Below are 72089 nucleotides of genomic sequence, written 5' to 3'. Positions count from 1 at the left end.
ATCATCAAAAGTCAGCAAATCCAGAAACCCCATCTTCTTTCTCTCCCCCCCCCCCATTGAGGCTGACGTAATACTTTAAATGCCCCAAAGCAGGTGTCGTTGGATAGGTTCTTTTCAAAGTCACATGAAAAGAATACGTTTTCAAACAACAGAGTCCACAAATCGTCCTATACGATAGTCCTCCTCTCTCTGGTCGCTTAGACTTTAGAGCACTTATCTTATTTGCAGGCATTATGGCAGGGGTTCTCAAACTGATGGCATCGTCTATAGAATTGCCTGACCTAAAACCGAATTGAAGTTTAGGGTTATAGTTTTGGGATTCCACAAGTGGAAGTTGAATCTTTGAGTGAAAGGTTTTCTATACATTTACCCCTACCGGCAAAAGGGTTATTGGGCGATACGAATCGATTACGTCTGGTTTTTTATCTGGTTTTTGAAAGAATAATTGCTTGCCCTATCTTAAAGATGTTGGGGAATGTTTCTAGTTCGAGGCATTTGTTGAAAAGAGTGTGGAAAAGAGTTGGGCATTGTTTGTGTACATGCTTTTTGATTATCGGGCCGTCAATACTATCATGGCCGGGGGCTTTGTTCGTGGGGATAAGTTTCATAATCCTATCCACTTCGGCCGGACTGAATGGAGGGTCATTGTAGTTCGACGATGTCGTAGTGTTCGTGCTCTGTGCGGACGATGTGTTAGATGGTGTGTGGTAAAGAGTTTTTCCAGAATTATATTAGCGAAATCTCTTTGGGTTCCTTGCGCATCTTCTCCAAGAAGTTTGAAAAGCTGGGAGGGGATGGTGCTTTTGGATTTAACTGTTTTATATTGTTCACCATAAGGATTAGAAGCTTTATTACAGAAGTCTCTGAAGGTTTCTCTTTTTGATTCACGAATTAGTTTATAAAACTTGCTATTTCACGATTGAAAATTGAAAAGGTCTGGGATTTTCATCTGGAGGGGCCTTTTGTGTTCGAAGCTGTAGGGCTTTTGTGTACGTACATGTGTGTGTATTGTGCCTACCGGAGAAGTGGTTTTACGGTAAATACGGTGTTTCTGACTGGCACTGGCCTGCTGTGTGGTTGTGGGATTGGTACCTTGTACAGATTCGTACTTCAACATACTCGCGCGCACTCGGTAACTTTCCCAGTGTATGAAAAGTGATTTTGCCGACAGAATGTGTTCTAGTACCCTACCAGGGACTGCCACTACAATGTGTGCTGTGTCAGGTTTGGGCGAGATTCTAGAATCTATGTTGATCCACCCGGGTGCTTGCGCGATGGTAGATATGGCGTCAATAACACACACACACACACAGAAAATCAATTTTATATATATACATTTTTATGTGAATGAATAATTGTGGAACAAATAATTTAAGTTCCATTGTTTTATATGGGAAAGTTTGATTCGAATAACGAGCACGTTAGCGGAAAAAATTAAGCTCGTTAACCAAAATTCCACCGCATCTAAATATTATGTTTCTTGATCAGCATTCATTTAAATATCTGCATTTAAAGCTTGAAAATGTTCCGTTGTGGAAAAAAAGTTAGTGGAAATGTTAACTTTTTGTTAACATAACAGCTGGTTAAATCAAAAAAATTGGAAATTGCTAAGCCACCTGTTGATTTCAAGAGGTTTCACCTAATCGTGGAAGGTTTCCTTATACTCTCTCGTCAGTAAAATAAAACACGATCAATCTACGCTGGAACCTCCCATACCGGACCTTATCATTAACGGACACCTCCACTAACGGACACTTTTTGAAATTCATCGACGGAACTATGTATTTTGCTATCCATTAACTGACACTCTTCGTTAGCGGACAAATTTTTCGGTCTCAAGTGTGTCCGTTATCGGTATTATAAAATTCGACTTTGACAGCGCTTCTGAAAAATGTGCGTGTTTTGAAAAGAACTCCAACCGCTTTGTTATGTTCTATTTTGAATGAAAAATTCCGAAGTGAATTCAACAAGGCGTATATGTTCCCCCCCTTTTGGTTGAAATGACTAACTTTACATTGTAATTTCTCCCAAAATTATTCCCATTTGAATAAACATTATTGCATAGTCCGACGGAGCTCATCCCAAAGATTCAGAAATCGTTAAAAAGTGCATTTCGAAGAGAAAGTGAAAATGTTCCCTTTTGAAAATAAGCTCTTCATTTGCATTTGCGCATGTGTGTCGATCGTATTCTTTTATGTTGTTGTACTACCAGTTTATTCATGGTTTCACACAATATTTTTTTTCATGAGTTATTATGTTTCTTAATTCAATTAAATTATCCTTTAATTAATCAGATTAGAGATATAATCAGTGGTATAAACATATTTTGCCAAACATAACCTAATTTGTGTGTCATAAAATGGTGAAAAAACATCTAAGATGTGAATGTATTGAACATACTAGCTAATTTCAAGTTATGTTTATGCAGGGGGTAAGCAGGATAACCCTATAAAATTTCTTTCCCAAGAAATTTTGAGTTGCCACCCTTCAAATATTATTTTAAACTAGCTATAATACCCGGCGCTGCCCGGGTTTTCTTCAATGAGGCTTTTTGGATCACGTGATTTCTCCCTTCTTTCTTTGAGGGACATGCCAACTGTGTCTAAGTTAACCAATATGGCGACTTCCCGCGCGACTCATTAAAGAAACAAATCTAGATTTAAAGAAACGTAGAAATGAATACATTTTTTCCCCTTTTTTAAGGGGGCTAGGTATTTCGATCCCCCCCGAACTTCAAGTTATCTATTTCTGCCTGTTTCAGCTTCCAAAAATGCTTAGTTAAAGATGTGGAAATTTTTCGATGTACTTTTTTACGGGTCCATAATTCATTTTAAAAAACATCCTAACCCACATGGATTTATGCAGATGAATATCAAAAGACAATACGGAGACATTAATTTTCTTGCTTGAGAAGATATAAATAAAAAGTTGAAATCAATGTTATTTTGCATGCATATCCAACTCAAAAGTAGGTCCGGCTAATTACTCCATACCTAATTTCCTGGGCTTCGTATATCTCTCTAAGAGAACACAATATTTCAATAATCGAGAATTCAATACAATTTTTAAAATTATTGATGCGGCAGGAAACTCCACAAAATTTCCGCATTTCTACAGTAGAATTGGCTATTTTAACACTGATTTATATGGGGATCATCCTTTGCCTGTTCCTCAAAGTGATGCTGATGATGGTGCGTATTCAAAAAACTCTCATTACTGGGGGATTGAAAAAAGTGGCAAACCATTATAAAGACGTAAGCTGTTATACATATATACGTACAGCATTAAAGAAGTGACAAACCGTTGTAAAGGCATATACACGTCTGAAACGCATCTAGGGAACCACGGTAACCAAAGTAAACTTTCCGAAAGTGATTGTTGAGGCCCAAAAACCATTGTTGCCCGACAGTTTTTTGCCCATTTGGGGCAATTTGCCCCGCTCTGACGACATTTTAAAGTAGCCTATCGTTCAAGTCGGGTCCCATTTGGTGATCTATATGCAAAATTTGGTGACGATCGACGATCTAAAATTGTAGATTTGTATGGAGAACACACACACACACACACACACACACAGGCATACAGAAAATCAATTTTATATATATAGACTAGCTATAATACCCGGCGTTGCCCGGGTTTTTTTCAATGAGGCTTTTTTGGATCACGTGATATCTACCTCTTTCTTTGAGGGACATACAAACCGTGTCTAAGTTCACCAATATGGCGACTTCCTGCGTGACTCATGAAAGAAACAAATCTAGATTTAAAGAAACGTAAAAATAAATAAATATATTTTTCTTTTTTAAAAGGGTGCTAGGTATTTCGATTGCCCCCCTCCCCATTTGAACTTCAAGCTATCTATCTCTGCCTGTTTCTGCTTCAAAAAATGCTTAATTAAAGTTGTGGAATTTTTTCGATGTACTTTTCACGGGCCCATATTTAATTTTAAAGCAACCTAAAATATATGAATTTATGCAGTTCAATATTAAAAGACGGAAACATTAATTTTCCTGACTGAGAAGATATAAATAAAAAGTTGAAATCAATGTTATTGCATGAATATCCATCTCGAAAGTAGATCCGGCTAATTGCTTCATATTTAATTTTCGGGGCTTAGTACTAATATCTCTAAGCGAACTCAGTATTTCAAAAATCGAGTATTGGATACAATTTTTAAAACTATTGATTTGACAGAAAACTCCACCAAATTTCCACATTTCTACATTAAAATCGGCAATTTTAACACTGATTTCTATGAGGATCACCCTGTTCCTGACCGTCAAAGTGATGCTGATAATGATTATGACGTCATTCAAAAAACCTCATTACTGGGAAATATTATACATATATTGACAGCGTTGAAGAAGTGGCAAGCCATTGTAAAGGCATATACAAGTCTGAAACTCTTTGCTAGGGAACCACGGTAACCAAATTAAACGTTCGGAAAGTGATTGTTGAGGCCCAAAAACCATTGTTGCCGGACAGTTTTTTGCCCGTTTGGGGCACTTGCCCTGCTCTGACGAAATCAAGTCGGGTCCCATTTGGTATATTTGCAAAATTTGGTGACGATCGATCTAAAATTGTAGATTTGTATAGAGAACATACACACACACACACACACAGACACACAGAAATCAATTTTATATATATAGAATGCTATTTTTGACGTTCAACTTCAGCTTGAAACATGATTTCTAAAAATTCTTTCATTGCGTTGTTACCAGATTTTAATATGATATTTTGGCTATACATTGTTAGAACTAAAATCTAAGGTCTATTGAGTATATTTCTTTAATTATAGTGTTTTATACACGATACGTCGAATGTAATTTTAAAAAATTCACACGTACATTTACAGATTGGAGTATAACTCTTGAGCATACCATATAATCTTCTAACTTTTAGTTCATAACTTGCAGCATCACTAGTTGAAAAAACGTACTGTGAAAATAACAAAACCTTCCATTCATAGAATTTTTTGTAATCGTGTTTCAAATATTACATGAATTTTGCTTAAAATTTGACATAAAAATGACATAGAAAATGACTCAGGTGCACCAAAATTTATTATTGTTTTCACCATTTTGGGACACTTTCTACCAAAAAAAAATGTTATTCAGTACCATTTTATAGAAAAGTGACAAGAAAGATAGTTGGATTTCTTCTTTTAAGTCCGAGTTTTCGGGAATGAGAGAAATTTAAAAAATAGCATTTAGTAGGTAGAATTTAGCATTTAGCAATAGAATATAATATATTAATAAGATATATAATAACCTTAAAGACAAAGAGATGAAAAATTAATAGAACATTATGGCAATTTTATAAAGTGATTGCATATTGAAAAATGAGGTCATTTTCATTTATCTGTATGGTCAGTCCACACCATTTAATTTGATCACATCGGGACTCGGGGTTTCTGAAAACAATAACCAAATGATAACTATATTCGAAAATGCCCCGTTTGCAAGTGCGGTGACCACACGACGATCGTGCGGTCGAATTGGACATAAAACAAACGGGTATTAGCAAAACACCACAACGTTCTTTTTTCTTTCCCACATAAGTGGTTGCAAAATGCTCAAAAAATCGTTCATTGTTTCATTCCATTCCAAATTGGAACTTATTTTCACTCTTGAGCTAAAATTCTGCATTTTTCTTATTCAGCCATTGTAAGGCAGGTATTACATGAATCACAGCGAATACTACAGACTGATTACGACATAAAGTCCGGACATGTTTATCAATACGGGAGAGAAGGGAGAACACCTTCTTTCCTTGCAACCTCCTTATAACGATAACTTACGGGGGGGAGGGATAAGTTTGATTAAAACCTTAGCTTCAGAATACGCAAAAAAAAAAAACTTTCGACGGAAAAAAAAAAAACATTATCCGAAGTTCCGATATTAAAGACGAATTTTTCCCATGTTATGATATTGGTCCGTTTCTGCCTTTGCGAAAGGGACAATATCCGAATGATAACATTATCCGTGATTCTAATAAGCGCCGTCAATTGTATTTGGTTTGAGTGAAAAAAAGTAATTTCATCACACAATTCACGCTTCTCAATTTTTTATCATTTTTAAGAATTTTTACTTCACATATTTTATTAATTATGTATTTTCCATCCCGGAGACGATTGCGAAGCAACGAGCTTTGGAATGAGTAGAAAAGAAAGAGGAAAGACATTGAGCGGGACCTTGACCCGCTGTTCAGAAATGAGATGAACGACCTTCCGAGAACGCGGAAGACTTCTTTTCTCTTTTTTTGTTTATTCATTCATTCATTCATTCGTTCGTTCATTCATCTCATTCTACTTCGAAATTAAGATTCTTCTTTCAAAGCGCCTTCGCTAAAGTGGGCAGTTGTTCTGTCTTATTTGCTTTCGATAATGTACGATAATATGAAAGTGAGATCCATACACAAAAACCGACCGCCAACAAAGCTTCCAATGGATTCAGATTAGCAGTACACAACCTTTCTCTGAGATGGAAAGCGGGGTGTGTCTGGTCTCCAAAGTACACAACCTTTTCAGTCTACGTGCGATATAGCGGCGCACCGCATATTTTTTCCAAGCATATAATCAAAAAATATTTCAACTTGAATTTAATTGAAGAAATCTACCGAAATCTACTAGAAATATATATATATATACACACACATAGATTTTAAATAAAAATATACATATATATTTATTCATTTATTTATTTTAAATGTTCGACGACTTTTTTACAAACTTCACAGGAAACTCGATTAAAGTTATCACTGAAGAAGCGAACTTTTTTTTTCTCCTGAGAGTAACATAGACCGTTTTTCCGTCTGAGAAAGTAACTGAGCAACTGAGACGCAATGGCAACCAACTGTTCCAATTATAGAACTCACGATTGCAGCTGTTTAAAATGGCATAGCAATAAAATATATACTTTCTGCAGGAACTAACTTAAAGAACCTGTAACGGAAGCTATTATTTTTATTTATTTGAATACAAACCTGTGAAAGGCCAAAGGGCTCTGACTTCACTGGGTGCACAATACAAACAATAAATGAAATTGGAAGGAAAAATGGAGGGGATATCAATAGAACTATAAATTAATCAGAACATATGTAGAGGAGAAAATGCATAAAAGATGATACTAATAAATATGTTTAAAAAAAATCTACAATAAAATACACATGTGTATACAAATACAATTCAACACGTGATAAAATAAAATAAAAAATATCGCATGTCATTTCAAACTAAAATAATCGGTAGAACCGGTGAGAAAAGGCAACAGCAATGTCAATAAAGATGGCAAATAGGTCAAAAAAAGGGAAATCAATAAATAAAAATAAAAAAACTGAACACAACGAATAGTTTCAAGAGAGGAATTCCTGTAGGCTTCGGACCACTCAAGAAACGAATGCAAATCCTGTTTAGCGAATGAACCCAACATACAATAAAATAAGCATATATATATGCACCAATAAAACTGAATATGATAAAATGAAATGCATAGCATAGATGAAACATCAAAAGCGCTGAGAGAACGACAAAAACTGCGATATGTGGATGAACACACGAGACCCGGTGGCAATCTGTTCCATACTCTTCCCACTCTACATCGGAAGCTATAAAATTTATCAATGCCCCTGGCAGTTGGAAGTTTATTTTGTGTAACGGATGTTAATATAATACATATACGGTATGGAGTATACATATGGAGCATCATTCAGTCAAAAAAACCGATTTCGCAAAAAATGTAACGTAGACCGTTATTCGCATTACCGTTCATATATATAAAACTGATTTTCTGTATGTCTGTATGAATGTTCTATACATAAATCTATCATTTTAGATCGATCTTTGCCAAATATTACATATAAACCATACAGGAGCCGACTTTAACACGATAGGCTCCTTTAAAAACTCTCCAGCTGGGCAAAACTATCCGGCAACGGTGGTTCTTGGACCTCAACAATGATCACTGGAATGTTCACTTTGGTTACTGTGGTTCCCAAACAATGCGTTTCAAACATATTTATTCCACTACAACGGTTTGCCACTTCTTTCACGATGCCAGTATACCCTGGGCTTATTGTAGTTAGTAATTAATAAAAAGCATCCATCACGCCCTCACATGAAAACATCAAAACGACACTCTTGTAACCCATCGCAATCAATACTACTGTTATTAATAAAAGCTGTTCTCCTTCGTATATTACATTTTGTTATATCTTCTCACAGTACTATCATCCTAGCACACGCGTGAATGTCCTCATTCGTGGTACATTAAATGCAGAAGTAAAAGCGCATTGCACGAGCCGCTTTTCGGACAGTATTTTTTTCATTTTAGCCTAGAGAGCAGGAGGAACCACGACTATTATAGCATCGACGCTGTTTGGATGTAATTCGGCTCCGGTTTTCTGTGAATTTTGATGGACATGGCCATTTGTTACAGTTAAAGTCAAAAGTCCAGATTTTACACATGAAAATCAGAACCTCTACATCAGAGGTTTTCAACCCTTTTCTTGTCGCGCGAGCACTGCCTGTACCCATCATCAAAAGAAGCGCGCCCTTACGGTAAGTTTGACATACGTATGCATATGAAATCGGGATGATTTTAATCCTTGAATGCAATTTGTACATGGTATTTAATTGTTACGTTGATCAAGCGCTCGCGAGCGAGAAATCAGGCACGAGCAACACGAGCACTCTGGGTGCTTCAGAGAGCACCGTGGTGCTCGCGAGCAAAGGGTTGAATATGCCTGCTCTAGCTGGTAAAATTCACTGCTAGGCAGTAATTTTGTTTCACCCCCCCCCCCTGGATAAAAAAATATAAAAATAATTCCAAAAACCTGAAAATGAGGATGATAGGGTGGATTGATGGTGAAACTTATGAGGACCCTTGAAAACGCTGGAAATGAGGATGTTTGCTAAACCTAGTTCTTTTACTTTCATACCATTTCAAAGCCTTACAGCCTTACAAAGTCCCGATCATCCGATCACACACAACCACCGCGGTAATTTGCATAAAATGGCGTTTGCGCCCAAACTCGGAATGTCTACATGTGCTTACTCGCTTTAACCGTGGGGGTAATAAATGACAATGACTGACTTCTTCCTTCTTTTTTCCGCCATAGCACAAAGCGGTTGCTATAGCAGTGCCACAGCCTTCGCTGTACAAAATCCAAGAGGCACAACGGAAGTCTCTTTGACGTGCCGACCATCGATGGATCATCTCAAGTACGACTTTTGTTGCTCGTCTCGGAAATCATTGCAATCTGTCATCCACCTGTCATTCCGTTCCTTTATGTCTCTGAGACGGAAAATAGGGTGGGACCGGTCCTTCAATATCATCCGATTGACGTACGAGAGTTTAACGACTCGCTCAAGGGCAACGCAAGGCGCAAGCTACCGAACGTAAATCGGAAATCTTTTGAACGTCTTTGACATTTTCAAAAGTTACTAACCATTACACTGATCTCATTGAAATATGATGATGTCTTTGTAAAGGTATACAAAGACATCATCATATTTCAATGAGATCAGTGTAATGGATAGTAACTTTTGAAAATGTCAAAGACGTTCAAAAGATTTCCGATTTACCTTCGGTAGCTTTCTAGGATAGTAAATTTTTATTCTGTGCCTGAATTTATGTATCTGGTGGGCGTTTGAGCTTGGGGGAAAGTGCAGTTATCTATCTATCTTCCAGAGAAATCACATATTCGTCCTTTTTTTCTTTTTCAATGATAACGGAAAACTTCCATAAAAATTGGCACGAGTCAATCTAATGATGTTGGCCTTACGAAGTCAAGTGTAAGTTAGCGTTTGTGAAAAAGAAAAATAATTCAAACTCAATTATTCATACATCTTATTACATCTTATTCAAATAATTCAAATTCAATTGCAACAAATATCATCTGAAAATCAACAATCTTTTCTCACACTCGAAGTGTCAAGATTCAACAGTTAAATTTAAGGGTCGAACATCGCTCTTTGGCCAGGATAACTTCTCAAAACTTTTGGTGTTGGTCCCAAAGGTTTCTGAACTTTCAGGGTTTTGAACTTTGAAAGGTTTCAAATCTACTAGACATATTTCCGGTAGTCTGCCTGAGGTCATTTTTAAAATTCGCATTGGGGAACGAATTAAAACTTTTTAAAAAGTACTGACATCCTCAATAAACCAAGCCCTGATCTTTTAGAATGGACCCCAGTGTTTGGTTCTCTCTGGAGGTGTAAGAGTTTCCTTGCGAAAATATTTAAAATTACGTGGGTTAAATGGTTTATGTATTCAGTGTGTGCGTGAGAGAGAGAGAGAGAATAACTTGAGAGCTACATATTATATAATTGACGTACACAGTACGCACAACTTTTAACCGAACGATGGCGATATCTTGGGTTCTAAAGGTTGCAGAATGAAGCGGTTTTCACCAGAATTTATGGTTCGTGATTTTCTACCCGACTATGTGCAATTGGTCTTGATGGAGGGACATCTACATATTTAGTATTGTTCAAACTTCAAAATCTTCAATATAAACCATTATTTTATCTGATTAAAAATCTTTCTTTATAAATCTTATCCGATTTATCGCATTGCACACACATTGACCCTATAAAAGGTATGAAGTATAAAAATGAGAGAGATATGAGTGAAAATGTGTTTGGGGACACTCTCAACATTGAGAAACTGAATTTGAGGTTGATTGCAGGGGGAAAACACACACACTAAAGAAGTTTCGAACGATAAATACTTCATATGCTACGCGAGTGTTAAGATTTAGTGCTGTTAAAAAATAGTTTTTATTTTATGGAGGAGAAAAACAAACTTTTTTTATTACTCTTCATTTTAGTTACTTTACATCCGTGATTGAACGAATATTTATACCATAACTGTTTCAAATGATGTGTTATGTCACGAACCAATTGTTTGTAACAACAATTTCGTCAATTTAGAAAAAATGTAAGAATTTTCCGTTGAACATTGCATTATTTTATATTATAATTTTGTTTCATTTTTCAATTCCTCAATTTTTAATGCTAAAAAAATACGGATGAAACGAAATGCCGTGGTTTTATCAGAGACGACTCCACTAATAGCCACTACCCTAAACTTGGCGCACACAAAGATGATTTACGCTATTGGGAGAACCGTTACTTATTGATTATTATCTCCATAAATAATAACATCAATCTTATTGTATGTTATTAATTTGTGAATTCTTTGCACATTATTATATTTACCATTTCAGCTCGTGAATGTTGTCTAAGGAATGTTGAAAAACTGGATGAATGACTTATCTATCGTATCACCGTATACTTAAAACAATAATTGCCCATTTCAGTAAAATTATGAGCTTCGTATTTAAACATTTTCGCATAATTTTTCATGAGAAATTTTTCAATGAGTTTCAAATTTGTATCTAATATATGGTTTCTAAAAGTGGTCATTTTCATATAATCGCTCATATCTTGCGAAATAGAGGTCAGATTGGAATGAAAATTGATTCTGTTGGGTTTTCGACTATGCTGATTTGAATGAAGTAAAAATTAATCTATGCTTCTATTCTTTTTCTTTCTTTCTTTCTTTCAAAAAAAAAAAGAATAGAAGCATAGATTAATTTTTACTTTCCTATGCTTCTATTCATAATTTTTTAAAATATGTTTTAATAATTCATAACTCATATTTAAAAAAAAGCCAAATTCAAAATGAGTAATAAAATTATGTTTGGCCAGTTAGAATCTATCATTTAAAATAAAAAGTAATGATATACCTATATTATTTCCGCAATTACGCTCAAAAACAAGATGTTTCTGTTCAACATTACGACACTCATTTTTCAATAATTTATATTTCACTAACTGTTCGTTCAAAATTGATGACATTTGGTGTTTCGGCATTTCTTGAGATACTGAAGCCAAATATGGAAGAAAAAAATGGGTTACCATTGGACTTTCAAAATTTTCATCTATTTTTAACATCTAGATGACCCCTTAAGAAAAAATGAACTTAATACACTTATGGAAGCTCTTAAACGAAGAAAAATTCTACCTTTTTTTTTTTTTTTTTACAATAAATAGAACCCAAGATATCGCCATCGTTCGGTTAAAAGTTGCGCGCACTGTACATTTAGTTTGAGTAAGAACTGGCCAAAGTGCAGAAATAACATTTTTAACCTTTGAAATAAATTTTTGTTCAGCCAATGTAAATTTCCCTAAGGAAGAAAACGGTATTCCCAGATACCTATAGGATGACACCACTTGGATGGGTGTTCCCCGGTAGTTCCATTTTTCGGTTTTTTTAAGCTTTCCACCCCATCGAAACACCATAACCTTCGTTTTATTAATATTTACTTCCAACTTCTATTTTGAGCAAAATTGTTCAAGCATTTTAATTTTCCTTTGTAAAAAATTTACTTACAACACGTCAGGCTCATAACTAGACTGGGACAACCGGGGTGCCCGAGCCGAATGGAGCCTCACAAAAAATTTACACTTGTTTTGCCTAGTAATAACCCTTTCAAGGGACCTCAAGAAAAAGTCTGCCCTGGGACCCGAGAAGCCCACTACGGCCCTGCAACATGTGTGGTTTTTTTTTTGGTTTTTTTTCTGATCACTTTGTCATCCGAAAGGAAAAATAATAATTTTTTATAATTCAAAGGATGAGAAATATCCGACACAGAAGAATTAAAACAGAAACACCGATTAAGTTTATTCCATTTGTGTACAGCGATTAATTTTTTCTTTCAAGCCAATAAAAATCTTCTATCATAGAGAAGAGTCACCAAAAACAAAGTAATTCTACATCTTTAGTACCTCAAAATAAATATGGCACTCAAAAGTATAGAATTAATGTTTTTTCGTAAATGGCTTCTCAGAGTAAGTTCTTTATTTCGTTAATTGGTAGTTTTAGCGCACACGGGGTCTCTATAAAACAAGTTGCCATTTATTTATTACGTACGCAACCCGCTTAAAATACTACGGCATTTTAAGGAAACCTCACATTTTTTGTGATTGGGAATTACACTTCTAAAGTCAATAGTTGCAAAGATAGCCTCGTGGACAAAAAAATCGAATCAGCCTGTGTGTATGGCGAACAAAATTTTATTCGAGGAAAAATAATGCGACACTTTCTATTCATTCTTGCCAGATTCTCACTTCTGATTATAAGATAGATGTCAGTGCCCACTGAACACATAACACGCACGAAAATTACATACAAATTATCAAAAGGTAATTGGTGAAGTGGATGGATAGACGAGAATAATGTGTTGTCGGATAATCAGCATGGGTTCAGGAAGGGGAAGTCACGTGTAACTAATCTCCTTTGTTTCTATGGTCACGTGACTAAGGCTTTGGGTAAAGGCAAAAATGTAGATGCTGTTTACCTTGATTTCCAGGAGACGTTCGATCGTGTCCAACATGGTAAATTCTTGAAGCGTTTACACGAGATTGGAATTGGGGGCAACTTGCTGAATTGGGTAGAATCGTGGTTAAGAGATAGGTCGCAACGAGTTATGGTGAACGGGGAATTCTCTGGTTTGACAGGTGTCACAAGTGGAGTTCCTCAAGGAAGTGTCCTTGGCCCCCCACACTTTCTTCACTTTTCATTGATAAATTCGATCAGGCTATCGATGAAATTGCTAGCAAATTCACAGATGACGTGAAGCTAATGGGAGGTAGTCGGGAATAAGAGCGATAGGAAGTTTCTCCAGACCAACTTAAACAGGATTGCAACATGGGGCAAATGAATGGAGCGTGAAGTTCAGCGTTGACAAGTGCGTGGTCGCTCATTTTGGTTCTAACAACCCAGGTTTCTCGTATGAGTTGAATGGCGTCACTATCCCGGATGAAACTAGGGTCATCGATTTGGAAATTGAAGAGCAACTTCATTTTTTGAACATGTTTACATTGGATGAACGCAGATGTCAAGGAGATATTATTGAAGCGTTCAAAATTTTCAACGGGAGGGATAGGATGAACCATGAATTATTAGTACACCGTCAATCGACTGCTTTTACAAGGGGACACCAGTATCGATTGGTGAAGGACAATTCTAGGTTATGGTGTGTCACAGGGAATTTTTCTCTAATAGTGTTAATAAATGGAATAGCTTACCCCCGGGGGTAGTAAATTGTAACACAATTGACACGTTTAAAAAGAAATACGATAAACATGTTGGGGGTAAATCGAGAAGCTAACCACATTTAGAATAAGACAACCACAGGTATTCTTATGGGCATTGATAATATCTTATCATGTATATATATTGTTTGTAATTGCATTTTTAATTGGGTTGCTGTATTTTTTAAATATATGACATCCATATTTGTTATGGGCATCTTTTTCTCAGCCCAACGAGGGGGTTGCTGCGTTGTCTTTCTATTTGTACATGCACAATTATGTTCCAGGAAAAACACACAATTCCAACCGAGCTACCTCTTCGAAGGAGAACGGGATTGTGGATGGGTGGTAAGTAAGCGAGCTAGGAAATATCAATTTCATCCTTAGAAATGATTGGTATAAGGCCGGTATAACACTATAAAAGCCCTTTTATGAAAGAACTTTTATCAAGTTTTATTAAAGCATTTATAGTGTAATACCGGCCCAATGGGGGTTTTCCGCTGGGATATATTGGTGCAGTAGATGGTGTTGATTCTGGGTAACATGGACCTCCTCCTCCTTCTAACCAGGTCATGGTCCACCGCTCTGTCTCAATGAAGAGATTTTAGCGGGGGGTCGAAGACATGACTCATGCTGGAACCTAATGTGAAGTTTTTTCCTGTGTAATGTTTGTTGTGTATAGTGCATTTTTGCCATCTCCCGTCAATTTTCCTAACTATGGGTGAAGTGTAATGATTGAATATTGTGCTGTTGTAGGCCTGGATTGTGATTGCAACTTGGGCCGGTATTACACTGTAAAAGTTTTGTAAAAGTTATTTGATAAAACTTGAAAATGTAACCAATAAGAGTATCGGTTACAATTGAATCAGTTGCGTATGGAATATAACCAGTTTTAGGTTTGTTAGTTGGGGTTTTTTTAAAGTTTTGTAAAAGATCTTTTATCGAACTTTTATAGTGTAATGCCGTCCTTAGACAAGATTCTTTGTTCTTTGGGCAACACACACAATGTGCTTCAATTATGCGCGTGCGTCGTTTTCAAAACCATAGATTACTGAAATTTGGAAAAGTGTGGCCCAACTGCAGCTTTTGTAGTATAGTAGTTTTTCATTCATTATTTTACGAATATGACCTAACGATGAAGTTATCAAACCTGTCAATTTGATACATGGATTCCCTTGAAAAATAGGTACGGCGTAAACATATTTTCAAAATTGTAGTGCTGAATTTCGGTGGGGAGGGGGAATGAATTATAGGGTATGTATTCACACCCTTCAAAATATAAATAGAAGTCAGCGTAAAATTCTAAAGACTTCTGTGAATTCAAGAATATAAACTAAAATCTCTGTTAAGTTGACGGGCTCCATAAATATGGTGTCAAATCACAATAATTTTCAAAAATATTTCTTCTTTAAATTAAGGGTAAATGTTTGATCTATATTTTCTGCCAGTTAACATCCATTAGAGACCGCAGCTACCGGTTTATCACTAGCTAAATTTATTCGGGCTCTGAATCCACGCATAAAAATTTTAATGGTTTTTCTGGTCACGTCGGAGAAATCATATTTTTCGGTTTCATCCTTAGCTTTGTACGATCCTCGTACGGAAATTCTCGCTTCCTCAGACATCAGAATGTAGGTAACATCACTATTGCTTCTGGTCTTAAAATAAAAAAAGTACCGAGACCGAAAAGAAGCATCACCCAATCTAGAATGCCCGATTTTGCTCTCTCTCCAATCCCGTCCTCCAAACTGAAACCCCAGGTTAGACGTCACGGTGTTGGTAATTTAAGCCCCGCCCATCATCTCATTCTTAGTTTAAATAGTGACGGTGTCAACGCCCTCTGGGAAAAAAAAAGAAAAGAAAAAAGATAAACGCAGGCTGTTTTCTTTTGGTGGAGGGGTATAGCGAAAAAGCACTCCTTCAGAGAAGATCCCGCTCTGCATCATCTCTGGATCGACGCAACATAAACCAAGGTAAGTTCGATCGACACCGTAACTACTCCCGTTTTGTAATGGGATAACGCATCCCTCGCGCAGAGTACTCGGGTATCCTCCACTTAATAAACCGAATCCATTTTAAGTTGGTGATTTTAAATTTCGTGAATTTCGGTGGAGTTGAATCGGATCTTGCTTAATTTTTTACTGGATTCGACTTTTTTCGTCATTGATAAAACTAAACAGAGATAGGGCGAATAGAAGACGACTCTAATATATTAGTGTCTTTAGATAACTCGCGCGGACGCCCGAAGATAAATACGTAATCGGGGCGTCGGAAGTGTTTTTGACCTGTGGATGCTCGACTTGATATTTATATCAGAGATCTTGATTTCCGAATTTCGGTTGTCCAGACAGGTGCTACAAAATACTGTGGGCGTTGTATGTGTGTGATGGATCCGAAAAATATAATCGAGTGTTTTTCGGAGAGGTTCACAGCGTATTCTCGACAAGACTAATTTGTTTCGCGAAATCTTCCGTTTTCTGCCGGTGCAATGCAATGACACAAAATGAAAAAAAAAATGAATGTATATATATATATATTCGTAAGTGTGTGAATCTATCTATGACTATGGCCATCAGTCTAGTTTTTAGACCATCGTTTTTGACCCACCTTATGTACCATTTTCGTTCAAATTTTGTTTTCACTTTTCGACAAATTTCGAATGGTTGTTTGTTCTTCTTCATAGATGATCCCAGCAGGGTCGATAAGCGTCAAATTTTCATTATTTAAAATTGTTTCTGGGTTTGAGAGTTCAAACTTCTTTGAAAATCGAATATCATAAATCGGATTTTTTTATAGACATGCCGTTACCGTTAATCGTTGCATTCGAAGAACCGAGCAACTAAGTTCTAATATTCTCTGTCACTGGCCATCCTTCAAGAGGGGAGTTCAACTGAGTTCACATCGAAGTGACTACTGAGTGTGTGAATTCTTTCAATGTTGGTGAATAGATTATAATAAATTCCCTTTCCCCATATAGAACAGAGTAAAATTGGGAAGGTCAGTGAATCAAATGGAGGAGCGGCGGAAAAGAATTTATTTATTTTTATTTTATTATTTATTCAATATTGCTTGGCCGAAGCCTATACAAGGGAATGCGGTGATGAAGTTTGACAGAAGAGACGGTTGATGTTACAAAAGAAATAGAAAACTGTTGTACAATCAATAAGGATACGTAAATTTCCCAAAAAAAAAATTTTCAATCAGAAATTTCGCATTTATTCAGAATAACGAATTGCAATTAAAAATTCCACTTTAGTTCACAAAAAAAAACTCGAACAAATGAAAAAGTTCAAATCAAAAATTTCGCATTAAAAAAAACCAGTCGCGTTACTGGAAAGTGTTAAAATACTTGGTTGAAATCTCTCTCTCTCTCTCTCTCTAACATTGCAGTTTATATACATAATGTATCTCTATTTTCTATTAATTTAACCTCATTTTTCAAATGCTTTTTATAGCATCATTTTCCGAAATTCCAAAAAGTTGCATATACAGTCGAGTACACTTATAACATAACCGGTGGATAAAGCACGGTTGTGAAATCCTTACAATTTGGCCAATTCACGTCTATACATTTTTACCTCTGCTATCATACCCTGCTTAAAACATACACTGTGAATATAACAAACCAAAAAAAAATAGGTGTAACCAAAAAAATAATCCAGATATAACATACTGCAAAAAAAGCCCAGAAAAATGTAGTCGAAAACAGCCTTTTATGGACGACATTCATTGCGTGCGGGTGACATCTTAGACCTAAATTTTTTCAATAAACGCGAAATTACATGGCTGGAATAGTTACACTTTCTAATCAACAGATAGCACTGAATATTATAATTGACAAACTTTAGCGTTACCTGTCGATAATAAATGCAACTATTTTGGCAATAAAATTTTTGACATTTAATAAAATCCTGTCTTTCTGTGCAGAACTATATGCTTTTCGAATTCTGGAATTTTTACTTGTTTTTATTACTTTGTGATCTTTTAATTGGTGGTGGTGATGAAAGAACAATTGTTGCAAATCAACTCAGTCACTGTTGAAAAGCTATGATAATTCGAGTGCATTATTGATTGGTGAATTCATGAACATCACAGAGTGGGACTTTTTTTTCTGAATTTTTAAATTGTGCAATACTGTGAACTTCAAAGGGAAAACCCATTAGCATAAACTCAAAGAAATCTCTCTCTCATTAGCATTTCAAAAAATATCTGCATGTTGTTGTATATCTCGTTTTCTAATAAATTTCCAAAGTTTCAGATACCAATCGAAAACTATGCACAGTTATGTTCCAGACTAAATAAGAAAGTTAATCTGGAGATATGTCTACTTGTGGAAAGCGGTATATTGTGTTGGTGCTCGAGTTCAGTAACGGAGACGGAGGATGACCAACAGTTTAAAATGAAGCGGGCGGATTTATTTTGAATAGATTCTAGTTTGTCTATATTGGAGCGAGTGTGGGGGTCCCAGATTTCACAGGCAAATGAGAGTATAGGAAGGAATAGGTTTAGAAGCAGAGATTTCTGATGTGACGGGCGGAGTTTTTCAAGGTTTTGACGAAGAAAAGAGTTTTTGGAGACACTTATGAGAGACTTAATCAACATGGAGGTTCCAACCGAAGTCGGCAGAAATAATTACACCCAGATATTTAAAATAGGAAACCTCATTGATTAGAGAATTATTGATAGAGTAAGAAGAATCAGAAGGAAATCTTTTGCGTGTAAGTTTCATAAAAACTGTTTTTGAAGAATTAAGGGGTAATTTGCCATTACGAGCACCATTCCGATATTATGTTGAGATTGTTTTGGAGAGACGCTTGGTCGGATTCATTGTGCACTGTTTGGTAGATAACGCAATCGTCTGCAAAGAGTCTGATATATCAATTGATGGAATTAGGAAGATAATTTATATAAATCAAAAATAATAATGGCGAGGGAACCAGGGGAGTGCCAGACTTGAAATGGAGAAATGGGAAGTTCTGGTTCTTAAAGGAGACAAACTGACTGCGGTTGGTACGAAAGGCTTCTATCTATTTAAGCAGTTGAACACATAGGCCAAGGTTTTGGAGTTTAAGTAGAAGTTTATTCTGGGGCACCCTACCAAAAGCTTTATCCAAGAAAATTATATCAGTTTGGGCGTTTTTGTCGATACTGCATGATAAGTCATGTATGAAAAGAGCTAATTGGGTAGTTACCGATAAAGATGATCGAAAACCGTGTTGATTAGGGAAAAAGAAGTTTATTGAATCAAGGTGTAAACGGATTTCCTTGGCAACTATGTGCTCAAAAGTTTGCAGCGTGTAGAAGTGATAGCGACTGGTCTAAAGGGGGGATTAAGGGGATTTGAAAGAGAACCTGTGATTTATATATGAATTGGGATAATTTTATTAATTCTCCAGTCAGAGGGCAAGTTATATGAGTTTAATATGACGTTAAAGATAATTATAAATTTCATCAGCGCAAAATTTAAGAATATGATTTGGAATCCCATCGGGGCCAGTGGAGTGGAGTTCCAATTTATTTTAAAGATTCAGAAGTCCTACTTTATTGAAGAACATAGGACTAGAGTTGAATAATGAATAGGAAAAGGAGTACTGAGAGAGAGTGGGGTCAAAGGAAAAACAGAAGAAAAAGCCCGATTAAATTCTGTGGCGATATCAAGGTGAGAAGTCAGGTCAGTTTTATCAATTTTAAGGGAAGAAGGGCCAGCTGATTTAGGGCGAAGAAAATTCCAACATTTTGAGGGTTTAATTTTAAGATATTGAGGCAAGGAATTAGTTAGGTAATTTGTTTTTTGGTGAGAGATGAGATCTTTAAGGTTAAGTGAGGAGACAGCTCTTATTTCTGAGATAAAGGGAGTTATTGAATTTGAGTTTAAAGACATTTCGGCAAATTTTCCTTTTTAAATGAATAATATCACGATTGATCCAGTGGTTAAAGAGACACTTTGAAGAGGTATTTTTGATGGGAACAGAGACTTTGCGTTTTTCGATAACAGCTTTGAGTTTACTCCAGAGAATATGAATATCATTTAAGGGAGATGCTGAAACGAAATCCGGGAAATGGGTGCGAAGGATATTTTGCACAGGGGAAAAAACGACCGTGTTAGTTGAGTTTTGCAGCGTTAGGAAGGGAGAGTGTGATGAAGTGAAAAATTTACAAAAGAGAGGAATTTTGTGATCGGAAATGCCATCAAAAACTGAAAAATCGGAAACCGGATTTTATTGGAATCAGCAATTAGGTCTAATGTAGAGCTAGAGTGGTTTGAGATTCTTGTTGGTTCTAGAATAGTTTGAACGAGATTAAACTTAAAGAAAAGAAAAAGAACTCTGTATTGATATAGTGTTTACCCGAGAAGGACTCCATTTTATGCCAGTCAATTCCGGGTAGGTTCCAGTCACCGGCTATGATTAAGAGGTGTGAATTATAAAATCTGTCTAAAATTGATTCCCATTCGACGAAACAGTGAAGATCTGGAGCAGGGGGTAAAATAAAGAGGAAAATATTGGAATAGGAGTACAGTTCGGGCAACGCCACTCGTCACCAACGATTTTAAGATTGGTGTCCAAAGGAATTTCAAGAAGAGGGATGGAGCCAAAGCGTATTAAAGCGTATTATTGATACGCTTTGGATGGAGCTATTAAAGACGAGGGCAACGCCCCCTCCATGGGTGTTTCTATTTTTACGAAACGCAAGGTAGTTAGGTAGTAAGAATTCGGAATTGCTGATATTACTATGTAAAAAGGTTTCAGTGACAGCAAGAAAATTGGGATTATGAACTAACAATATGGATTCGAAAGAATGAATTTTATTAGTAATGCTTCTTGTATTAGCAGTTCCGATTTTAAAGGGATTTTTTGAGGAGCTACAAGTGAATTTGAGGTGGCGAGGTTCGGGGCGAGGCCTAAAGGGGTGGTGGAGGAAGATTGAGGGAAGTCAGAGGGTAGGACTACAATGAGGTAGAGAAATCGGGAAAATATCATTAGTGTTGGGATCCCAAATATATTATGTTGTTGATAAGGGCAAAGTTATGAAAAAGTTTAACTTTCAAACCAGTATCGCGAAATTTTTGGGAAGCCCTCCAAATCTGTCCCCGCAGTCTGTGGGTCTCCGGTGAGAAATCCTCGGAGATGGAAATGCCACTATTTTTAATTTGAAGGCGCATTTAAGGATTTCGGTTTTGACTTTGAACTTATTAAATTTAATTATTGAGAGTTTACATCCGACATCTCTTTTAGAGCCAAGTCTGTGACAACGGTCAATATCGGAAGGAGAAATTTTTATTTCCAAAAGATCGGAGCAAATGAAATTGACATTTTGAGTTTCAAAATAAAATATTGAGAATAATTTTAAACAATTGAGATTGATGTTTTATTAAACAACTAGCTATAATACCCGGCGCTGCATGGGTTTTCTGTATATACTGGGAGCATCGAAGAATTGGCAAACCATTATAAAAAAGTAAACATTCCAAAAGTCATTGTTGAGGTCCTGGAACCATTAACAATTGTTGCTTTACAGTTTTTCGTCCATTTTGGGCATTTGCTCATACCTCACGAACTTTTAAAGTAGACTATCATTCACTAAAACCAACATATGTGCTTCATTATATTCCCAATGCATTGAATATTTTTTAAATATGACTAAAAAGTAGCAACAACGAGTTGCCACTCATTGAAGGACCTACTGGTCAAATCAATAAAATGTATTTATTTTATTTATTTACTAGCTATAATACCCGGCGCTGCCCGGGTTTTCTTCAATGAGGCTGTTAGAAACACGTGATATCTACCTCTTTCTTTGAGGGACATGCAAACCGTGTCTAAGTTAACCAATATGGCGACTTCCTGTGCGACTCATGAGCTAAACAAATCTAGATTTAAAGAAACATAGAAATTAATATATACTTTTTTTTCCTTTTTTAACGGGCGCTAGGTATTTCGATCCCCCCCCCCCCCCGTAAACTTCAAGTTATCTATTTCTGCCTGTTTCAGCTTTCAAAAATGCTTAATTAAAGCTGTGTAATTTTTTCAATGTACTTTTTACGGTCCCATAATTAATTTTAAAATATCCTTACCTACATGAATTGATGCAGTTGAATATCAAAAGACAATACGGAGACATTAATTTTCATGCTTGAGAAGATATAAATAAAAAGTTGAAATTAATGTTATATTGCCTGGATATATCCAACTCAAAAGTATATAGGTCCAGATAATTACTTCATATTTAATCTCCTGGGCTTCGTATATCTCAAGATTTTCAAAAATCGACAATACAATTTTTAAAATTATTGATGTGATAGAAAACCCCACCAAATTTCCGCATTTCTACAGTAAAATCGGCAATTTTAACACTGATTTCTATGAGGATCACCCTTTTCCTGACCCTCAAAGCGATGATGATGATGATTATGACGTCTATTCAAAACGCCTCATTACTGGGAGTATTGAAAATGTGGCCAACCATTATAAATGCATAAACTATTATACATAATTAACAGCATATACATAGCTAACAGGATTAGAGAAGTGACAAACCATTGTAAAGGCATGAAACACGTCTGAAACGTATTGCTAGGGAACCACGATAACCAAAGTAAACATTCCGAAAGTGATTTTTGAGGCCCAAGGACCATTGTTGCTTCACAGTTTTTTGCCCTGCTCTGACGATTTTTTAAAGTAGGCTATCGTTCAAGTCGGGTCGCGTTTGGTTGGCGACATAGGCAGTCCAAAATTTATTACTGTTTTCACCATTCTGGGATACTTTCTGCCAAAAAATGTTATTAAAGTTCATTTTACAGTGTTATCATTTTATGCAAAAGTGCTATGTTCGAACGTAGTTGGATACCTTCATTATCTTCGCTTGGTATGCCGAAAATTAGCGAAGAGGTTCGCCATTTCGTTGTACGTCGCCATCTGGGGGATGCTAATTTCGTTACGAGCTGTTGCCGGCTGTTAGGAGGCTGTCCTAAGGAACATCTTGTTCTAAGGTTAGGAAATATCTGTTCTCTGTTGCCTCTTAATCGCCCAAGAAGTGCGAGGTTGGTGGTTCGATTCCCCACAAAGGAATGTGACTTTTCTTTCCTGATTATCTTCACTTGCTATTCAGTCATTATACTTATTGCAGTTTAGAATGAACACTGTTTTAAGCTGTTACTGTGTGAACCATACATTCATCCCAACGTCTTTTTTTGAGATTAGCATATAAAAAATTAAATACATTCATTTCCATCCAATTTATCTTTTCGTAAAACACAGTATTAATTTGAATATCAATATTCTTTTGTCCTTTTAAACCCTGGTTTCCCAACCTTTTTTGTCCCACACACATCGCCCCCTTCTTCAGAAATTTTTTTCTCCCATCGCAGTCTAACCCATAAGATCCTATGTTACACCCGTAGCTTCTACCGCCGCCCTGGAACATTCCATCGTCCCCCAGGGGGCATCAACGCCCACGTTGGGAATCACTGTTTTAAACCGTGGTCCATCTGTGCGCAAATTCTGGCTCGTGGGCCAATATGAGAATATATATGCCGGGTATTCGGCATAACGGCTGAATAGGCCAGACATGGAATACCAACCTAACATTCGTCTTAACCCGAGTCCACACTTCCACGGCCCGGAATGAAACTTATTATTGATATTGTACAGAGTGTCCCACAATCGTCTGACGCTTTTCCAAATGGGAATAGCAAAAAAACGGTGACAGATATTAAAGTCATTCTTGCGGAATGTAAATGTGCGAAGTCAGGAATTTCAGATGCGCCATTCATGTTGCAAGGGATTGTAAAGTTATTATAATAAAAATAATTAACTGTTTATATGAAATTCCTGTGACCAAAAATCGAATTAGAAAGTTGTTGCCCTGCAATGTTCGCAGAGATATCTAAATCCAAATATCGGAGCAAAGTTAGGAAAGAACAAGAATAACTAACGGTCAACGCTTCTTTCCCAACTTTTCTCCGATTTTTAGATTCAGATATCTTTGCGAGGAAATTGTTTTTGTTGGTATCAGAAGAGACAGGGCAACATCTTTCTAATTGGACTTTTGGGCACAGGATATCCATATAAAAAGTTAATTTTTTTTAATTTTAATAACTATACAATGCCTTGAATGAGGCATCTGAAATTCCTGACTTTGCACGTTTATATTCCGCAAGAATGACTTCAATATCTTTCACCGTTTTCTTGCTGTCTCAGTTTCAAAACCATCAGACGATAGTGGGACAGTGAATTTTGTTTAAGTTAATCTGTAACATTTCGCCCCCCCCCCCCCGTTATAGTCATTAATTTGTTCTAAAATGCTGCAAATTATTTTTTCTTTATTGCACAACAACAAAAACAAGAAAATTGACACAAACCTAGACACTTTGTGGTTGAAACCGTCTTGCTCGGTGATTATGCACACATAATAACTAGCGGCTATGAATTTTTATAATTTATAATATATAACGTAACACATGCAACCAATGATGTTCGTTTTATTCGTGCGCAGCTGCACAATTATTTTATTAATATTATTTTAATGCTGTGGGTTTGCGTCACTGTGTTAAATTTTTCGACTTCGAAGCCAAAATCGAAATAGAAAAACTACAAAAAACCAACTTCGGTCGTCCAGAACGCATGGAGTTGTTATTGGAAATGGCTAGATTCATATACGTACGGGCCAAATTCCTACTGTCACCCCACTAATAAGTGCGGGACAAATAGATGTGAAAAGGGTGAACAGCTCGTTTTCTAAATTAAATCGTGAAACTGGCGAAAGAATTAGCTTCTAGATGAATTGGCAAATCTAACCATTCATTGGAGCTGCTTGTAACATTTTTTTTTCCTCCAGTGATTTGGTCACCGTTGTTTGCCGTAGGGTCCGGCCGGGCTATCTTCCCATTTTTTTTTCACAACCCCTCGTTGATTCGGGGAATAAAGACGAGACTCGTTATAAATGGATGGCCGCAAGGGATGTCTCGGTTACCGGGCCACATCCGCATTGCTAGGTTACACCATCGTATTCTTTCTTTTTTGGCTTGGTTTGTCTTCTTCCACATGACTGAACCGCATCAGCTGCTTGGTGGGGCAAATCGCATGCGCACTATTATTTCTCAACTCGTCTCAAGTCGACCGCGAGACAAAACAGAACTAAATGAAGGGACGCATTGCACACCTGTAACCTTAACGTTTGGCAACTTCTCCTGTAACACGTTACGTCGACTGCAAGTTCATCCAAAGTAGGTTATACCTTATTCCTGTTTCTTTTATTATTATTATATTCCAGTCATCTCCTCCACTTATTTCCCCTTTTAAAGAGTTTCACAGTTAGGAGCAAAACTCGAATTCCCCTCCCCACTGGAATTAACAAAATTTACTATCGAGAAGAATTCAGTAGTAATTTCGAATGCGTCCCTTGACTTTCATGTTGATGGAAACTAAAACGCAGAAAATCGAACAATTTTACTAAAAGTAGAGGAAAAGAACGACACTTCCATTTCCCGTTTTATAACGAATTTGAAAATTCACTCCCCTGGCTAAAGCAGTTTCAGTTCAAAAAAAAAATCATGCGCTCGATTTATCCTAAGCGTATAGAGAGAAGGGGCGGAATGTTTGTCTCTTTCTCCTGAAATGAGAAACATTTTTGTATCGTGCAAACATCGTTGTAACATGTTGAGCAACGGCTAAGGCTTAGCCCAGGGGTTGTCAATTTTGTGCCACTATCCAAATACTCATTTTGTCACTTTGTTTGAGAAAGAAATTTTTATAATTTTGAATACTAAAATACTGTTAACGGTTATCGTAAACCATCCACGTTTATCGATAAAAATTCATCTTATCTGCATTATATGTTGGGCATAAGTGCCGGAGCTTGCGTGAGGGGGGGGGGGCTCAGAGTACGCGAGCGCTACAATAAACTTCGTAAGAGGGAATGGGGCCCCAATATTTCATAAATATACAGTGCAATGCACCCCTTCTCTTACGAACGCCCTTGACTCTCATATGCACGAGAAGTCCAGTGACCCCCCTCCCAAAAAAAATGGTAACACTGTTTTCTCAAGATGAAAAACGAAAACAAATAGGAAAAAAAAAATTCACATTTTTAAGAGTAAACCGTACCAAATAGAGAAGTTCGGTAGACTACAAGACAACATACAGTATATGTACGTATAAATTTTATAATAATAAAAAGATGGCTTTTTCTATATGGGTTGGAACCTCTGAACGAACACTTTCTCATTCCCTAATTCTTCATATGAGTTTTCCTTAACAAAGCTACGGCTTATATAGCTTCGAGAGTTGGTTTTTTGCTGTTGTGGCTCATTCAAATCCACGCCCCCTCTAACATATTTGACAACTTTTTTTTTCTGACTTCGAGGGACAATAATTAGTTTTTAAAAGCAATTCTGTGTGTTCTTGTTCTCATTGGCTGTTTCGAAAAATATTTCCCCCCCCCCAGGATGATGCTTAACGCTTTAACAGTATTACATTATTATACAACTCAATTCAGAAAAATTCAAGCGATAAGTAAACGTGCAAATTTAACTTTTATTCAAATGATGGTTATTTTTATCAGACCTTGAACGTTCTGCGTTTTCCCGAAAACTTTCTCGGGTCATTTTTCTAAAAACGGTTAATTTAAAGGAAACTAGGGCAATTTTATTTATTTGTCAACTCACTTATTATACAACATTATACTTAAACAATATAACAACATTATACTTAAACAATATAACAACATTATACTTAAACAATATAACAACATTATACTTAAACAATATAACAACATTATACTTAAACAATATAACAACATTATACTTAAACAATATAACAACATTATACTTAAACAATATAACAACATTATACTTAAAGAATATAACAACATTATACTTAAACAATATAACAACATTATACTTAAACATTATAACAACATTATACTTAAACATTATAACAACATTATACTTAAACAATATAACAAAATTATACTTAAACAATATAACAACATTATACTTAAACAATATAACAACATTATACTTAAACAATATAACAACATTATACTTAAACATTATAACAACATTATACTTAAACAATATAACAAAATTATACTTAAACATTATAACAAAATTATACTTAAACATTATAACAAAATTATACTTTGTTTTCCTCTTTCCTTAGGCATCATCATGCTGCTCACGTGGTGCTCGTTAGTGTTTGTTTTGGCCGGTGTTTTTGCCGGTTCACCCCCGGCGTCGTCTTCTGGTACAAAAAGAGAAGATGGCAGCGGAAATTCTAACGCCGGATCCAATCAGCCAGTGTATTCACCTTCTGCTTCATCCAGTAGCTACAGTAGTTCCTCTTACGACGGATCAGACGCCAGCAGCAGTTACAAGGCACAACCCCAATCTCAGGGTAACCTCTATTATTATTACTACCCGGTTCAAGAGAAAGCCCAAGACAACGCCTACGCCAGTTCGTCCACGCACAACTATGCAACTGCTCCCGCAAATTCTAGCCCTTACGAAAACGCAGATTCTTCGTCGGGTGGCTACCATGCTGCTCAGGCAAGCGACGCCTACGTCTCTCAAGACGCCTCTTATGCGGGAGCTCTTAACCAACTCAGTCAGTATGGACTGGCTAATGGTTATTCTTTGGGAAGCGGCTCACTGACAGCGTCACAACTTGCCGCTTTGGGTTCCGGAGCTGCTTTCGGTGCATACGGAGCCGGTGGTGCAGGTCTGCCTGCAAATTATGCCGGTGCAGGAGTCCCGGGTAACTACGCGGCCGGTGCCTCTGGAGGGTTGGGAAGTTATCCCGCAGGAAGCGCAGCAGTCGCTAATTACGTGCCCCAAGGATCAAACTCGCTCGCTCAATACGCAGCCCAGCTGACCGGCTACGGAGCTGGGGGACAGTATGGTGGAAACACCGGCTACGGAGTGACTGCCCAAGGGTATGGAGCACCAACGAGAAGGTACGGTCTAGGAAGTCTCATCATGCCAATGCTTGCGTTAGCCGGACTTACCATGCTGATTCCTACAGTCACCAGCAATTTGGGGAGCAGAAACAAGAGATCCACTGATAGCCTGAAGAGTCCTCTCGGAATGATAGGAGAATACAAGGACAAGCTAGAGCGATATTACTCGCTTTACCGCACTGCAGTTGAACGAGAGGAATGCATGAACAGGATCATTTGCGAATTCGGGAACGCCGTCAGTGACGTCAAAGGAAAAGGAGCCGTTGTTCTGTGAGTATATTCAGCATTATTCATATAGCTACACTAGTGTTTCCCAAAGTGAGCAATGTCACCCCCTGGGGGACGATGGAATGGTACTTGGGGCGATAGAAGCTACGGCTATAACATAGGATCCTATGGGTTCGCTTGAGTTGGGGGACGATGAGAGAAAAAAAATTCTGAAGAAGGGGGCGATGGAACAAAAATTTTGGGAAACTATGATATAGAAATAGAAAATCGAACTATGATATACACTCACGAAATTTTCTTTTCCCCGTGATTATAGAACGCTGTAACCTCGGCTGCTAAAAATAAAAATGCTGGTATTATAAAAGTCCAAAATATGATTGAAAAATCGAGTAACAGAAATTACCCGATCGGGAACACAGCCGAACGAATCCTCGTCTTACGTAGGTCAAGTGCAGTGGATCAGCGAAACAATCTTCTCAGTAGAGGCCGCCGTTCTAGTGGGTCAAGTTTATCTTGTTCAAGTTCAGCAGGAAGAAAATCGCACGAAATGTCAAACTTTTTTCGCTGGAGGCAAAAGAAGTTTGTATTTCCGCTCCAAAAAAAAAAGTAACAAATCATGACGAAGTCGTAAAGCCTTTTATGATGAAATTTGACAATTTTTTTTATCGTTCGTCAATGCATCGTTATTTCCCTCGCATTGCTTGTAGGAAATTACGATGATATGCGATGAATGCCACCGACTATACGTGACAATAAAAGAAAATCTGAATTTCTTGGTGCGAATTATCTGCAGCATTTTCTCTCTGTGAGGAATAAAAATAAATATTTTTAAAAAGAATTCATTAATCACAAGAATCAACATTTTTTATAATAAAAATCGTGGCCAACAATCCCTCCCGAGACGGATGCGGGAGCAAATCTCCAATCCGCCTTTTAATTTCTAAATGATGAAAGTACCGTATATACTCGTATATAAGCCGACTCTCTCCCCCCCCCCCCTTCAGGACCTCCAAAACCGCAATAAATTTAAAACCCGTGTACAAGCCGACCCCAAAAAATCCGTGCATTTCAGAGAAAAAAATTCTTATATTTTCATGCAAAATGAATAGCTTAAGCGGAAATTTACAATAGAAAATGATTCAAACTTTTTAATTCGTTTCTTCTGAGTCTCCAAGCTCATCGTAATCCATCAGATCATCATAAAGGGTGCGGCATCTTTGTTTTCATCTTCATCTGGGCTGTCATCGCCATTGTCACTTTGAAAGAGGATATCATCTTCAGTTCCGTCCATCGCATTGCTGATGCAACACTTTTTAAAGGATCGGATGATAATTTCGGTGGAAACAGAATTCCACGCCTCATGTACCCATTGACACACTAAGCCAATGTCAGGTTTCTTCAAGGCACCACTTTTTGTAGTTTCTTTATCATCGGAACTCATCGATTCAATACACAAATTCCTCAAATAGTGTTTGAGGCTCGTTGATGCTCACCTCTAAAGGCTGTACAATCAACGTTAGCTACCACCAGCCAATGATGTTTTCGATTTCTTTGTCTCGGCTTTGACATTATCAGTTCTGTGGGGTTTGAACGTATCCCATAGGGGTCATTCAAGTATTACGTCAGCATCAAGGGGGGGGGGGGTTCGGATTTGCTGACTTTTGATGACAAGGGGGGAGGGGTTTGAAGGTTGCTTACGTCATCAACCACCCTTTTTGAAGATATGAAATATTCTAAGCTGCTGACGAAATTTTGCTGACAAGGGGGGGAGGGGGTCAAAAATGGCTAAAAATCTGCTTACGTAATACTTGAACGGCCCTATACCAATAATGCCGGTTTCTCAAACACTGCTACAAAAATAACTACTGATTGCAGGGGTCGATATTTTCTCATCAAAAACTGACCCGAGTATAAGCAGACACCCCCCGCCCCCACCCCACTTGGAGAACGAATTTTCCACAAAAAAACTCGGCTTATACACGATTTTTATCTACGGAAATGCATCCCATATCGATCAAAATAACCCAACTCAACCAATTTTCACATGAATATCCAATTTCTCATTTTTGGAAACTGGAAATAAAAAAAAAAACACGAACTTGTATAGAATTTCCGAATTATAAAAAATTTATAAGATTGAAAATAGGTTTATTTTCGCTGAAAGAAAAATTTAAAAAGCTCACTCTAAGAGTCAATTCCCAATATGAGTCACAAATCCAATAGGGGGTCAGATTGACCCCCATATTGGGAATGTGAAGAAAGCATAGCAGTAATAATATTGCATTCAATCAGAAGCGTATGGAGGGAGGAGTATAGGAAACTGCGTCACCCCCACCCCCCATCTTTCCCCTAAGACCACAAAAAATTTAAAATATTTTGGCAAAAAAAAAATTAAATAACTTTGTAAAAAAAAACCCCTTTCTTTACTGTTCAAATCAACAATTCATGTTTGATAAATTAAATTGCTTCTTGAAGCTTAGTGACAAAATTTCTCTGGAAAATAATAATTGCTGTAGTCCTCTTCTCTGGAACTCTCCAATCCAGTAGTGTGTGCCCTTCCCCCGCAAAGGTAGTTCCTGCTCTCAATGAAAAACTTGAGGCTTGGTTTTACAAACTGTATTATGAAATGACACGTGTTCAATCATCTGTTCCATTCGCCGAAATACCATGATTTCCTGTTCGGATTAATTGGCTTTTCGGATTAAATAACGTGAAGCAGGGGTGGCCAACTTCTCTCTGTTCGAGGGCCGACAATGGTCTGACACAATGTAGCGGGCCGCACCAGGGACAAAACTCCGGTATATAAGCCACATCATGTACACACAAGGGGGGAGAACTCCGACATATAAGCCGCACCCAGTACGGTGGCTTGCTATGACATCATGGGGCCACGCACATTTTAACGGGAGTTAACTAATTAACTAAAAACTCTACATTTAATTAAATGCTATTTATAAATTATTACTAATGAATTATTGTTAAGAAAAAAAGTTTTTCATCTTTCTTTTCTTTGAGCAAATTATGAATGTTAATGCTTTAACCAGAATGATCATGAATGTTACTTCATGAAGCGTTTGAAGTTTATCGAACAAAAAAATAATTTGATATTTTGAAATTGGTTTTTCTGAATTTCGTGTGCGATGCTTTTTTAGTTTGCTTTTTTTTCCTGCTAGATAAATACTTGACTGAATACCAATAGACTGCAGCACATTAGTGTTTTGAATTTTTATGATAAACTTGAAAGGAACATTTCTGAGGAAAATTTTGCTCGTTGAGCTTACAATCGTTGACCTCCGATGATTGCGCAAGAAAATCTGCTACTGCTACTTCCATAACAGGCACAGCAGAAGTTTTTGAAATCAATCATGTGACCTGTGTGTTTGAAGAGGTTTTGTGTTTGTGTGTTAAAAAGACAAATTGTTATTTTCAAATTATAGGAAATAATTTTTTTTTTACATTAACCACAATTTCGTCAATCGAAACCAATATCAAAAATATAATAGTTTTTCATCTTACCGCGGGCCGCACAAAATCATCTCGGGGGCCGCATCCGGCCCGTGAGCCTGCTGTTGGCCACCCTGCCGTAAAAGGGTTATTATGTAGCCATAAGTACCCTTTGGAGTTTGAACTTTTTTTTTTGGAATTTCTAGACTGTTCTGTATTTTCGGGCATGTAAACACTGAATGTGAAGATTTAGCTGCTAAATTCATATGTTGAGCAACGATATGTTTCCAAGTATCGTATTTATTTAGGTTACGAAAACTGCAAATGCCATTTGTGCAATATCAAAAGACACAGCATTGAAAAAAATTTTACGGACTGAAGTGAATTTTAATTGCATAAACATTCGTTTGAAACGAATGTTGAAGGAGGACGTCTGTTAGTCTTTCAAGCCAAACATTGTTTTACTTTGGGGGGGGGGGGAACGTGAAGTTTTAAATTTTCGACAAATACATCTGAGAACTGTTGATCATAAGAGTACCTGTGGGACCCGACGTATGTGCTATCAAGGGAGTGCAGCAGTCAGGTGAGGGAGTACGACTTGCGGCCAAGACTGAGAGGAGTTACTGACGTCACATACGCGTCCTCGCCAGAATGCAGCAGTCGGGCGAGGACACACAACTTGTGGCCTAGACCAGTGGTTCTCAACCTGGGGCCATATGGCCCCCCTGTGGTCCTGAGATATTCCAGGGGGGCCACGGGAGAAAATCAGAAGAAAGGTGATCCACGACAGGTGGTGAAGGGAGTCAGAGAACTGTGAAGAGAAAAAAGCTTTAAAAGTGAAACGTGGTTGAAAAATATTACTACTTTCAGAATTCATCAGATCCATCCATAGAAATAGGGTCATCTTAACCCTTGGGTCTGTGGGCATGACCCGGGTCTTCATATCTATAATGGAGGGATGGGGACTGCACTATATGGAATCTGATACTATGATTTTCATATGTAAGCTGTTACTTCCAGCTAAGTATTTAGGGCAGCCAGAGCAATGGTTTGTGTGTTAGGGATGTCGATTTATCGTGCATGTTTGTTGAATCGTACCGTATTTTACACAGACCGTTTTTTAACATATAATTTGACTCCTGGGGGAGAGATGATAATCTGCCATTTGAGTCCGTGCTTAGCCAGGATTCCAGAAATTGATCCGATTTATTAAAAATTCATTCATAATAAAAATATAGAAAGTATCTCAATCGTGGGGGGGGGGCACGAGAAAAAATGTGATCCATAGGGGGCCATGAGCTGAAAAAGGTTAAGAAACACTGGCCTAGACGACGGCGGACGTATGAAGGCCCGATGCCGACCATCGAACTGATATGTGGAAGCGGGACAATATAAAAACATGGATGACTGTGATTAGCTGATTCACTGCAATTCCAAAATTTATATTCCAAGGTTATTGACAATCATTCGATTAACTGACGAGTGCTAGATTCTTTATGGGATGGACGCCATCATCTTATAATCTTGTTAGTAATTTTGATTGCCCATTGGATTTGTTGTTTAGATTTTAATTATCTGTTGTATGATTTCAGATTTACGATCGTTTGTATATATTTTTTATTTTTTGTTGCCTTCGTCTGGCAACAATGTTTTGTTGTTTGTAATAAAACTTTCCGGATACACCCCATCTTTCGGGAACGCTTCGATATCTCTCTGAGATGGGAAGCGGGGTGTGTCCGGTCTTCAAAGGTCAAAGTACCTGTGGGATGAAATGTTTTATTGGGGGCTATTAATTAAAGTATTACGTCAGCAGATTTTTAGCAATTTTTTTACCCCTTCAATTCTCCCTTTATCAGCAAAACTTCTAATCTCCCCCACTCTTGTCCGCAAAACTTCGTCAGCACTGCCCCTCCCCAACGCATATTGGGATCAAAGGCGAACGCGGGAGTGGGAGGAGCATAGGGGAAGTTGCTTCGCTCCACATTACCAAAAATTTATTTTTGATCGTCTTGGGATTGTATTTTGATCAAAAAAATATTTTAAAAAACTAAAATATCGGAAGAAAATATCTTTATATATGTTAATCTAATCAATCTGTTAATTTCAACGCTATTTGAAGGCTTGTAACTCAAAATTTCTCTTTATGAAATTCCTTGCGCCACCCCACCCCATCTTTTTGCGTCCCCCCTCCAAAGGTCGATTTGGCGTACACCCCTGATTGAGATTGCCCTTCGAGAATATGCATAGTTAGTCTGACCATCGCTGAACTTTGCTATGTAAGCACGGGAATTATTTTTCACATGATCACAGACTGAAAACACTATAGTTTTAGGTAGTAATTGCAGGTTTGAGCATCAATTAATGGAGTGATATAGATCGTCGTTGCTAGTAGGTTCGAAGTACCGAACGAGCATAAGTTCTCGTCATCATCCAGAGATGTTAATTAATGGCAAGATGGTTGCTTTAAAAACAACCATTTGAGTAATTGGAAGTAATTTTTTTATTTATTTAGCTGTCGATGTGATGATGGAATTATTTCGGATGTGTCTGATCTTGACTAGCCAATTATTACTCATTTTTCCCAAGCACTAGGTAGGCCCATACTTCACGTGTTCAAGTTTTTTTGTAATAGTAAATAGTTAGAATAGACTTTTTCTTCTTTTTTATATCCCACCTATGCACAAATCAGTTGTGACCACAGTCTTCCACCACAGAAGAAAATTATTTTCCACGAGCAATGGTTCCCTTTCTTGTCTTGTGTGTGTGTTATATATATAGCTGATACCCGGCGACGTTGCCCGCCCCGTAAAAAATGTATATATGTATAGGTTATTAATTATTTCTTAATCAAAAAACTTGATTATTAAGACTTGGTTTTTAAATATTTTAATTAAAATCTTCAGGCAATCGCTTGTGGATACACAATATTTTTTCTTTTTCCATCTGGTGTGTAGATATACAAATTTTTGCTATTACCAGCACGCGAACAGGCGACGAAAAGGTGTCCGTGTGAAAAACAGGGCTCAAATAAGTTGATACCTGCCATTGCTAACGACTGGCCTTGCGCTTTGTTGATTGTCATGGCAAAAGCTAAACGAATCGGGAACTGTAATCGCTTCGAAGCGAATGGCATTTCTTCAGTTATAATTAGGATACGTGGAATGAAGACTTCTTTTTCTTTGTCACATCCAGTTAGAATCGTTGCTTCAATGATGCAATTGTGCAATTTCTTCACGCAGAGTCTGGTGCCATTGCAGAGTCTCGGTGTGTCCAAATTTCTTAAAAGCATTATAGGTGCTCCGACTTTGAGGGTCAAATTGTGTGGTGGCACACCCGGAATATCCAAAGGAGTTCAGAAATTCTGCAGGATACAGAACTAAATGTCTGTGCCGTGTCTGTGACAGTGTCAACCGATTTGTAAGATGTGGAGTCTCCTGGAATAATTTTTAGGATTTTTTCGTTGATCTTGTTCACACTGTCATTTTTCGGTGCCAGAATCGCTTTCAGAAAGCCACTCTTGGTTTTGGTCATTTTGTTGAATGTTTGGGAAGACTTTGTCTGCAAGTTCTTGAACTGAGTTTAACAACTGGCAAAATCCATTTGGGAACGTAATCGGTCCAGTGCTTGGGTCTACTGGTTGGTCAACTGATGTGAAAATGATAGCAGTGCTGAGTCGTTTTGCAGTTGAACTCGCATGTTGGTGGATAATGATAATTTTTTAACTTCGTGCCAGAGTGTTGATGATTTGAGGCAAGCATTGAGTTCATCAGCTGGCGTTGAACATTTTTATTCCCCGATTTGTCAGCGTAGTTGTTGTTCTCTGTTGTTAGCGACGTCATACGTCCAGCTTGTGCAGCGAATATTATTCAAACGCCTTTTACGCATTTTTTAAATTGAAACTATACCTCTACGATGGGTGGTTGATGAGATAAAGGCCGCATTATCACTTACAGGATTACAGGACAACCTGTATATATCAAGGAAACAGTTATTTTCCGGATATTATGCTGAGGTGAGCTCGGAAAGAAAAGTCATCACGTCTCCGCCGGGACTCGAACCCAGGCCCTCTTGCATACCGGGCAAGCATGCTACCATCTACACCACTGGAGACACATGAATCTGCCTTCCTAATTTCACGCACTGTGTCGTGAGGCGCTGAAGTAGAGGCATTAGTAGCCTCTCTAAACCTGTATATAGGCTAGCAGAAATACCCGACGCTTCCCGGGTTTTCTGCAATTAAATTGGAAAAGTGACAAACCGTTATAAAGGAATAAACTGTTATAACAACAGAATTAAAGGTGTGACAAACCATTGTAAAGGCATATACTCACGTCTGAAACGCATTGTTGGGAACCACGGTAACCAAAGTAAACGTTCCGAAAGTGATTGTTGAGGCCCCAAAACCATTGTTGCCCGGCAGTTTTTCGCCCATTTCGGGCATTTGCCCAGCTCTGACGAACTTTTAAAGTAGCCAAATGTATCGTTTGGAAATGTTTTCTCTGAAAATGAAACCAAACAAAAATATAGACGGTTTTCAGATATTATCTCACTATATTCTAACCTCTGGACTAAAACACAACAGTGTAAATGTAATAAAAAAATGAGTGGATGAGTTATGATATATGTGGATCACCTCAGGACTCTCCCAAGCTAGAGCGCCGTTTACTACCAGAATGCGCGTGAACTAAGACACATGATTTTTTAATCTCGGTTATTTCTCCCGATTTTGACATATGTATCACTGAATCCTGGCCTATCGATAGCATATCAAATGAAGAATTACTTGACAATAGATATACGGTCTATAGACGTGACCGCCAATCTTCTACATCTACGAGTGGTGGTTTTGTTCTAATTTCTGTTAAAATTTTAATTTCCAACAGATGTTCGAATATTGAAACTTCAAATGAAGATATTTGGGTCGTTGTTAAACTTTACCTTTCTTCTGTGTGCACATGTGCACCCCCTCCCCTTTCATATAGATATGCGTTATATAATGAGTTTTATAACTCCGTTGATGTTTTATATCACTCTATATCTAATTTTTTAATCATGGGTGATTTTAATTTGCCTTCAATTGACTGGATATCTAGTGATCCCACTAGCAATGCTACAATTAGAGCAGTTGAATTTGTAAACTTTGTTCAAAGCTACGCGTTTTCTCAAATTAACAAAGTTGTGAATTTCTATGATAAAATTCTTGATAATTGCCTTCGATGTAGTCTTTATAATTCTCCTAGTGCTCTTGTTCCTGAGGATCCATACCATCTAGTACTAGAACTTTCAGTTAGTTCATTTTTCCCAAAGCTTGATAAGAGAAGCGGTAATATCGTTTTTGACACGAAGTATAATTTCGAGAAAGCTGACTATGATGCATTTATAAGTATGTTTCGGTGTGTCAACTGGAGTTTTTACTCAATGTTACCAATGTTGACGAAGCGTTAATTAAATTTTATGATGTGATATTTGATATATTTAATACATGTATCTCTAGACTTAAGCCGAAGAAAAGCCGTTTTTCACCTTGGTTTACTGTAGAAATCATTAAGCTAATCAAACTGAAGAACAAACTTCGCAATTCTCGAAGGCATGGCCATCGGCTTGCTTATAAAGATCTGAGAACTATAAAAGCTGAGATTAAAAGAAAAACACGTTTTCAATATCGTAATTATTTGAATTCACTTGAAAACGACATTATCCGAAACCCTAAAAAATTTTGGTCTTTTTGTAAAAATTTAAAATCTCGAGACCATTTTCCAAATGGAAGGTCTTACCTCGGCAAATTATCCTCTGATGCTTTTGAAATTGCTGAATTCTTTAGAGATTTTTTTGGTTCTGTTTTCTGTAATTCTAATAGTATATGTGTTATGTCAATGATTATGATTTCACTGACAACTGTTTTTTCAGCCCTATTACTGAAAATGATGTACTTCTTGCCATTGAGAAAGTCAAAGGTCATAAAGGGCATGGTGATTATAATGTACCACCTTTTTGGGTGAAAGGTTGTGGCCCCCTATTTGGCAACTCCACTGACTACTATCTTCAATCTGTCAGTTAATTCGGGTCTCTTTCCTTCACTTTGGAAAAGTTGCACCTTTACGCCTATTTTTAAAAAAGGCAATAATGCTGATGTATTAAATTATCAACCCATAATCAAAACGAGTGCTCTTTGCAAAGTATATTTACAGCCATGTTCGATTACGGATCTCTGCACGTCAGCATGGTTACGCGCCTAAACGATCTGCTAGTACGAATCTTGTTGTAATATCCCAGGCTATTTCTCAAGCTATTGACGGAAACACACAACTGGACGTAATCTATACTGACTTTTCCAAAGCGTTTGATAGCCTTAACCACACTATCCTTCTTTCAAAAACCAAGGATTGGGGTTTTTTAGGTCACCTTGCTAACTGGTTCGAATCCTACCTCATAGGCCGATACCAACAAGTAAGTTTTAATGGTGCTAAATCTTCCCGTTATCCTTGTCTTACTGGCGTTCCTCAGGGGTCAATTTCGGGCCCTTTTTTTTGTTCTTTCCCTTTTTTTTTTTGGCTTCTTATTTTGCTCATCAATGATTTGGGAAATCACGTAGATTCTAATTGCTTGATATATGCTGATGATGTTAAAATTTTCCAAGTCATAAATAATACAGATGACGCTGAGACGCTACAAAATTCCGCCGAGCAACACAGTTCATGGTGTAACACCAATAAGTTAAATCTGAATATTGCCAAGTGCAAATGCTTGTCTTTCAGTAGGAAGCCTAGTCTTATCCTGTACAATTACAATATTGATGGTCAAACTCTCGAAAAAGTGGAGTACATGAAGGACTTGGGTGTCACTTTTGATAAGACTCTCTATTTCAACCAGCATATTAATAACATTGTTTCAAAAGCATCAAGGAATGTCGGTTTCATAATCCGCAACAGCGAATTTTTTCAAAATACAGAAACCTTTCTGCGTCTTTACAATTCTTACGTAAGATCAGTTCTAGAATGTTGCTCCATAATCTGGAATTCATATTACTTGTACAATAACATGAGGATTGAACGCACACGAAATAGTCTTTTGCACTTTGTTTACTTCAAGAAATTTCAAATTTTGATCGAATTCGTACAGGCATACTCAGATCTACTTTTCACTATGAATCGCTCGAAGTCCGCCGTCAGAATGCATTGATCACCATTTTTGTGAAAATTCTGCACTTCGACTTGGATGTACCAGACATTTTAGGGCAAATCAGTTTTCACTGTAATAGCATCAATCTTCGTAACCGTAATCTCTTCTATGTCCCACCATACCGAACTAACGTGTTGGAAAATTCTCGTATTTTCCGCTTCCTCAGATGTGGAAGTTCTCACGTGCTTTTTTTACTTTTTTTTTTTTCTCCTCCTTTTTTGGATACACATATAATATTATTTGTATTATATTTATTTGCGTTATTATTTTTTGTATTATTCTTTGCCTTTCTGTATTGGTATTGTGCAACGTGCTGTTTATGTGTTTTTTACTTTTTTCTTCACTCCACTGTAATTGGGAATATGCCTGTTGTGTGAGTTTATAAATAAATAATCATTTGATCATTTTGTCGCACCACGGTCATTTTCTGACACGAGGGCTAATTAAACCGGTACCTACAATTTATTGCCGATTCCGAACGGCAGGCTTGTTTGTATGCTCATCGAGAGGTTGGTGGGCTAACCCCTCTCGATGGGGGACTCCCTGCGGTAGCAATTTTTTCTGTGGTCATGTCGCCGTTTTTGTTGCACCCCTGTGTCAAGATAGTTTTCTGACAAGAACGAACCGGGTATCGAACTCGCGACACCTCTAAACATCGTTTGGTACCTTAGGCGAGTATCTTATCGACCTGGGCTACCACGCCCCATAAATAAATAAATATAATATTGTAAACTCAATGGCAATTATGGATATCGATATACCTACTTTAGAAAAGTTAATAAATGAATTAAATGACTTTAAAGCAATTGGCTACGATGGCTCAACTCCGAAAATGCCAAAAAATAATTGCATTCTATCAGCACATTGAAGTACTGAAACACATAATTGACTCGTCAATCAAAATAAACGTTATTGCAATGACGAAATGAAATATTCCCTTGTTTACCCAATTTACAAAAAAGGAAACTAATAGTATGAACAATTACAGACCAATTTCAGTTTTCCCAATTTTTTCTAAAGTAATAGAGTAAAATGTGAATAAACAAGTTGTAAATTTTCTAAATCATAATAAATGTTTTGCACCAAACCAGTATGGATTACAACAGAATAAAAAATACAGAAATGACAGTAATCAAACTTTGTCAATACATGAATACAGATACAATAATAATAAATATTCTATAATAATCTACCTGGGTTTAAAACAATCATTTGATAATGTTGACCTAAATATACTAACACAAAAGTTTCATAAAGCTGGTGTTCGAGGAGGTATTCTGGAATGGTTCAAAACTTATTATTATAGAATGCAACAGGCAGTCATCATAAATCAGAAAATAAAAGAGTATCTACAGGTTCAAAAGGGTGTTTCTCAGGGATCGGTTTTGGGCCCTATATTATTCTTCATTTATATTAATGACTTCTGTTTGTTGAATCTCAACAACAACTAATATCATCCGCTGATGATATAGCTCTTTACATCGAAGATGACAATATAGATAATCTTATTAAAAAAACAGAGGATGACCTTAGATATATACATTAATCAGTGGATGACCGAAAACAAGCTCGAATTAAACGTACACAAAACCCAGTATCAATGCATTAAATCAAGAAACATAAACTCTAATTCTGAAATCTCTTTCTAAAATACGCACTTGCCACCAACAAACACAATGGAACTGAAATTGTCACGAACTACAAAGAGTGCACCAATATGAATATTTAGGAGTTATTATACAGGACGACTTAAAATGTAACTTGCAATGTGATAATTACCTAATAAAATCCGTTTTTTTTATACAGTTATGTTTTATAAATTGAAATATTTAATAGATGGAGACTTCTTAAAGGACATTTTTTATGAATGAATTTATTCAATTATAACCTATCGATTATTTGCCTGGGGTGGGCTTACCTAACCAATATTACAAAATTACACTCATGTCCCTAAATTGAGGATAATGCCAGCTCCGGCAAATAAAGGTTCAGAAACAAAACAAACGTTACTTATTCATAAAGTCCATTTATTAAACAAAAAGATAAAGAACAAAAACGATGGTGTATGTATGATACCATTCATAAAAACTACGATTTTTGCTCCCTGGAGCAATTGTAAAAAATATCTCCTTTACAAAAACTTACTATTACATGGTTGGTATGATGGTTAATACATTGTATGTCTCCCATGCGATGAAATACAGTCCGTACAACGCCTAGGCATGCTGAGTATCAAATTATCGATCTGATCTTGGGGAAGATCACTCCACTCAGCAAGCAATGCTCTCCGAAGTTCCGGTACACATGTAGGAGCTGGTTGACGGGCTGCAACTTGTCGGCCAAGCATGTCCCACACATGCTCTATCTCTATCGGATTCAAGTCACGTGAGAATGCTGGCCATTCCATACGGGTTATATCCTCAGATTCAAGGCATTCGTTTACGATGTTTGCTCGGTGAGGACGGGCGTTGTCATTCATAAACACAAATTCTGCAAATTCTGCGCCCATGGCACCCTAAACAAACGTACATGTTGTTCCAGAATGATGTCCCGATAAATTTGGGCTTTCATGGTTCCGGTTTGAATATGCAGATCTGTTCTGGAACCCAGTATAATTCCACCCGAAACGAGCAATGCTGCACCACCGTAATGGCGTCGTTCAATGATGTTGTCTTGGTGGTAACGGGTACCTGGCGTTCTCCATATGAAAGTCCGACGTGAATCAGACTACAAGCTAAACCTGGACTCGTCGGAAAACATCACACAAGCCCACTGTTACGATGCCCACATTTCATGTTCTCTATTCCAGGCTAATCGCTGCCGACAGTGAGTTGCCGTGAGCAGAACACATCTGACAGGCCTGCGAGCATATAGACCAATATCTCCCAAACGTCTGTACACGGTTTGCCTTGAAACTGTGGTACCCGTGGCTGCAGATAGCTGACGAGACAGGTCGGATGCTGTGCTCCGTCTGCTTCTTTTGGCAGTTACTGCGAAATACCGGTCTTCATTCGGCGTTGAAACTCGGGGGCGACCTGTACTGTAACGTCTACTGACATTTCCGTTATCTTGGAATCGTTGCCAAAGCCTAGAGATGACACTTTGGGCAATTCCAAGTTCCTCGGATACTTCCATCTGAGTACGCCCACATTCCAGGCGGCCGATAATTCTACCACGTAAAAAATCATCGACATGCGTCCTCTGCGTCATAACTATTCCCTTATGGCCCTGAGCGCCTTACAGAACTCTAGTGAACAATTTTACTTCTTTGCCACCATTCCTTATATACCCCCTCTTACACTCTCGTCATTGTGACGTACTATCGGCATCATCTGGTGACTTCCTGAAATTTGCATATCATTCTTGCAGATGTGAGTGATAATTCTACAGGGGAAATTTTTACTTTAGATTTCGATTTCCGTGTAATTTTGAATTATCCTTGATTTATGGACATGAGTGTAAATAACACGTACAACAAAGCAAGAACATTACTAATACAAACGTAATACGATAACAATATAAATTGTCATACACTGGAAATTAGACAACTACGCATTTACAGACTTCGTGTTGAAAAACAACAAATTGCTTACAGTGGAAAACAAACAGAACTCAAGCAAGAATCAAAAATAAATTTGAAGTCTCAAAAACAAATAAACACCTTTTTCAAAAATGTTTCTCGTTCACTGCTCCAAAAATAATGAATTCATTTCAGTCGACAGCTCATAACCGTGGCAATAAATGTTTAGCTTTCATGTGACTAAGGCTTTGGGTAAGAGCAAAAATGTCGACGTTGTTTACCTTGATTTCCAGAAGGCATTCGATCGGGTCCAACATGGCAAACTCTTGAAGCGTTTACACGAGATTGGAATAGGGGGGCAACTTGCTGAATTGGATAGAATCGTGGTTAAGAGATAGGTCGCAACGAGTTATGGTGAACGGGGAATTCTCTGGTTGGACAGACGTCACAAGTGGAGTTCCTCAGGGAAGTGTCCTTGGCCCCATACTTTTTTCACTTTTTATCGATAAACTCGATCAGGGTATCGATGGAATTACTAGCAAATTCGCAGATGATGTGAAGCTAATGGGGGTAATCGGGAATGAAAGCGATAGGGAGTTGCTCCAGACCAACTTAAACAAGATTGCAGCATGGGCAAATGAATGGAGCATGACGTTTAGCGTAGATAAGTGCATGGTCGCTCATTTTGGTTCGAACAACCCACGGTTCTCTTACGAGTTGAATGGTGTCACTATCCCGGATGCAACTAGAGTCACCGATTTGGGAATTCTCATTGACGAGCGACTTAAGTTTTCTGAACATTGTTCAGCGGTTGTCAAAAAATCGAATAGAATGCTTGATCTCATTTTCAAAAAGGTCTCTTCGCGTTCTCCTAAAGTCATTCTTCCTCTTTTTCGAGGCTTAGTTCGTCCTGGACTGGAGTATGCTGTAAGGTTTTGGAGACCATACCTACAGAGGGACATAGACTTGGTTGAAGGGGTGCAGAGAAGAGCTACGCGTGTCCTTATTGGCACACAGGGCTTGAGTTATGAAGAAAGACTTCATTTTTTGAATATGTTTACATTGGATGAACGCAGGTGTCGAGGAGATATGATCGAAGTGTTCAAAATTTTCAATGGGATGGATAGGATGGACCATGAACTTTTAGTACACCGCCAATCGACTGCTTTTACAAGGGGACACCAGTATCGATTGGTGAGGGACAATGCAAGGTTATGGTGTCGCAGGGAATTTTTCTCCAATAGGGTTGTTAATAAATGGAATAGCTTACCCCCGGAGGTAGTAAATTGTAACACAATTGACACGTTTAAAAAGAAATACGATAAACATGTTGGGGTAAATCGAGAAGCTATCCATTCTTAGAATAAGACAACCATAAGTAATCTTTATGGGCATCGTATAATATTTTATCATGTGTATATATTGTTTGTAATTTGTGTTAATTGCATTTTTAATTGGGTTGCTGTATTTTTGAAACATATGACAACCATATTTTTATGGGCATCTTTTTATCAGCCACCTCGTTGGGCATTTTGCCTGTTGTGGCGTTGTATTTGTATTTGTATTTGTATTTGTATGCAAAAAGTGTATAATATTATGAAATATATTTTAAGATTGTTTTCATAGAATACAATATAAATAATGACATGAATGGGAAATATTGGGATAATTTTAATTGCGGCTAAAACCAATCATCATTTTTTTCATGATGTCATGGCACAAAAAAAAAGAAATACATATATGTATCTCTGTGAGAATATACGCATTTATATGTGTATATGAGTAGCATTGTGAAACGAAAAGGTATATTTATTACTTAGACTCTCTTACTTAGCCTTTTACCCGCCGTTACGTAATTCTTTAAAATGTTCCCCACCCGTGCGAACGAAACGACGAAAGGCAAAAAAATGTACTTCACGTCTGCCAAAAAACACGAAAACTTTAATATTGCGTCTTGATGCTACCCTGATAGTGACTTTTTTTTTCCACGTATGATGCTTCTTTCTACTATATACATAAGAGTGAATGAGAACAGGTAGGGTGAGGGTGAAAAGAGAAATCTACTTTTTATCTATTATACGGTTTTACTCTTAATTTGTTTTGTTTTCCTTTCTTTTCTCTTCTACTTTTTTTCCTCCTCCATCTTTTCCTTTTTCTAACGTGCGTTTAGATTACGGCAAAGTTACTATATTTATCGCCCATTCGTCAGAAAAGGATCACGCGAATTTGTTGCCATTCGGTTGTTACTGAAGGGGTTAAAATAGCGCTTAATTTTCAGTCATTGACGGTTTTTCAGAGATAAATAGCATTATTTCTTACCTTTGAAAATTTTTTGACGATAATTGGCTGTGTCCCGTATGGAACTAGATTTCTTATACTTTTATCGAGAAAATATGTGGTCAGCCTAAGTTTATACCTTAATGCACTCATTACCAAATTTGATTTGTGGGCCAGAGATTGTGTACTCTATCAACAACTTCTGGGGGGGGAGGGGTCCATTGCTGAAGTTGAAGGAGACCTTTTTTTCTTTCAAACCGAGCACAACTCCGGTCTATTGCCATGGGCAATTTATTACCGATTGAGTTGTACCGGAAATGTGAGTGTGTGTGTACCTAACAGTCTGAGTGTGTATATAGTGTTGTGCGTGAATATATATTTCAAATTATCCTCGATTTCGATACCTTTATCCCATGTTTCGAAACATCTCACTACAAAAGCCACTTAAATTCCTTATCAGCTAGTACTGGAATATTCTCTTTATGCATGTTACTACCAACCAAAAGTTTTCTGAACATTGTTTTGTGTGTTTTTGGGATTATTAAATACTTTTCCCAACATAAGACTTATTCTCTCCCAGCCGTTATTGTAAATTCCACTGAAACTGATCTAGTCTAATTTCTCACGTGTCTTAAAACTGTCAGTTCCATTTCATTCACTATTTCGTGATAAACGTTTCTTTTCATCATTTTGGTTTCCTCATCTCTGAATAATTTAATTAAACATAATTTTTTCCTTTTGGCGTTGTATATTTATGTACAAAAATCAATTATAAACTGTGTATATTTTTTATGTACCGCATATCATTTTGTCGCTTTATGGATGTTTGATTTTAGTTCGTTCTAGTTCTCCCGTAATGTAATAGAAACGCGGAAAGTTATTTGCCATTTGACGTTCCGAGTAAGGAATCGGAGGAAGATATTAAACACTCTGATTCAGATTCCAGCTTGTCCGATCAAACTGAGTCTTATGTGTCAAAAACTGAATTATCCGTGTCATCGACACAGCGCAAGTTTTAAACGTGGATACGTCTGTTAGACCTCGTTACTGTGCAATGCGACCTATTAGCAATGCGCCAAAAGCAGAGCCCGAAGTGGCTACTACTACTACGAAACCACACATGTACCTCGTCCATGTTCCTCTGTGGAAATTCTAACGAATTGGTATATGTTGAAATGTGCGTGTCCGTGTTGTAAACCTAACGTGAAGCTTGTTTCTGTGTAATGCTTGTTATAGTGTCGCCATCTACCACATATTTTTCGAACTATGAGTGAAGTGTAATGTTTGAAGATTTCATCGCTGAACAAGGCCTGTTGCTCTCTGCGGCGAGACTTTTTAATCGGGAGATCGGCTTGCATTCGCACCTTGAAGCTCTGAACCACAGAAAACCAACTTCAGCCGACCACCACTGCGGTGACAGTGTGGTTCGAACCTGGGACCTCGGGATGCGAGTCCGTCACTATGACTACTCGATGGCCCGAAGTGGCTGCAGATCGCTGGCCAATTCGATGTGCTGATGTAAGACCGGTTGGCCACAAATTCATTTTTTTGTTAATAGCAAACGTGTGATGACTTGGCTATATATACATAATAGCTGTATTGGATAAGCGCTACGTGACGAGAGAGAAAAAAAAAGAAATTTGAAAAAGAAAAAGCTATTTGTTTGTTATAGAAAGAGATATATATAATTTTTTCCTGTCAAACTTTGAAGTGATGGAAATGATCACCGCATCGTGACTGCGATATGATTGGTTTGCTATGGGTAACGTGGACTTAATTATCACGAAAAATTACGCCAAATGACGGTGACCCGAATCATGCGTTTCTTTTCGAACTTTGGCTAGGGATATCCAGCCACTTCGCGAACTGGCTGGCCCAGAGCTCGAAATTCGGACATTGGCCAGGTCAATTTACAATCAATTGGCCAATTCGCGAACTAGCCGATTTCGGGCTTTGGCAGTAACATATACATTCGCAAAAGAATAATTCGCATGCATAGGATATTGCGTGATTTGTCTCAACGAGATCTATTTGTATCTTGTACAGCAGGGGTCTTCAACCATTCTCAAGTCGATAGCATTACCTATGCGTATCATCAAACAGAGAGCACCCCTTACGGCAAGGGTGCTCAGTAGAGTACGGGCCACTTTATTGGTTTGAAAACATGTCGCTGACCGCTTAAGCAATCTGTAAACATGCCATATTGCTTATTTTGCCCCACTTCGTCAGACTGCTATGGAAATGGGCATGTGAAAACACCAACTTACTTACTGCTGAATTTTACAATGTTAAAGCAACAAAAAATAATGGAATATGTCATCCCCATGGGAAAGGGGGGCGGCCGCTAAGCTGGAGCCGTCCCCCGGCCTCTCCCCCCCCCCCTAATGAGTGCCGTAAAAAAAACTTTATTTGTATGCATTTTACCAACGAATAAAATCCATGGCCACCACATAAAGAAGCGGGGGCCCCAATAGGTGGCCATGACGCTGGACGGATCATGTTGATCCCTTGGGAATACATGAGGATCACGTTATTATTTAGTGGGACCTCAGAGTGTGAGTTTTATCAAGGGCTCCCTCTATTTCCAATTTATGCTGTTAAAGCAGATTCACGTCGGACTTCCGGAAACCCAGTAGTGGTCTTGGGGCGGTGCCAAATAATAGGGGGGCGAAACAAGTTGGAAAAGTTAGATATAAATTCTAGAAAATAATTTTTAATGTATTTAAAAAGTAACTGTGCAAAATATATATGAAAAATGACCAAGAGATGAGAAAAAAATGAAGGTTTGAAAATATATTATGATAATTTTTTAGAAAAAGAATCGATGAGCAGTGCACCTATAAACGTACAGTATATACCAATTTCGGTCACAATAAACATACACACACACTTGAGCTCTTTTCTTTTCGTTCATCGCTCCAGAAGATAGTGGAAAGTCTTCTATCTCTTTTTCTGCTGTAAAAATTAAAAAGAATGGACGAAGTCATCTCCCTTTATCAGCTCATTTTTCTGCTAACGGGAACAAGAAAAAGAGGTGTTTCTTTTTGTGAGTGAGTATTTGAGTCCGGGCATTTCATACCTATACTTTCCGACTTACACGGAACCGAATAGTATAACATGTTTGAAAAAAAAACATTGAAGTAAGAAGTATTTAAAAACGAATGAATAAAAATATATGATTTGTAGGTTATCTTTATATAAATAGGAATAACATTACGGGTGCGTAAATTTAAAAAGTAAGCGTAAAAGTAAGTAAGTAAAAGTGCGTAAAGTTAAAAGCCTCTTAAGCCTCGTTTACGAGTGCAATATTGCGACAGCTTTGGGAGCTCTACCACCCGCTTGATGACTTCTTTCCCTCGTAAGGAAAGAAATTGAGAGCACTAATTGGTGAAAGCTCCATTTTTCCATTTCCCATGTAAACGGGGATATACCTAAAGGTGATACTATCTAAAAGTGACATTGGTAAGTTGCGGCCACACCGGGATCATAAGTAGAGATATACTTTAAAGGCTGCTACTTGTAACCCTCAAGCCGAGATTATAGTGTTATTTTGCAAGAAAAAAACGTAACACCCCCCCCCCCCCAGAAAGAAAAAGAATTGAAAACCCCTTTGAGAAAATTCTGCGCACGCCTATGTGTTTATCTATCTATATTGCTCTAAAAAATAGAATGTTTTATTTATCATATATATATAAATACACATGTCCTGACTGACTAATTCACTGATTCATCATCGCTGAGCCGAAACCACTTGAGTTATGAATATGAAATTCGGTCAGTAGTTTTATTTTATGAAGTACGAAGGGTAACTCTTTAGAACGAGTTTTTCGAAATTCAACCCCTAAGGGGGGTCCAAAGGTTATACACAGAAATCATGCCAAGCCGAAACCGCTGGAACAATATTTATGAAATCTGGTCCGTAGTTTTATTTTATGACGTAAAGAAAAAGTTTTTTTTTTTACAAAATTCGACCCTTAAGGGGGTCATAAGGGAGTTCAAAGTTTATACATAGAAATCACACCGAGCCAAAATCACTGAAGCTATGTTTATGAAATTTGGTCAGTAGTTTTATTTCATGACATAAAAGACTCACACTAAGAAGATTTTTCCAAATTCGACCCTTAAGGGGGTCATAAAAGGGTTGAAATGCTATGAAGAGAAATTACGACGAGTGAAAGCCGCTGAAACTATAAATTTGAAATTTGGTCAGTATCTTTCCATATTATGATGCAAAAACTCGCTAAAAGGGGATTTCTCAAAATTCACTCCCTAAAGGGATCTAAAGGAAGTATTTTCGGATTACCAAATTCACGCGAGCGGGTAACAGCTAGTGCTGTATAATCTTCAGCAATTCCAGTACGAAAAATTTCGCCCTAGTAGGGTAAGAGGTTAAACACCTCTCATAGCCATTTCGATAGTGACTGAAATTCCAACACAACTTCCTGTCGGTAAACAATATATTTCTTGTCATTCATTTATTACTTATTCCCTGACCATAAAAACATAAAAAAAAACACTCATTCATCTGTTGATTTATTTGTATTCGTATATTTTCAGAGTTTTAGAGAAGCTGCTGCCAAAAACCATGAGATCAAAGATGAGCGTCTTCAAAACTGGTGCACTTTCTACTGAGATCGGAAAATGCAAGAAAATGTTCAAATGCTGAGTACTTGCAGATATAAATATATAAAACCCAGGGGAAAAAGACTTTTCTCGCCGAAATACAAACTTCTTTTCATCTAAGTCGACCAAGAGGATAGAAAATGTGCAGCTCGAACGGCAAGAACCAATGCTTACAATATACGGAAAAGAATTCCAGTTCTAAAATAGAAAAATCCTTTTCACAGTACATTTATCCGTATATATTTTTCGACATTCACCATTAACTCGTCTACAGATTTTTTATTAATTACGATTGTATTAAAATTCCTATCACTTTCACTTTTGATTTAGGTCAATTAATTCAGATCAAATAATGCAATCAAGGACGAAAGGAAGATAATGTTTTCACAACAATTTACATAAAAGCGTCGAAGATTTTGGAAATTTTTTCAGTATATACTCGTGTTCGCGTACAAGATGATTACCCCCCCCCCCCCCCCCACACACACACACACACACTCGAGGAGAATGATCATTATATTTATAGCCGATCCATAATGTATTAGATTGATTTTCATTTTTCTCGACCATTCATAGCTGCAGCGTCAGTCCCGAACCGCACTAGATAACCTTCTGCTTGGGTGCCAAGCAGCTGATGCTAAATGCTTCGCACAGCATTGTCCTCCTGGCTCATAGTAGTACATTGTGTCCTTTTTTTATATTTTTGTTTAAAATATTCTAATCAATGTTATTGAGAAAAATGTCCGTATTTGACTATGCAATCGAAGTCGAGCAACGATTTGTTATATTATTTAAGCTCTAGTTACTGATTGCGTAGATAAGTGTATATTTTGCGTACAGATGTCAATTTGAGCTCATTTCGCTGTTGAACCTTCTTTTCAAGATTTCTCTTCACCTCACCGACCGACACTTCAAGAAGAGCATAAAAAAAATTTAATTCTACAAAATATTTGCATTGTTTTGTAATGAATATCTTTGAATACCTTTCCTCAAATTACGAATGATTTTAACCCTTCAATGTATAAAATTCAAAATATGCTAAGTTAAACCATGTGTTTTTACCATGATAATTTACCATAAGTTTTTTTAAGGACTGTAACGCAAGAAAATAATTGAACATTTTGTTGAAATTAAGTAAAATAATTTATATATATAAACTTATAAGCTATACGATGCATTTGAAGGGTTAAAAACAGAACACCAAAACTCAGCTGTAAAGGATAATGATTGTACATTTTCGGATTTGTGCATATTACCCAAAAGCTCTACTTTTTGCACCACTCATTACAATCGACAAACCGACACTATATATTTCAATGCTATTTATTCACATTCATTCCGTTTTTTTTTTTTTTTTTTGCATGTATATGAATTGTTATGTATCATTTTGTGTAATAAATGTTTCCCAATATTTTTATATACATATCATTTATTTTTTGTTACCGTATTATTTACTCGTACCGAATTTACCCTTCACCGGATGCTGTCAATAATTAGTTTATAATAATTCATTTTATAAGGTGGAACCTAATTTATAACGATGTTTTAGTTTTTTTCCTCACAATACCGGGTTAAAATGACAGAAATGACGATTACAAAAACAATTTTTGGCCAAAACAGCAACCACTCATAAATCTTTTCTGTGTCTCCCTCGCTATACGTATATATTACTTTTTTTTGGACTCTGTCAATTCTCTTTGACAATGCACAGCAAATTATGAAGACACGTAAGTTTTTAAGAATGCCGATCTTTCAAAACCGCAATGCAAAATATGTAAATTACAAGGCCTAATATAAATAAGTCAAGGTGAACTGGATGGTTTTACTGCGTTGCCCATCTTTTTTTTAAGGGATATGTTTACATTTTATTGTTCAATGCCAGAGTAATCGTTTTTGACAAATGAAGCACTTTCTTTTCTAGCTCATTGCTGAGCATTCTAAATATTGTTTATGCCTCAAAAATACAGAAGACAATTGAATGCTATTGGTTAGCCTCAGAATCACCAAACCTAAAATGGGCCTATGCATCCAACTGCTTTGTAATGCAAACTATTGTTTCACCTATACACAAAACGAGGACTATAATTTTGAATGATAAATATTACTTATTGTCCAAGACCATAAAGTAGTAAACACAAAATTATTTTTTCCATCCAGACTGAAGTTTTTTAATGACTACTCTACTTGTTGAAAACTCAAAGTAAGTAAATGAAAAATTCATAAACCAAATGATCCACATACTCCCCCAAATTACCTTAAAAACGATACAATTTCTGCTTTAGCAGAATCATTAATTTCAATCTACAAAATTCGTAATATCTGGCGAAATATCGATGATTCCCTGCTCAATTCAAATCAATTACACAAATTTTGTCGATAGGATTTTGTAAAAAAGAGGACAAAAATTAGAAAGTAGGACAAAACTGAAAAGTATGACTTTTTACCAAAAAGTAGGAGCCTTGGTTTTGTCATATAAATTTGTATATCACCCTGACTTTGTCAAATATTTTACATTTTCTTTAATTTTCCCCAATCATTTTTTATTTCCGATTTTTCAGGTCACTGACAACCCTGCTTTACATTTTATTGTCAAAATATTTCATTTGTGTGTCGTGTACCATCAATTATACGCCATCTTCATTTTGACATGAATCCAAAATTCTACGGGAAGATTAAGTTTCTATCATTTGAGTTCCTTATTTTTTTTTTTTTTTTTTGTGACGCGAGGATTCAACTGGCTGATGCCCACTTACATGAGGATTATCTTCAGAGTTTAAAGAATTACGTATTTCGCTTTCATCTTTTCTTATGAAAAGAATCTCATAAGAATAGTCTGCAGAGGAGAGGGCGGCAAACAAAAAAACACTTCCCCCACATTTAAAGAGATTAAAATACATTTATTTTAAACAAGAATATAAACGAGAAACCTACGAGAAAATAATACAATAAGCGGATCGCGCGCAAAGCTTCTTTTTTTTCAAATACCTATAAGAACATTTTTTTTCTTTTTGCTTTGCCTCCTTAAATTTTAAAACCAGGGATCTAAGGACCCCTCCATTTCTACCTACTCATACTCAGTCAAAAGCAATGGTTCTTAATCAGGAGCCCTCGGAGAGACTTCATGGGGTCCGTGAGATTGAACGAGAAAACAAAACTCATTGTTTTTACATTGCTATACACAGAATATTATTTTTAAGGAAGGTTGAACATGGTGAAAAACTATGATCTAATATAAATATCATTAAAAATACCATTTGATTTATTTCAAATTTTTTACACGCTTTTGATTGTATGCTGGTATGAAGTTTTACATATCTTAGATACTCAATTTCTCGGAAATTTTCTACAAACAAAAGCATTAAAAACAGCTTGCGCGCATGATAAAATACCATGACATCAATGTAACTAAATAAAAATTGTTTCAAAATTAAGAAAACTGAAATGTGTTCTCATGAAATGAAGTAAAAGGATAAGATATCATTGACTCAATCTTATTTAAAATAAAAATTTTAATTTTAAATTTCTAAACTTTTAAAATTCAATTTTAAATAAGATCGAGTCAATGATATCTCATCCTTTTACTTCATTTCCTGAGAACACATTTCAGTTTTCTTTATTTTAAAAAAATGTTCATTCAATTACATTGACGTCATGGTATTTTATCATGCGTGCAAGCTGTTTTTTTAATGATTTTTATTTTTTTAATTTACAAGAAATCAAATATCCAAGATATGTAAAACTTCTCATATACCAGCATAGGATAGCGCCTACAATCAAGAACATGTGTAAAAAAATTAGAAATAAATCAATGCTTGAATAGTATATCGGGAATTATGAGATGCATCGGTTGCGTGTAGTTACAGAGACATATCTTACACAAGGGACGGACTTTATTTCACACAACATCCTATATACATGACGAGAAACGAACTGCGCAATAACTAGAATAATCACCTGATGGCGCTTTGAGCGCGTACATCAATCCTCGCTCTGAGGAAGTGGCTTTCTTTTCCCACACGTCGGCGGCGACGCCACAGACTATCCCCCCAGTGAGCGAGCGAACGCTAATGTAGGAAATACAAGATTGACATTCACATATTGATGATACAAAATTATAACAAATAATAACCAATGTGCATGTGTGTATAAATACTTGCGACAGCTGAGAATTCAATATTTTGCTAAGACGAATGAAAAATACGAATATATACGATGTTAACATGTTTGCAATGATTTGAAAAAATAAATAATGTAAATTAACACTTATGCGAGAAATGCGAAAATAATATGTACACATATGCGAAAATGTAAAAACATAACACAAGAATATAAATGTGTGTAAAACATATGCAATCAAAAATACGAAACAAATCGTTCTGGAAAATGAACTCTTCGTCCATAACGAGTTGTTACTGTTTTTTCTGTCGTTGACACTGGACTTTTGGAGTCCTGTTTAGAACTGATCTCATTTGGTAGTTCGGTGACTGCAGGTGGTTCTCTGTCATCCATGGCGAATGCAGGTTTGACTCTGTCAATAGACACTGAGATAGATTTACCATTTACTTTGATTACAAAAACTTTGTCGGTCCTTCGCACTACAGGATATGGTCCAGTGTAGGGTGCGCTTAATGCAGGTCGAACTTTGTCTACGCGTAAGAACACATGAGAACAAGATTTTAAGGAAGGATGAACATAAATCTTGAAAGTATTCTTATGAGATGGAGATACGGGTGATAAACTCCTCATGAGCGAAGACAGCATTGATGCATAGGTAGCGTCTGGTGTAGATTTGGCCACCTCATCTGAAAGTAGGTCAGATGGCAATCTAATAGTGGTTCCATACACCAGTTCGGCACAGGTGGCTTGAAGATCCTCCTTGAAAGCGGATCGTAGATCCAGGAGGACTATCGGAAGCGATTCTGACCATTTGGTATTGTCGTGAGCAATGATGGCACTTTTTAGGGTGCGATGAAATCGCTCGACCAGACCATTGGCAATTGGATGATATGCAGTGGTTCGTATGCGATCTGTTCCTAGTAGTGCTGCGAGCTGCTGGAAGAGATGAGATTCAAATTGAGTTCCACGATCTGTGGTCACTGTTGAGGGACACCCAAAACGACTGATCCATGAATCAAAGAATGCTTTGCAGATGGTTTCGGCGCGTATGTCCGGTATCGGTGTTACTTCGGGCCATCTTGTAAATCTGTCTATCATGGTAAGACAGTAGATGTTCCCGTTTGATGGTGGATAAGGGCCTATAATGTCAATGTGCACATGTGAAAAACGAGCGTCGGGAAGTGCGAAGGTGCTCAGAGGTGCTTTTGTGTGCCTCTGGATTTTCGATCGCTGGCATGATTGGCAGCAGCGTACCCAAGCTGTGATGTTTTTGTTCATGTTTGGCCACACATATCGTGAGCAAATGAGGTTTTTTGTTACAGCGATTCCGGGATGCGATAGATTGTGAAGGTGGTCAAAAATCAGCTTTCGATACGAGTCTGGAACGAAAGGTCTGGGTGAGCCAGTTGAAATGTCACACCATAATTCACCATCTGTTAGATGACATGGCTTCAGTTCCAGCTGTAGAGATGTGTTGTTACCCTTCAAAATTTCTTTCAGTTCCGGGTCGCTTGATTGAAATTCCCCGAATTCTTTGAAATTAATGTCCTTAGAACCAGTTATTGCGTCGATTTCGATTCTTGACAGTGCATCTGCGACATAATTTTGAGAGCCTTGGACGTGACGGATATCGGTTGAATACTGGGATATCAAGTCCAAATGACGAAGCTGTCGCGGCGAACATTTGTTTGGATTTTGCTTGAAGGCATAAATTAGGGGCCTCTGATCTGTGTAGATAATGAACTCCCTGCCTTCGAGCATATGCTTGAATTTTTTTATAGATGAATAAATTGCAAATAGTTCTCGGTCGTATGCGGACCATTTGTTTTGACTTTTGGACAATTTCATAGAGAAGAATGCGATGGGTTCCCATTTGTCGGCTAATTGCAGGAGAGCACCACCCACTGCGACATCTGAAGCATCTACCCAAACACTTAATTTAGCTCCAGGAAGTGGATGTCTCAGGAGTGTGGCATTTGCCATGGCATCTTTGGCCAAAGTGAACGACTTTGTTGCTTCATCGGTCCACGCGAGTTGGTCGTTGGCACGAGCAGAACGAGGTGATTTTTTATTTTTATGACCTTCGAGAAATTTTATTAACGGATGTAACAAATCGGCAGCTTTCGGAATGAAACGTCGATAAAAATTGTACATACCGAGAAATCTTCGAAGTTGTGTCAAGGTCGTTGGCTGTGGATAATCCAAGATACACTGAACTCGATCTGTCAGAGGTTCGATGCCGCTTGTAGATAGCCGGAATCCAAGGAAGTCGATGGTTTCTTTACCGAAGTTGCACTTGGAGACGTTGACGCAGAGTCCATAATCTTGAAGTCTGTTGAAGAGAGTCTTGAGATGATGGATGTGTTCATCAGGATCTTTTGATGCAATCAGGATGTCGTCGACGAATGCGTAAACTCCAGGAAGTCCTCTGGTCACTTCATCGATGAATCGCTGGAAGGTTGCAGAAGCGTTGCACAATCCGAATTGCATCCTGGTGCTCTCAAACAATCCGAAAGGTGTGCATATTGCTGTTTTGTGGATGTCATCAGGATTTATTGGGATCTGATGATAGGCTTTTATGAGATCCACATGGCTGAAAATTTGAGTACCATGCAGTTCAGCAGTGAAATCAGCAATGCAAGGAATGGGATATTTGTCTTTTAACGTTTGTGCATTTAAAGCACGGAAATCTCCGACCGGTCGAAATTCCAAGGTACCCTTTTTTGGTACCATATGAAGTGGTGAGGCGTAATTACTCCTCGAAGGTCTCAAATGCCCCAGTTGCAGCATGTTGTGAAATTCCGATTTCGCTATTTTTAATCTGTCTGGAGCTAACCTACGAGGTTTCGCCACCACAGGCGGTCCTTTTGTGGATATATGATGGATGGTGTTGTGCTTTACTGGTGCATTTGGATTAGGAAGTTTAGTGATCTCCGGGAATTCAGAAATCAGCTTGTGATACGCCGAGTCACCGGTAATCGTTTTCACCGAATGAATGCACGTTGCGTTTGAGACGCGTCCGGGACGTTTCAATTTCGTTTTCAAGTCACGTAGGAACTTGTTGCGAAGGTCCGGGACTAAGTCGAAATAATGAAGGAAGTCCGCACCCAGTATAGGAGTTGACACATTGGCGATGTAAAATGGCCAGGAAAAATTTCGTCTCAATTTCGTCAAAAAATCTGACTCCAGATCAGAAGGTTGCGTGTTCAAATCACGTCCGGGTCACCATTATCGGGAATTATGAGATGCATCGGTTGCGTGTAGTTACAGAGACATATCTTACACAAGGGACGGACTTTATTTCACACAACATCCTATATACATGACGAGAAACGAACTGCGCAATAACTAGAATAATCACCTGATGGCGCTTTGAGCGCGTACATCAATCCTCGCTCTGAGGAAGTGGCTTTCTTTTCCCACACGTCGGCGGCGACGCCACAAGTATTTTTAATGACATTGCTATTAGAGCATAGTTTTCAACATGCAGATGTGAAAAATTAAAATTTGATTTCTGTAGCAGGAAAAGTTATTTTCGTAGCAGAAAAAATGTTGTTTTTCTGAGGCGAATTTAACGGCGGGTGCCCAGATTTCTGAAGGGCCCCCGAAAAACCCAAAATTTACACTTTTTTCTAATTTAAGGTACCCGACTACCTTTCTTGTCACTTTTCTTTAAAATGGTTCTGGAGTGAACTTTAAATAGATTTTTTGATAGAAAATGTCTCGAAATGGTGAAAACAGAGACAAATTTTGGTCTATCTATTATATTTTCTATATGAAAAAGTCGTTTTTATGTCAAATTTTAGGCAAAATTCATGTGATATTCGAAACACGATTGCAAAAACGTTTATCAATGAAATGATTTGTGATTTTCACAGTGCATTTAGCTAGTAATGTTGCAGGTTATGAACCAAAATTTAAAGGATTGCATGATATGTTCATAAGTTACACCAAAATATGTTTAAATACGTGTGAATTTTTTGAAATTTCATCCTACATTTTGTCTATAAAACACTGTAATTCAAAAAGTATATGTGATACACCTCAGATTTTGGTTCATAACCTCAACAATATATAGCAAAATCTCACATTAAAATTTCGTAAGGATGCAATGCCTCAATGTTTACAAATCATGTCACAAAGTCAAGTAAAATGTCAAAAATAGCATTCTTCGTAAAACACGTAAGGCCGAAGTCTTATAGTCTTGAAATCTTTATTCGCGTATTACTTGTATGTAGAAACGCAACACTAAAGTGAACGTAACTTTGATTCTAAGCATCATATAAACAAAACAAGGCCCGTTTTGGAATCACAACAAATAGAGCTTTTATAAAAAATGAAAATCCATATTTTTTTCTTCCAAAATGACGTTTTCAACGTAGTCGGATACCTTAAGGGACCCAATATTTTCTTTTGCGCCCAGGGCCTCAACACACATTAATCCTCCAATGTTGTTCTTTGTAGCACTCTAAAATTTTGGCGGTAAATGAAATACACAGTTTTTATATACATAGGCCTATATGCAGTAGTGTACACGATTACTTTTTACTTCAAAAAACAGCGCTATATATGCTTAGAGAAGGGGGGGGTCTCTTTCCCCCACCCTCAAGGCACAAAATTCCCGAAAGATGGGTGCATCTGGAATTTTATTAAATGGGTATGTATATATATCTACATAAATTTTTATAACGGAATAACAAGGCCAAACACAGGAGTATAAATCGGCGAAATAATTATGATGAATCGTGATCTAAGAATCTAAATCTAAATTGATATTATATCATCCTTGGCACGTCTGGACTCGATGATCAAAGTTCCGTTGGTGGCGGTCCGTCCGCGTTCGTTGGATTTCACAAGTTATAGGCCGTACAGAGACAAATCGATGTCATGTTTGCGTCACATGGAGTCCTGGTCCTCAGCCAATGTTCGGACACTTAGATGTTTTAGCTCATTCTAGGCGCAAGTTCCTGTTCTACATCTACAGTAGGTATCTTACATCTTAATTCTCCTGGACAATTAGGAAAATTTCATCATTCCCGAAGCTGCATCGGCTGGATTATGGGTGACATTTATTCACCACGTTTACATGTTAAGCGTTTATTGTTTCTCCAATAAAGTTCGCCATTTAACGCGATATCAGTTTCATTAATTTTCAGTACCCCTACGTGGCCGCAAGTTGTAGACTCTCCCTGGTATCAGCTTTACTGGTCTGGAAGGCTGAAATTCATCTTTCTTCTTCCGTAGTTCACCATTCTTGTCGTGCAGCAAATATAGGTTACGGTCTGAAAATTGAATCAAATTTTGAATGCGCGAGAAGTTCATATGACTTTTTAGTATTCTTCTCTTGAATGCCGTCATCTGACTGTGACATCTGACAAAAATGAAACGTTGATGTGTATGGACATTGGCAGACGTAGTGCCATAGCGAGCCCGTAGCACCACACTTACAAGCATTGTGATATGATCGTCCAAAGCACTGCAAGTATGTCGGAAATGGACCATGCTCGGTTAATAGCATCATTTTTGTTCGCGGCCATACACACTTGCCCAAAACCACTCGACGTTGTATCTGGTGAGACAACCCAGTCGAGATTCTCAGTACAAAGAGATGGAAAGCACATATCTATTGGCATCTTGCACATGGGCGGAGCGGAGATACGGGGGGGGGGGGGAGCATATGCTTTTGCAATCTTAATAAGCGTTGGAAAATGAAGTTTTTCAGCTTATCCGAATATGATGTCACTCTCCGCTATTATTACGAAGGTTTCGACAGCTGACTGATGCGAAGATAAATCCGAGAAAGAAAATTCAACTGTCTTTGAGGGAAATTGAACCTACCTCCTCTCACTCGCCGGGTTAGCGCACGAGACTACAAAGCCAACGAATCATCTTTCCTTAGAGCTCGTGTGCTCTGAACGGAGCTGTACATGGACAGCCAGACTCAAGCAAAAGCTCACATTGCTGACACTGCAACCATAGATGGCGGCTTGGTCTGTCATACATGAGAGTAATTTATTCGACTTGATTTATTTTAAGACCTTAAGTGGACTAATAGTTTTTGATTTATCTCCATAATATCTCGCGGCACCCCTTAGCTGATATCGCGGCACCCTAGGGAGAGTGGACACACCGGTTGGGAAACACTGCTCCAGAGCCATAATCAAAATATTTACACACTGCTATATTAAACACTGCTCTAGAATATCAACAAAAGGGAGGAACATACAGACGACGTTTCAGATTTCAAAAAAAATTTGAAAGTGAGTGGTTTTTAGATTTAGTTTGTAGACTTGATATAATCACTAATTAAAAATGAAATCACTACAGAAAAGACATTACACTCATTTGAGAAGTAATTATTGTTTCCTCTTGTTTTTGCCGCTGATGCAAGACTAAGGCCCCTTTCACACGGAGCGGACGCGGGTCCGCATACACTTTCACACGAGCACCAAAGATGCGGGCGAACCGCCGTCGGGCATCTTTAGTTTGAAATTCGTGCATAAAAACTATATTTTCGATATTTTTGTAATTATTTTTCTCCTTTACCTCTGATTCAGTTCCCATAGGCAGACTAGAGGCATTCTTTGGTGGTTTAGTCTAGAGCCCCATAGAATATGGGTATAAAGATGCCTTCATTCGGATCCTCACAAGTAGTCGATGGGAGAAAATATCTTAAAATATTTTCAAAAAATTTTGAAAAATTTCGGAAAAATATGAAAGAAAAATTCCAAAAACATCCGAAACATTCGATGTTCCAAAAAAATAAAAAATTCAGGAGATATCAAAGAATTTGCAAGTAGTAAAAAAGGGGAGGGGTGGAGACTTTCAAAATGTCTGTGCTTAGAAATATTCACATCCCAATTCTGTATTAGGCCGGGATTACACTATAAAAGTTTGATAAAAATTCGTTTATAAAACTTGATAAATGCTACCAATAGGCGGATCAGTTAAGTTCGCTCGAATGTCACAGATGTGTTTATTGGTTACAGTTTTCAAGTTCTATAAAATAATTTTTAATCAAAGTTTTATAGGGTAATACCAGCCTTTGGCCGGAATTACACTATAAATAAAGTTTTGTAAAAGCTCTTTGATAAAGCGTGAAAAATTCAACCCATAAGATCACCGCGGTTGCATTTACTTGGATGCAACCGATGTGCCTATCGGTTGAGTTTTAAACTTTTATAAAAGATCTTTGATAAAACTTTGTGATCCCGGATTTAAGCTAAGATTGCACTATAAAAATTTTATAATAATTCTTTTAAAAATGCAACCAATAAGCTAATAGGTTGCATTTGCTCAAATGCAATCGATAAATTTATTGGTTGCTTTTTTCAAGTTTTATAAAATAACTTTCATAAACCTTTTATAGTGAAATCCCATCCACTTCTGAAATATAAAATTTCATTTTTTTCAGTTTACAGACTGAATATCGAGTAAAATAAAGTTGTAGGTATCGGGGGAACCACCAAAAATATTCAAGTGCTTTGGGCCTTCAAACGTCTTAATCCGGCTCTGAGTGAACAACAACTGAGTGATAAAATTGTTTAATAAAAGTATTTTTTTTTAAGTTTAAAAAAATTAAAAGATTAAAAATTTAAAAAAAGATTAAAAATTTAAAAAAATAATAAATATTTAAAATAATATTTCAAATATTTAAAAAGAAAAAAATAATTTTTTTAAATTAAATTTAAAACTTATTAAAGTATGTAGTTAATTAAATATTCGTAATGAACAACAGAACGGCTTATAATTTTGGTCCCGTCAGTGGCCGTTGTTGGCAGGTTTTATTGTATAAAATTGTAAAGTATGGACAAAAGGCAGGTTAAAGTTGCTATATCTCCATCTCAGAAGGAAACGGAGGGATAGACGTATGTGGGTACATCATATTAATGAACAAGGACCTTCATATGGTGTTTTTAAGGGTATTTATGGCAAAATAATTAAAAAAATTCTATGAAAAAATTCCGTTAAAAAAGTAACCAAAGATGCGGACGAATTCGCTCCGCATCGTGTGAATAGCTCCGAATAAACCTATTGTCAAAACTTTTATGTGCGGATGCGGAGCCCGCACTTAGGCCCCTTTCACACGGAGCGGATGCGGACGCGGACGCGGATGCGGAAGCGGGTCCGCATACCCTTTCACACGAGCACTGAAGATGCGGGTGTTTCGCCCGCATCTTTGGGTTGAAATTCGTGCATAAAAACTATTTTTTCGCAATTTTTATAACTGTTTTTCTCCTTCACCCCTGATTCAGTGCCCATATGCAGCCTAGAGGTATTCTTTGGTGGTTTAGTCTAGAGCCACATAGAATATGGGAATAAAGATATCTTCATTCCGATCCTCACAAGTAGTCGGTGGGAGAAAATGTCTTAAAATATTTTCAAAAGATTTTGAAAACAAATCTGTCTTTCCGGAAAAATATGAAAGAAAAATTCCGAAAACATCCAATGTTCGAAAAATCCAATCCAAAAACATCCGAAACTAATATGTTCCTAAAAAAAAACTTCGGGAGATATCAAAGAATTTGCAAGTAGAAAAAAAGGGGAGGGGTGGGGACGTTCAAAATGTCTGTGCTTAGAAATATTCACATCACAATTCTGTCTTAGGCCGGGATTACAGTATAAAAGTTTTATAAAAGTTAGTTTATAAAACTTGAAAAATGCAACCGATAGGCCGATCAGTTAAGTTCGCTCGAATGTAACAGATGTGTTTATTGATTACATTTTTCAAGTTTTATAGTGTAATACCAGCCTTAGGCCGGGATTACACTATAAAAGTTTTGTAAAAGCTCTTTGATAAAACGTGAAAAATTCAACAAATATTATCTTATTGGTTGAATTTTTTGAATGCAAAATGTGTGTGCGTGTTTGTGTGTGTGCACCGGTTGCATTTTCTGGAATGCAACCGATGCGCCTATTGGTTGAATTTTTCAACTTTCATAAAAGTTCTTTTATAAAACTTTATAGTATAATCCCGGCCGGATTACACTATAAAAATTTTATAACAATTATTTAAAAAAAAGCAACTAATAAATTTATCGGTTGCATTTGCTCTAATGCAACCGATAAATTTATTAGTTGCTTTTTTCAAGTTTTATAAAATAACTTTCATAAACCTTTTATAGTGAAATCCCATCCTTAGATTAGTCATTTCTGAAATATAAAATTTCATTTTTTCAAGTTTATAGACTGAATATCGAGTAAAATAAACTTCTAGGGGTATCGGGGGAACCACCAAAAATATTCAAGTGCTAGGGTCTTCAAACGTCTTAATCCGGCCCTGAGTGAACGTCGTACGGGGATAACGTTGTTTATAAAAGTATTTTTTTTAAAGTTTAAAAAAATTAACAGATTAAAAATTTAAAAAAATAACAAATATTTAAAATAATATTTCAGATATTTATATTTTTAAATAATTTAAAAAATTTAAAAAGAAAAAAATTAAAATTTTTAAATTAAATTTAAAAGTTATTAAAGTATGTAGTCAGTTAAATATTCGTAATGCACAGAACGGCTTATCATTTTTGTTCCGTCAGTGGCCGTTGTTGGCAGGTTTTATTGTATAAAATTGTAAAGTATGGACAAAAGGCAGTTAAAGTTGCTATATCTCAATCTCAGAACGAAACAAAGGGATAGACGTATGTAGGTACATTATATTAATGAGCAGGGACCATCATATGGTGTTTTATGATGGTCATTTTATCATTATGGCAAATAATTAAAAAAAATTCCGTGAAAAATCACCTTCAAAAAGTAGCCAAAGATGCGGACGAATTCGCTCCGCATCCGCATCGTCTGAATAGCCCCGAATAAACCTATTGTCAAAACTTGTATGTGCGGATGCGGAGCCCGTACTTAGGTTTTGACACATGCGGACGACGTCCGGACCCGCATGAACATTTCCTAGGTGTGGAGATTTTTCGGCTCGTCTGAAAGGCGCAGTATATCCCAATTGTTAAAACTTCTTCCGGACCCGCATCCGCATCCGCGTCCGCATCCGCTCCGTGTGAAAGGGCCCTTAGGTTTTGACACATGCGGACCCGCATGAACATTTCCTAGGTGCGGAGATATTTCGGCTGGTCTGAAAGGCTCAGTATATTCCGATTGTTAAAACTTCTTCCGGACCCGCGTCCGCGTGAAAGGCCTATAAGTAGTGCATTTGTTCTCTTCAGTTACAAGCGTTTTTGAACGTTTGATCTTGCTTTTTTACCAGAGTTTACCCATTTCATATTTAAAATGTGTTTCTCTTTGAGCTTGCCTTGATTATATTACTTCAATTTGATTCGACATACTTTGAGATGACTTCTTTTCCTGGGTAATTCGTAGAATATTTATTAGAAATTCTCAGAAATTTAAGTGATTAAAAACTAGACTTGAATTATTTTTAATTTAAACTACAGAAATAAAAACTATAAAATAATGATTAAACTATTAGAAATTTAATAGAATGATTCTGTTTTCACAAAAAATTGAATCCGAGTACATTTGTTTTCACTCTTTATTTCTAACTGATTTGTGATTGCTCCATGTATTTTATTTTCCAGCATCTTTGACAGATTTTCAGTTTCTCGTTTTACCTTTTTTTTTGCCCGTGCCCCACCCCCTTTGAAGCATAGTTTTTTTTCTCGTGGCTCCCCTGTCTTACCCAAAGTCTTCGTCCCTTATCTAGAAGCAAGATCCTTTATACGTATTGAATTGATTTTTTAGTGAATTTATACTGAATGAAAATTTTGCAAATAAGATTTGCCTAGAATGTATTGAGCTCCCCGCTAATCCGAGTTCTATTCAGGACCGTCTCAACATCATGGGCCCCCTAGGCAAAGTGATGCTATGGGAGTCCCATACTTAGCCGGAAATAAACAGCCTACATATACTTATTTGCAAAATTTATTGTACTCTGCAAAATATCATAAGGTGGGGTTACTTATGGACATGAGACCCCCCGGGCATGACCCCTCACAAGAGTGGGACTGATATGGTTTTCATCATTCTTTGTTTTTCACACTATCATTTAGTGTAGAGGAGGGGTCTGTGAAAAATGTAGCCGGGAGCCTGCGAAAAAACCCCATCCCAGGGACAAGCCATCCAGGGACACCTACATTTTGCTGCAAAATGTAGGAGGTGAGGCCCTGATGGGTCTATGCCCTAAGACAGCCCTGGTTTTTTGTTGGATTCTGTAAGTGACTATATAGTCACTAACATAAAATCATTATTTCTTCACACCTTAATTTTTATTCTCAGCTCTCTGCAGCCCCCAAACCACCTGTCTTGTCTAGACCAAATTTTCTGCAAATTTCAAATTGTGACTGTATTGGATGGAATAATTTTCAGAAACCATTGTAATTTATGATTCATCTCATCTAGCTGGAACACAACTCAAGATAGAATACAATAAATATGTGTAAGTTTATGAAGTAAGTGAATATAAAGCCCACAATAAGAGCTTTAATAACCAAACTGCCTATGTTATCTCTCACAGGCGCGGACCTATGGGAGAGAGTCACCATGATCCCCTCCCCCCCCCAAGTGAAATGTGAATATGATAATATGGCATTCAATAAATCCGTTGAAATTACGCGTATCAATATTTTTGCTTAAATAACAAATTCAAGAAAACTTGGACTAAAAAATGGAAAAAACCGAGGCATTTTCCTAAAAAAAGTCAGGAACGAAAGAAAACCACGACTGCCCCAAAAATACGGGACGTATGGTCACAACAATGTAAGGGGGAAACAACCCTCCCAACAGCGAGCTCTAGATCTGCCCCTAATCTCTCACCATATTACTCATGGCCTATACAAAAATCTGCGAGTTTCCCCCATATAATTTTACTCATGCGGCTTATATGCCAGAGGGGCACCAGAATGATGTCTTGCACAGGTGAGAATTTTGTCTCAAGCCTTCCCTGCTCCTTCACATGATTGCATAGGGGATATTATATATTTTTTTAAGAAAGGGACCCGTGAAGAATTGTGACCTGAGTGTCCATAGAAAATAACGATCTAGGCAAACCACATTCCCAGATGTGGACGCCCATAGCTGTCGATATAACTGCTCCATCTAAAAGCACTGTTGCCTGTGTGGGATGATCGTTAAAAAAAGGATACGTGCAGGGCAATTTATTTCATAGATTTGTTAGATCATCTCATATTTTATGATACAGACCAATGTTTCTCATAGTATTCAGATCTTGGAAGGTGCCATCACCGTCCTCTGGAACTGCGTCTGTTTTGGAATCAGCTATAAACTGTAGATCTCTATACAATTAGCCTAGGTATGTAGAATATAATGATGAGACAAAAATGGTCATTGTAGCAGTGAGGGATGCTAGCTTGTTGCCATATCATTTTCATTATCAGAGTGTCTACCACATACCCAAAGAAAAGTTTTGTGAATTTTTGTTGACCTCTACTTGTCTGCCTAAATAAGCTTTGCTGGAATCTTACATCAAATACCTTTCAAACCGACCATGACCATGGTAATTTTAATTAATGCACAGCTGGAAACCATTTTCCATTGAACACTAGACATGCTGGTGAATGGTGTAAAAGGAAATGACATATCAAGAGAAAGAATAGCAGAAAAGGAATGATAGTAAACTTGGAAGCAAAACGAGAGATTCAAGAAATAAAATTGCGAGGAGAACAAATGGCATCATCGAAAAGTCAGCTTCTATTGTGACACAACTTCAAAATTTCCTAAGGGAAAATTTTGTTTGCGGCGCAAGATGGCACAGAATTGAAGAATTTCGGCATTTTTTGTAGCAGTATGTAGCAAATGAGGGGAAAATTGTCAAATTGTAGCAGAATGTAGCAGATTTTCCACTCCTGTATATAGGAAGCATGGCATTTTACTGGCGAACCTAAATATATATTTCCAATTAGAAAATGTTTCAAAATAACGTGTAGTACTCAGATATTTCATTCATGTTCCAATGGGTTGTAGTTATTAAAATAAAAAAAGAATAAGTTTTTATGCAATCCCTGAGTGCCCTAAATACAAATACAACGCCACAACAGGCAAAATGCCCAACGAGGTGGCTGATAAAAAAATTCCCATAAAAATATGGATGTCATATATTTCAAAAAGAAACAGCAACCCAATTAAAAATGCAATTACACAAATTATAAACAATATATACACATGATAAAATATTATACAATGCCCATAAAGAATACTTATGGTTGTCTTAAAACTAAATTAGAAAGTTGTTGCCCGGTCTCTCCTGATGCTAAAAAAAGATTCCACGTTTTTAAGTGCAATGTTCACTGATATATTCGAATTCGAAAATGGAGAAAAGTTGGGAAAAAAAAACAGCTCTTTTTGCAGATAAGCTGTTTTACCCCAATTTACCGCTGTTGTTTTCCCAAATTCCCATTTTTTGAATATCGCACTTAAAAAAATGTAATTTTAGTTGTTCGTATCAGAAGAGACTGGGAAACAACTTTCTAATTGGGTTTTGGGGCACACAGAACTTTTAATAACTATACAACCCCCTTGAAACATGAATTACATATCTGACCACTACACATTTAGAAAGAGACGTGCCAACTTTCGAAATCCACAAATTCTCCAGAGGGGGGTTACCCCCCGACACTCATAGACTCGATCAAAAAAAAAAGTTCATAAAAAAAACTTTCGAAAAAACATTTTTTTTTCATCGATTAAGAAAAAGTTACATTCTCTCCCCCCCCCCCCAAGGCAGGTTCTGCATTGCCCCTGAGCAGAATATAATTCCATGCAGAATAGAGAAATCACATCTACATACTGTTCATAAAGTTTTGGGTTATGAGGTTGCGTGATTTGGATAAAATGATGGATTCAGGATAATTGATTAATTTCTTAAAATAATTATTTATTTACAACACGAAACATAAGACGAAATAAAAAATCTACGGAGCGACATGTTAAGCTCTTGATGGTTCGATCGCTTCTCTCGCGATTTCCCGCGTGACAATCCAATCGCGTCGGCTTTACAAGTGCCGCCATCTGTGAGATAAAATATAAATCGAATCTCACCACATGAGTTTCCCCCCAGTGAAGGAACATGGTGAGAGAACAATAAATGAGATACAAAATGAAAATGTGATACAAAAAATTAATCATAAGATGCAGAATAATAGATGTGCAAGACATAATACAATGATGCAGGAAATCATGTGCAATAAGTATACACTTAAAAAAAAATTCAATAAGCTGTACAAAATATATATCGGATGCATACTATAAATGAGATGCATGAAATACAAGATGCAAAAAAATATTATGATGCACAATTCGAAACAAAATTAATTTCGGTTATCAGCCTAGGACTGAATTTGACTTTTCTGCCAGACCTAGTGACATATGGTTGTACTGGCACAGTGTCATTTTTCTTTTCTTCGAGCTTGTTTTTGTCAAGTTCCACACAGACATCGTTAAAGATAAATGCGGGTTTCACTCTGTCAAGTGAAACACAGGTCTTTCTCCCATTTACATTTAAAGTGATATTTTTTTCATTACGAGAAATCACTTCATGGGGTCCAGTATATGGTTGTGTCAAAGGTGGTGTGATCTTGTCAATTCGAAGAAACACATGTGAGCAAGTTTGCAGTTGAGGATGCACATAAATTTTGGATTGACCATGAGCTGATGTTTTGCATGGTTTGATACTATTCATACGCTGTCTGAGCTGTTGTACGTATGTGTATGTTGATGAGAGCTGACCGGGTGTATCCGTGCAGAGATCTGCAGGTAATCTCAAAGATGTACCAAAAACTAACTCTGCACTAGAGGCTTTGATATCCGGCTTGACGGCTGCCCTGAGACCAAGTAAGATGGCTGGCAATGTGACGGTCCACTTTGGATTCTCATGTGCCTTCAATGAGCTTTTTAAGACACGGTGGAACCGTTCGACCATGCCATTAGCCTGTGGATGGTAAGCAGTGGTACGAATCCTGCTAGTGCCAAGCAGGTTGATCAGTTCTCTGAAGAGTGATGATTCGAACTGCCGTCCTTGATCGGTTGTTATGGTTGATGGACATCCATAACGGGAAATCCAACCATCGAACAAGGCACGACAAACTGTGTCTGCTGTGATGTCTGCTACAGGTATGACTTCTGGCCATCTGGTGTAGCGATCAATTACTGTTAAGCAGTATGTCTTTCCTTCTGAAGGAGGCAGAGGTCCAACCAGATCGATATGAATATGAGAAAATCTTGCATCGGGTGTTGCAAAGGTGCCTAAAGGTGTTTTGGTATGCTTATGAACCTTTGAGCGTTGGCACTCATTGCAACACTTTACCCAATCTTTGATGTTCCTTCTCATGTTAGGCCAAACGTATCTTGTAGATATTAGCTGAGTAGATGATGTTACACCTGCATGAGCAAGATTGTGGAAATGATGAAAAATAGTCTTGCGGAAGCTCGCTGGAACAAATGGTCTTGGTGAGCCTGTAGACACATCACACACGAGTTCTGTTGCGGTAAATGGACTTGGCATTGACTTGAAAGTCAGTGAATTAGAGTTGTCTTGCTGTAACTGTTTTAATTCAGGATCCTCTCGTTGAGCAGTTGCAAAAAGGTCAAAATCCAGGAATGGTGATTTGGAAATCGAGTTGATTTCTATTCTTGAAAGAGCGTCAGCTACCACATTATCTGCACCTTTAGTATGACGAACATCAGTGCTGAATTGCGAGATGAAGTCGAGGTGTCGCCATTGACGTGGGCTGCATTTATCAGGATTTTGCTTGAAGGCGAAGACAAGAGGTTTTTGATCCGTGAATATTGTGAATTCACGGCCGTCTAGCATGTGTCGGAATCTTTTGACAGCAGTGTATATTGCTAACAGTTCTCGGTCGTAAGTGGAGAACTTCTGTTGACTCTTTGTCAGTTTCATGGACAGGAATGCAATGGGTTCCCATCCCTTTCCATTTGATTGCATTAGCGAACCACCGACTGCTAAATCACTGGCGTCAACCCAAAGACTTAGCTTGGCACCAGGAATTGGATGGTGAAGTAATGTTGCACCCGCTAAAGCTTGCTTCGCATCGATGAATGCTTGCTCGGCTGGATCAGTCCACTGAAGGATATCAGCTGGCTTGGTTTGAGTAGCTCTTTTGGATTTCTTTTTGTTTTTTATTCCCTCCAAAAACTTGTGTAGAGGTGTTAAGATGTGTGCAGCTCTGGGCACAAAACGACGATAAAAGTTGAAGAGACCAAGAAAACGTCGTAATTGAGTGATGGTTTTTGGCTTAGGAAAGTTCAGGATGCAATCAACACGATCTGTTAAAGGCTCGATGCCAGATCCAGAAACTTGGTAACCCAAAAATTCAATTGATGAACCACCAAATACACATTTAGAGGGCTCAGGGGTCAGCACGGATCATGGCCTCAAAAATAGTGAAAATAGTGACCAAATTGTTTAAAAAAGTGAGCAAATAGTGACCAAAATGTTTAAAAAGTGACCCAATAGTGACCAAAATAATTTTAGAAAGAGACCAAATGGACAATGAATTTTGATTATTACCAAATTGAATGAATTGAAATTGAATTTAGTTTTCACTAAACTTTGTATTTCAATGGAGCTCATCGAAATTGCTTTTTTTACATAATAGTGTGAAATAAATCAAACTCGAATGCATTCTGCTAACCAGAAAAGTTTTGAATAACTTATCAAATTTATCAACAACTATATGTGAGAGAGTAACATTACATCCTTTCTAAGTAACAGTAGCAATGCCTTTCCCCTCCCCATAGGGGCCGTTAAAGTATTACGTCATCATAGATGGGGGGGGGAGGGGGTTTCCGATTTGCTGACTTTTGATGACAAGGGGGGAGGTTGAATAACGCTTACGTCATCAACCACCCTTTATGAAAATATGAGTTAGGATTCAGGGGGGGCAGAGCTGATGACGAAATTTTGCTGACAGGGGGGGGAGAGGGGTCAGCGTTTTGCTGACGGGAGGGGGGGGTCAAAAATGGCTAAAAATTTGCTTATGTAATACTTGAATGGCCCCCATATTGCTATCCACAACCCATCTTAAAATCAATTTAAGCCGGAAAAACTTCAAAACGAGAAAACATTTTCACATTCAAAGAAGGAAAAAAAAATGAAATAACACAAAATTTGATGAGAGAATTTGTCCCATCTACATTCTAGTGGATTTTTCATTCATGTTATGCTATGAATGACAGTATACAAAATGTACTTTTTTTAACTAGTACAAATTGATTTACATAATTAGGTTTGTATAATATCTTCCAACAAATTTTAAGAAATTTACTATAATGATTGATTTAAAAAAAAACTAAAATTACATTTTAAACAATATTTTAAATTATTAAATTAAAATATTACTTAAACTACTGAATTAAATAAATTATTTAAATTATTAAATTAACTAAATTATTTTAATTGTTAGGGGCCGTTCAAGTATTACCTCATCATCGATGGGGGGGGGGGTTGGTTTCGATAATGCTTACGTCATCAACCACCCTTTATGAAAATATGAGTTAGGATTCAGAGGGGCAGAGCTGATGAAGAAATTTTGCTGCCAAGGGGGGGGGGGGGTCAAAAATGGCTAAAAATTTGCTTACGTAATACTTGAACGGCCCCTTATACGTTGAGGGAGGGCAATCCATCCTCCCCCCAACGTCAATGGCAGAGCCTACTGATGTATACATGATGTATATCAATTGTCATCTGCCGCACCTCTAAGACCTTCAAGTCTATCTGCACCTATGGCTGGACTGGGAAGGGTGGGTGGGTCTACTCTTTTACAGGCGGAGGGGGCTCCAAAATAATACCCTCCCTTGGGCGAGGGAGAAAATAAATCAGTTTTGAAATTGGTTTTTGAGAGAAAAATTTGTAAATACATATTTTTCTTTTTTTTTTACACACAACATACACCCCTAGCAAAAAAAACATTTACTACTTTACCCAGAAACAATATAATTTTGCCCCCCCCCCCCTCGTAATTTTTAACAGAAAAAGACTCCGCGGTCTTCCCCGGTAAATTTCCCATGAACCTTGTAAGCACCAACGTGGCGACTTTTTTCCGCGCCAACCAATCGCCGTTTTGCGGCGGTCAATTCAAGATGGCTGACAAAGGCCACATAAAATTACAAAAAAATATATAATTTATAACATGAATCAACCAAATATGCGAAAATCGATAGAAATATATCGGGAAATACGGAAAATTAGGATAAAATGAACACAAAATTCGAATCAACGACATACGGGGTTTATAAATGCGGTTGATACAGTTTATGGATGCCGCTGTCAGGGCTACCTATTTTAATGCGAAAAAAAGTCGCCACGTTAGCTCTGACTCCTCCCGTAATTTTCAACGAACAAAAACAGTGAATTCACCCCCACCCGGGGCACCCGATTTACCATGGCCGTAATACGATATTTTTTCTGGAGGGGAAACGTAATTTTACTGCCCCTTGACTGTGAAATTCGATAATTTTGCAAAGGAATTTATTTCCTTTTCTTAAATATACCATTCCATCAAAAATTCCATTCGAGGCATTGCCCCCCCCCCCGTGTTTTGGATTTGATCACGGTATGTAGCAACCCGCACCGCAAGTACGAACGAAAATTTACTATCGCCCGGGGCCGGTATCCATTTTTTTAACGGAAAAAGAGTAAACTCGGCA

The 72089-nt window shown here is 37.3% G+C and overlaps 1 protein-coding gene across 1 annotated transcript; it reads left to right on the top strand.

Moving 5' to 3' along the window:
- The first annotated feature begins 15944 nt into the window (after positions 1-15944).
- On the top strand, positions 15945-50745 carry LOC149076709 (uncharacterized). The gene is made up of 3 exons (XM_089244333.1): positions 15945-16074; positions 27262-28327; positions 49263-50745. Exons 2-3 carry the CDS (start codon positions 27270-27272, stop codon positions 49369-49371), a joined length of 1167 nt encoding a protein of 388 aa, XP_089100459.1. The 5' UTR covers positions 15945-16074; positions 27262-27269; the 3' UTR covers positions 49372-50745.
- Positions 50746-72089: the final 21344 nt, after the last annotated feature.

The sequence above is a fragment of the Pholcus phalangioides genome, unplaced genomic scaffold (assembly GCF_987345545.1).
Source record: "Pholcus phalangioides strain wild (caught in Gottingen) unplaced genomic scaffold, Ppha-v1.0 ptg000015l_1, whole genome shotgun sequence".
In the NCBI taxonomy this organism is placed as follows: Eukaryota; Metazoa; Arthropoda; class Arachnida; order Araneae; family Pholcidae; genus Pholcus; species Pholcus phalangioides.
Note: the sequence above shows the minus strand (reverse complement) of the source record. Positions and strands in the feature narration are given on the sequence as shown.

Coding starts and splice junctions, on each gene's coding strand:
- LOC149076709 (XM_089244333.1), top strand. CDS start 27,270: ATGCTGCTCACGTGGTGCTCGTTAGTGTTTGTTTTGGCCGGTGTTTTT. Junction 28,328..49,262: donor GGAAAAGGAGCCGTTGTTCT/GTGAGTATATTC, acceptor GTATATTTTCAG/AGTTTTAGAGAAGCTGCTGC.